The following is a 71,511-nucleotide window of genomic DNA, read 5'->3' as shown; positions in this document are numbered from 1 at the left end:
TTAACTAAATTAGTGGATGAATTTCCTATTTTAAACCTATAGTTTGCGTTTAACATCGAATCAATCAGTGGATTTGGCAAGTTATACTTGGAATGATCGCCGGGTCGAAAATATCTCCCATCATCCTATCCTCTTCTCAGTCACCTCAGCTTTTAGATTGAATCCAAAAAAGAAAGATCAAAAGGTCAAACACGAACTTAGAAAATCCTAGATTTGTTGTCGCTGCCCTGAAACAAGGACCCAGAAACGGACAATTTGAATTCGGATAATCACTCACCCACCCACCCATTCTCTTACAGCCACCTGCTAGTGCGTTGAAAGGCTTTTAATTTTACAAAAGCTTCCCTGTAATTTTCAGCCCCCATTTCCCATCCTTATTATTATGGTTGAATATATATATATATATATAACTTTATTATTTTTAAATGCTCCTTATCGATATAGAAAATATGTACCTGAGAAAAGTTTTTTGTAATCATATGATTTTAAATTTTGAATTAAATAATTAACCATACGTGCTTTATATATATATATATGAGAGAGAGTACTGAATAGTATGAGAATTTTAGGACCTCATTAATTTTTCTCAAGGACAAAATCAATACTGCTATTGATACGTTAAACTTTTTCATCACATGAATTAGGAAATGATGTCTTTCAGTCAACGAATAAAACATGCACCTCTTTGATTCAACAAAGCTTGGTCTCTTTTCCAGTCTTTCAAACTCATCCTCTTTAATGTATTCAGGTGCTAGTTTTCTCCTTAATCCCATTTTCCTGCGTGGGTTTTCTGGTTCATTGCACCTAGTTTTGTTACTTGCCTTAGTCGTCTCATATGCGTGGAAGAAACTCATGAGGGGTGATGGTGGTGAGGGTTCTGGAGAGAGGTTTAGGAACAACAAGAGGTTTCTGTGTTCTAAGCAAACTCTTTTATGTTGTTTAGGTGTTTCAGTGTTTAATCTTTTCTTGTGTTTGCTGAGCTACTTTTATTGGTATAAAAATGGATGGTCTGATGATAAACTAGTGAACCTTTTTGATTCAGTGCTTAGAACATTCTCTTGGGGTGCACTTTCTGTCTATTTGTATACCCTTAATTCAGGTGAGAAAAGGTTCTCATTTTTATTGAGAGTTTGGTGGGTTTTTTATTTCTCAATTTCTTGTTATTGTCTTGTTGTAGATTTTCTTTTTTATCACAAACATGAGTCCTCAGAGGTACGGTATTTAGTATCTGATATAGTCTCTGTGTTCACTGCTTTGTTTCTTTGTTATGTTGGGTTCTTGAGACATGAGACTAAGGATAGCCTTCTCGAGCAACCCTTTATGAATGTTGATATTTCTAGCGACACAAGTAATACTCCTACTTTGGAATCAAATAAGTCAAGGGGGGGTGATGCTGTGACGACTTATGCAAATGCTGGTCCTTTCAGTATTCTTACCTTCTACTGGATGAATTCTCTAATTGCTTTTGGCAATAAGAAGACTTTGGACCTTGAGGATGTTCCTCAACTAGACAGTCTTGATAGTGTGTTTAGAGGATTCCCAGCTTTTAGAAATAAGCTCGAGTCACATAATGGTGCTTCTAGTAGAGTTACCCCTTTCAAGCTCGCCAAGACATTGTTCTTGTCAGCTTGGAAGGAAATTCTATGGACAGCTTTGTTGGCAATAATATACACCTCAGCTTCCTATGTTGGTCCATACCTTATCGACGCTTTTGTTCAATGCCTTGATGGACGAGGAGAATACAAAAATCAGGGATATATTTTAGCTTCAACCTTTTTCGTTGCAAAGCTTGTAGAGTGCATCTCACAGAGGCACTGGTTCTTTAGGTTGCAACAAATAGGATTTAGGCACCGTGCAGTAACAACCACAATGATTTACAACAAAGGTTTGACCCTCTCCAATCAGTCAAAGCAGGGCCAAACTAGTGGTGAAATCATCAATATCATGACTGTTGATGCAGACAGAATTGGTGAGTTTAGTTGGTACATGCACGATCCATGGTTGATCCTATTGCAAGTTGGTTTGGCCTTATTGATACTGTACCAAAATTTGGGGCTTGCATCAGTTGCTGCTTTTGTTGCAACAATAGTTGTCATGTTGATAAACTATCCTCTGGGTAGATTACAAGAAACGTTTCAAGACAAGTTAATGGACTCAAAAGATAAAAGAATGAGGGCAACCACAGAGATTTTAAGGAATATGAGAATTCTTAAGCTTCAGGGGTGGGAAATGAAGTTTCTGTCTAAGATTCTTGAACTCAGAGACGTAGAGACAGGATGGTTGAAGAAATATGTTTATAATTCGGCAATGGTCATGTCTGTCTTCTGGCTAGCTCCTACTCTTGTGGCTGTGGCCACTTTTGGTGCTTGTATGCTTATAGGCATCCCACTTGAATCAGGGAAAATCTTATCTGCACTTGCAACTTTCAGGGTCCTTCAAATGCCAATCTATAGTCTTCCTGATACACTTTCTATGACAGTTCAGACCAAGGTTTCTCTTGACCGAATTGCCTCTTTCCTTTGTCTGGATGACTTGCAGACTGATGTTTTGGAGATGCAACCAATTGGAACCTCTGATACAGCAATTGAGATTGCTGATGGAAATTTCTCCTGGGATTTGTCTTCACCTAGTGCAACATTAAAGGATGTTAACGTCAGAGTGCTCCATGGCATGAGAGTTGCCGTTTGCGGAACAGTTGGTTCAGGCAAGTCAAGCTTACTTTCCTGCGTTTTGGGGGAACTGCACAAGATCTCAGGGACTCTCAAGTTATGTGGGACAAAGGCCTATGTTGCCCAGTCTGCCTGGATACAGAGTGGCAAGATTGAAGAGAACATATTGTTTGGTAAGGAGATGGACAGAGAAAGATATGAAAGGATACTGGAGGCATGTTCCCTGAAGAAGGACCTTGAAATTATGTCATTTGGTGATCAAACAGTTATTGGTGAGAGGGGAATCAACTTAAGCGGTGGTCAGAAGCAGAGAATTCAGATAGCACGGGCTCTGTACCAAGACGCTGATATCTATCTATTTGATGACCCTTTCAGTGCTGTGGATGCTCATACAGGATCTCATTTATTTAAGGTGAAACATGTCATCTTTATAGACATTTATATGATGACCTTCACTTTCGATTCCTGCAGAAAAGATCACTAATCGAACCACCCTTTATTTAATTTTGCAGTTTTCTTCATGCCTAGTCTTAACAAATGCATTTCTCATAAACTATATTTGTTTAATTTTGGATGACAGGAAGTTTTACTTGGTCTTTTGAGTTCTAAAACAGTTATTTATGTTACTCATCAAGTTGAATTCTTACCTGCGGCTGATCTTATCTTGGTGAGCAATACGCATTTGTTTTCTTCATTGCATGTCGGTTTATCATCTCATCTAGTGCATTATTTGATTCAAGTTGTACCTTCTGGTTAGGTAATGAAAGATGGAAAGATTGCACAAGCGGGTAAATATGATGACATTCTCTGTTCAGGATCTGACTTTATGGAACTTGTAGGTGCCCACGAGGCAGCTTTATCAGTGCTTGATTCCAAGCAGAAAGGACCGGCATCAGATACTGATGGGATTGTGCAGAAACAAGGAAAAAACGATTATGAAAATGGTAAATCAGATAAGGTAGCTGAGCCAAAAGCACAGATCATTCAAGAAGAAGAAAGAGAGACGGGTAGTGTTGGATTTCCTATCTACTGGAACTATATCACAACAGCATATGGAGGAGGTCTTGTGCCCTTTATATTATTGGCACAGATTCTCTTTCAGGTCCTTCAAATTAGTAGCAACTACTGGATGGCATGGGCAGCTCCTGTGTCAAAGGATGTTAAACCTGTTGTCAGTGGATCTACATTAATAATCGTCTATGTCTTGTTCGCTATTGGAAGTTCGATTTGCATTTTAGCTAGAGCCACGCTTCATGCAACAGCAGGGTACAAAACTGCAACTCTACTCTTCAATAAAATGCATCTGTGCATATTTCGTGCTCCCATGTCCTTTTTCGATGCTACCCCTAGTGGACGAATTATAAATAGAGTAAGCAATTTCTATAGGTCTGATGCTCTAAAAATCCAATCTCTTCAAAAATAAGATACCAATTTCATTAGTTTCACTTTATTGATGTCTTTCCTCTCATATAGGTTTCTACGGATCAAAGTGCAGTTGAAAATCGAATTCCATATCTAATTGGGGCACTTGCCTTCTCAGTTATCCAGCTTCTAGGAATCATTGCAGTGATGTCACAGGTAGCATGGCAAGTTTTTATCGTTTTCATCCCTGTGATTGCTGCCTGCATCTGGTATCAGGTAATCCTTGTGATTATCAGAGTTAGTTTGGAATGACTTGAAAATGAAATTTGATTTTGAGTTATAGTTCAGAAGTTGTTTTTCATAGATGAGTTATGATAAAAATGAGTGAAGTCAGAAGATAGGAAATGACTTTAAAGTAATTATTAGCAATTAGATGTAACCCCCGTTTTATTAATTATGACTAAGAGGAGATATAATGCATTTCCATAATGCACGCAGAGATATTACATATCTTCTGCAAGAGAGCTTTCACGTTTGGTTGGAGTATGCAAAGCTCCAGTTATACAACATTTTGCTGAAACAATTTCGGGAGCAACAACTATCAGGAGCTTCGATCAGCAATCAAGATTCCAAGAAACAAATATGAAAGTTACAGATGCGTATTCTCGGCCCAAATTTCACATTGCTGGTGCAAGGGAGTGGCTTTGCTTCCGCCTGGATATGTTCTCTTCTGTTACTTTTGCTTTCTCTTTGGCTTTCTTAGTCTCCTTCCGAAGCAATATTGATCCAGGTATGTAGTTCATGTCTGATATCTACTCTTTATTTTCTTGAACATTAACATGTAGGTGCTAAGCCAAAAACATACCCTTTTCCTTTTGTTTTCCCATTTCTAAAGCCATTGCAGGCTTGGCTGTGACATATGGACTCAACCTAAACATGTTACAAGCTTCAGTGATATGGAATTTATGTGATTGTGAGAACAAAATCATATCTGTAGAGAGAATTATTCAATACATGTCTATTCCTAGTGAGCCGCCTCTTTTAGTAGAAGCAAACAGGCCAGGCCGTTCTTGGCCATCCCATGGTGAAGTTGATATCAACAATCTGCAGGTAACTTTAGTTTCTTCCATTGATTGCTCCAATTCATAGCTATTTGTGTTATTATTAAATACTGTATGATACAGGTCCGTTATGCTCCACAACTGCCACTTGTGCTACGCGGTATTACATGCACCTTTCCAGGGGGAAAGAAAACTGGTATTGTAGGGAGAACAGGCAGTGGAAAATCAACTCTCATACAGACTCTTTTTCGTATTGTCAAACCTGCTGCTGGTCAGATTATGATTGATGGACTTGATATCTCATCGATTGGACTGCATGATTTAAGGTCAAGACTAAGCATTATTCCTCAGGATCCAACCATGTTTGAAGGGACTATACGAAGTAATCTGGACCCACTTGAAGAGCACACTGATGAACTGATCTGGGAGGTGTGTTGTTTCTATCATGTTTGTCCATAAGAGAAGAGGGGTGCGTGTGTGTAGAATATATAGTAATATACAAGTGTGAGTATGAGTTTGTGTGTTTCCTTTGAATTGATTTGCAATGTTTCTAGGATTGGTCATTGATGGATGACACACATGCTAACTTGAGTTCTTTTATGGTTCTAGGCTCTTGACAAGTGCCAACTTGGAGACGAAGTTAGGAAGAAAGAAAGAAAGCTAGACTCCACAGGTTTTTCTTTCTTGCCAGCGACCACTATACAATTTTCATGCATAGCTTCTTGAACTGATAATGCAATGGAATTTACTTACATTGCAAATGATCATCCGATGTTGTAGTCAACGAGAACGGAGAGAACTGGAGTATGGGTCAGAGGCAGCTAGTTTGTCTTGGGCGTGTGCTACTCAAGAAAAGTAAGGTGTTAGTCCTTGATGAAGCTACTGCTTCGGTTGACACATCCACCGATAATCTTATCCAGCAAACCCTCAGGCAACACTTCTCTGACTGTACAGTTATAACCATTGCACATCGGATAACTTCTGTTCTTGACAGTGACATGGTTTTGCTTCTGAGTCACGGTGCGTATTGAAACGTTAGAGATGTAACATTCCCTAGAACTCACGTTGATGCTCAATTTTCTTTATTATCTGCGATCATGCATGTTGCAGGGCTCGTTATGGAATATGATTCTCCAACAAGATTGTTAGAAAACAAGTCATCATCTTTCGCACAACTTGTTGCAGAGTACACAATCAGGTCAAATGCCAATTGATTATGTTAAATCCAATATGTTCAGGAATAGAGTTTTTTTTTGAGTGTTTTGATAGTGGATAATCATACAACAATATTCTTTCTTTTTGAATGGATAGAATAGATAGTTTGTGGTAAAAATGTCAGTTCCTGCAAAACAATTTCTTTTGTGGGGTTTAGAGACCTCTCGATGATTAAGTCAATGACTTTTTAATAAGAAATTGTAAAAAATAAAAAACTAAACATTAAATTCTAGGAACCAGAGTGTATTTTCTTGGTTTTTTGTATGATAAATGCTCTGAGAATGTATGATAAGAGAATAGAAAATGTGAATCATGTACCTAGATGGTTTAGAAGATATTTATATTCTCTTAACATTGTCGTTTTGTTAAAAAGATGAAGGAAAACTTTGATGAAAAGAAGTATCTCTTACACAACATTAATGTTAATGAAAATAACTATTATATCAACATTAATGTTAATTGGAACATGACAATATCTTAAAAGAATTTTATATATTCAAGGGTATAGAGAAATGACTATCCTAAATTTTTAGAATCATAAAAATAATCTTGTGACTCAATATAAAGCCTGTAAAACTATCAATTCCATATCAATGTAGTCCTAAAATGATTCCAAATCCTAGGGTATTGAGTCAGGCATTTTATCAGGCCTACATGTACTTGGGCTCAACGCATAACTAAACTCAGGAGTGTTTGTTCCGACATCTTGCCAAACTCATATATACTTGGACTCAGCACGTAGCTAAACCTAAGAGGTCTGGCAACCACAGGCACTTGGGCTCAACGTATAGCTGAACCCAAGGGGGTTGGGTCTGTCATCTTACTAGATCCATGTGCACTTGGATTCAACGCATAATTGAATCAAAGAGTGTTGAATGTGACATCTTGATAAACTCATATGTACTTAAACTCAATGCGCAATTGAACCCAAGGGGTTAGGTCTGGCATCTTACTAGACCTATAGGCATTTGGGCTCCGCGTGTAGCTAAACCTAAGGGTGTTGGGTCTGACATCTTGTCAGATCTACATGTACTTGAGCTCAATGCGTAGTTGGACCCAAGAGGTTAGGTCTGACATCTTGTCAGATCCAAGTACATTTGGGTTCAACGCATTACTGAACCCCAAAGGTGTTGAGTTTGATATCTTGTCAGACCCGTGTTATTTGGGCTAGGCACCTATTGTATGCATTTATTTATGTTCATTTAATTTTTCTTGAATATTTCATGAGTAAAAAAACATATTTTCATTTATATACATTATATAGTTGAATTATTGATTAAAAATTTTACTCTCATCATTAAGATTTATTTCCTTTCAAGTTATGTTATATGGTTTTATGTCTTGGGATTTATTTCTATTTACATGTTTTTGAATATTTGATGTGTAATGGAATATTTTGATGTTAAATTAAATTTTGATTTTATAAAATAGAATTTTTGGTTGTTATTAAAGGGAGATAACATTAAAATGACTTTACTTCAAAAAAAGGGAGGTGGGAGAAAAAGTGTTTGACCGGCCATGTTTTGACCCAAAACAATGGTGAAATTGGAGTGAATTGGTTCGTTTTAGAGATAAGAATTTAATGGAAGTAGTTTTTCCCTTAAATAGGCTAGAAAAAAATAGATTTGGCCATATGAATTTTGTTTTGATTCGATTTGACTTTGAGTATTTGAACTCGTTTGAGGATGTTTTAGGGTTGAATATAACTTTATTGAGGTTTCTAAGATGTTTTTGAGGTTTTTTGTTTTCGAAAAACAAGTTGAAAAATATGTTTTTTGAGGTAAACAATTTCAAACAAAATTTTCCATCACTAAGTGGTCTTCAGAAAATTCTACAAAAGATGAAATGTCATGTAGCACAATAGACAATGCATCGTTCACTAAAAAGAAACGCTAAAGGAGATGATGCATCATACACTTTTTCTTTTTAAAAATACAAAAAACAAAACAAAATCAAGGCCTGGGCTTGGCTTGCTTAGCCCATTTATGCCTGACTTTTTTTTTAATTTTTAATTTTAATTTTAATTAATACTCTATCTCTTTTTAAATTGTTTAGTTTAGTTTTTTCAATAATAATTATTTTTTAAATTGTTTCTATAATTTCATAATACTTTAAAGAGATTATTAAAATTTATTTTTAAATTTCTTTCCTCTTAAATTTTAATTAGATAAATTATATTTGAAAGATACATTTATAAAAATAAAAATCATATGTATTTAGCGACTATTATTGACCACTAGGATAAATAAAATAACAATTATAAAATAAAAAATATATAGTGAAATAAAATATATGAATGTAATTCTATCCTTTTTTTCTTACAAGAAAAATCAATTTTTCGTTTTGGTATTTAGTTAATATTAATAATTATTATTTTAATTTTTTAGTTATTATATTTTTCAATTTATTTTATTGTGCATACACATTATCTTTTTAATTTTTTATTAAAAAATTATAATATTAAAAAACACATTCATAATGTTGATATCTTCTTCAATAATATTAAAAATTAAATTAAAATCCTTCATGTAATGTAGTGCGAATGCACTAGTTTACTACAATCAAGAGCTATTTCAAATTGTCACGTATAGGTTCTCCTAAATGAATAGTACTTTTACAATAAATCAATTCTATTTGACATGGCTTCTGTGAGAGAATAAGGATGGCCATTCATGCTAAAGAGAGAATTGTGGAAAGTGTTTTTAAGTTTTTTCATAAATTTTTAAATAGTTCATTTAGTATTTTTCAAATGTTTATCGTTTTGAAAACTATACATATTAGATTGGTAAATTTATAATTATCAAAACTCCTAATTTATCTACAATATGTTATTTTTAATTTATTTTAATGAAGTCATAAAAAGTTTTCACACATAAATTAGAATTTCATGGTTGGATTGATGGGCTTGTCTAGTCTTGAAAAAATTATTTACTTGAAAAAAATGAAACTCTTTGATGTTTAAGTTAATATGTATGTAAAGAAAAAAATACACATGAAAAGAAGAAAAATAAAATGAGAGTTAGGGTGTGTGTATTTGGCATGGATTTCAATGGTTTTGCATGGTCTTTAGGTGGCTTTAGGTATCTATGACTGACTTTTATGGTCTTTGACCAGGTTTTTATACTTTGTGATTTTGTTTATAACGATATTATAATTGGCTCCAATTATCCCTTACATGAGTAACAAAGTGTATTTATACACTCAAGTCTGAGAAATTTTTTCATGGAGAAGAGATTGTATCATTGGTGAAAAAACTGATTTGACTAACAATGGTGGCTCTTGGTTGGTGTACAATGTCTTGGTTGTTATGTTAGAGAAATTATTTAAGATGTAAACAAATAAAAAGTTGGCTTAGAAGCATGAAAACATTGTTTTTAAGGTGAGAAGAAAAGACAAAAGAATATAATATATCAAAACAATTCTTAGATATGATGGTTATAGTTGAAAGAGTCAAACGAGCTCTAAAAGATGGAAAAATTTAATATATAAGGATACCCGCCAGCAATTGTTGAAGAGAAGGCGACTAAAATGAATCAGTGGGTCAATATAATTCACGAACATGGCCCACAATCTTGGTCATATCATCAAAAAAATTTCCATTATCAAACATCTTTAACAATTCCATAAAATACTATATCTACCCTAAAAGTCAAACATCATCACCATCCTTATTTTAGCTTGAACAACATATTTTTCAAAGCACACAAGGTTCAAATTGTAAAAGAAAATATCGTGAATAATCATTTTTTTTATTTCTCTCATTCATATTTACCAATATCTTATGAATGCCTGTTTGATAGTACATTAACCCTTTGAACAAACCCATCCAACCATATTTTCCTAAATGATACAATAAAAATACTAAATGTGAATATCATATATAAGTTATGGGTCATTTCATTGATTATTGTCAAGGGTTTAAGAAGCTTGTTAACAATAAGATTCAGAATAGATGGATATCATTTGAAGAGAAAGTAGTAAATATAGCATACTCAGAAGAGGTTTTGGGACCATTAATAGGATAACTCAGGCTTGATGTGATCTTGGTGATGAATGGATTAAGCAGTTAATTCCTCAAAAAAACAAGTAAAGAGGTGCGTTTTGGCTTTTGATGAAGTGACCTAAAGAAATCATGGTTGTTAGAAAATTGGTACTTAAACTTTGAAGATACAGTTATATTACCCTTTTTGTACATATTTAAAAATTTGTTGATTTTTTATGTTTTGGGACTACATTGCATCTTTTAATGAAATACGTTTTCAAAATTAAGAGATACATTTATGAAAGTAACATTTTACATTTTTTTTCATCTATAATTGAATAAATAAAATGACAAATTCATTTAAAAACTCTCAAAATTAGTAAAATTTCAAAGCATGTCATGTGAATGCTAGGGGCAATTAATTTTCTTAGTCCTAAAATCTTCTTTTTTAATCTCGATAAACCATAAAAGGTAGAGTTTAACTTATCCTTTCCTTTTAGATCCCAAAAGAGTGAAATCGTACTCTAAACTCTTTTTGGGCTCTAAAAAACCTTTTCACTCTTAACAAGCCTCAAATGTGAGAATTTTACTTCAAATAATATAATTATGTCAAAATATAATCAGATGATTTGATACCTTAAATAATGATAAACAATGCGTATTTGGGTAATAATCTCACCTATCCCGTTACTCATTCTCTAAAGTTAACCTTATGGTTTCCCTAATAAAAGATGATAAGGCTATGATTTATCAATATGAGCAAGCTTGATTTTGAGATGAAAAAAGGTCATCTTTGGTATATAGGATTACTCCTCATATTGGGGGCACATTTTGAAAGCTTTTAGAAAATTGAAGAAATTCTCTAAGCAAAAAGAAATAGAAAAATGTGAATGAGATAAAAGTGTTAAAAAAAAAGTGCTAGAAAATGATCAAATACAAATATAAACAAGATAAAAATTAAAAAGCTCTCCAAAAAATCTCTCATAATGGTGTAAAGTTCAAAATTAAAGACAATTTCAAGAACAAAATAAAAATACATTTGGGAGAATTGACATTGAAGTGAGATAAATCATTCTAATGATAAAATCAAGGTGGCAAGCTTATAAGATCTTTAAAAAAACAAGTGGTCTTATGTCTTTTAACCCTTAAACATTATTTGAGCCTTCTAAATATCCTATTCTTTTATAAGACATGAACTTTAACCTATATTACATGCTTTAAAAGTTTTTTTTTTATCAAAACCAATTTGACTTATATTATTAAGTTTTAACTTCTCTAAAGAAAAAAAAATGTTTTCTTAATAAAAAATCATGGACTGTTTGTGTGTTGCATATCATTATTTATGACATCAAACCATGGTTTTCCATCAATAAATAAGCAAGATTAATACAACATAAAGTAAGATGCTTTTTACAAGTCAAAACTATCATTTTGAAATCCAACTTTTTTGTTCCAAAATAGCCCTTTTTTTATCAGATAATTTATTTAAGCCATTCATTCATCAAAAACAACCAAATTTTTTCTATAACCATGCATTTATGAAATCTCAACCAATATCCATTTTGTTGTATACCTAAAATCCAAAATTGCTTCATAAAACTTGAATGACATATTTTAGACTTTTGATCAAAAAAATTTAAATGTCTACTTAATGAAAATACTTTCAAACTTACATCTCAATGATATCATTTCAACTATTAGAATTATCTAAGCATAATTATTAAAATTTGCAGTAATTTTGAAACACAAAAAGATGACTCGTGAAAAAATATTTTTTAACAAAATTATCATTGTCTGAATTTGAAAAAGTTCTTGACAAGAATGATGATGATGGTGTATGCATGCTGATATCCATTGTAAAGATGATCATAGCAAGATTAGTTAGGGGGTATTTTTATTTGAAGAAATCTATTGCAATGACAATAATATGAATGATTCCATTATAAGTCATGAGCAGTAAAAGAAACATTTGATGATGATGGTGATGTCTACATGTCTTTTCATGGTTACTAGAAGAGATGAGTACAACTAGATTAATTGGTGGTAATTTAATCAAATGAGACTTTTTGCAATGATAATTGCTAGATGATGACATGAAGAACTCCATTACAAGTTATGAGTGGTAGAAAAAATAATTAATGATGATAATGTTGGTTCATGTATGCATTTTGGTTGCTATGAACATAGCCAAATCAATTGGAGGCATTTTTGTTTGAAAAAAATCCATGGTAATGATTATAATCAAATAATAAGTTGATGAACTCCTTTAAAAGTTTAGAGCAATAAACACATTTTCTTCATTGGAATGATAAAGAATAGACAATGATAAAAAAAATACCCTCATAATACATTTAGAGGCATTGACAAGTAGAGTTAATATGGGCTAAGATGATGGATAAATCATGCATATCTAATAATCAATAATGAAGAACATAAGGTGTCAAACCCGTAGTGAGCATTAAGGGCAATGAAACAATTCAATCAAACCAATGATTGATTTTTGATGCTTTCATAGCCATATATCTTTAAACATGTAGATGACATTAAAAAGAAAAATTGAGCCTTTAAAATCTACAATTTGTGCTCCCCTTTTGTCATCAAGAGGTGTCATTGAAATTTTCTTCAAGCTTATCATTCTTGAAAGTGACTAAATTTTCAAAATCACTTCAAGATGATTGCTCTATAAAAAGATTAAATTCCAAAATCATTTTGAGTTGATCTCTCTTTAAAATGAGTAAATTTTCAAAAATCACTTTAAGATAATTGGTTTATAAAAGATAAAATTTTAGAATCGTTTGGAGCTGATATCTTTTCAAATGAGTAATTTTTTAGAAAATCACTTCAAACTGGTCACTTTCTAAAATGTTTATGCTTTTAGAAAAACACTTCCAGTTTGTTACTTTATAAAATAATTATTTTAAGAGACACTTTGAGTTTGTCACTCTATAAAATTACTATTTAAAAAAAACAATTTAAGTTCATCTCTCTATAAAACAAAAGGTTAAATCTTTTGCAATATTAAGCCCCAACCAACAAGTTTTAAGTCTAGCAAGGTTCCCATAATTTTAAGCCTAGCTCCGACAAATTTAAACCCAACGAGGTTCATTGTAATTATTAGGTCTAATAAGACTCCAACAAATTTGAGTATAGCAAGACTCTAATAAACTTGAACCAGGTAAATATGGATGCATACATGATATCTAACCGTAAAATACTAGCATTTGTGCAATGTTTTCTAAAAGTTTACAAGCAAAAACCCTAATGGAAAGCCAATAAAGCTCGAAATGATCCAAGTTAACTGAGATCCGACAAAGTTTATTCTAACTCAAATTTACATTAAAAGGTTAAACCCTATGATTAGGGAGCACTAAGAGTTTGATTCTTTTAAAAAGACCATCCTGCGATAGAATTCAACTTATACTAAAAGATCTAGCCTCGCATCAAGATTTAACCCATACCGAGCATTGTATTCTTTCAAAAATGTAGACTCTAAGTCCATGGATTTCAAACCAGTGCTAGAAGACGTATCCTACATCGATGGACTTTAAGCCATCATTTGAAATTTGTCCAAAAGATGATTATGTGTTGGTGGAATCTATACAATCACCAAAGTTTTATTTAGAAGATGATTCTGTATCGGTGGAGTTCAAAACATCACAAGAGGTTATTCAAAAATTGATCCTATGTTTGTGGAGTTCAAATAATCACTAAAAGTTATCTAAAAGTCAAACCTTGAGTTGATGGAATTCAAACCACAACAAGAATGTCATCTTGTGGTAGAATTTAACTCATACCAAGAAGATTCCCATCTTATCCGACCATTTTGATAGCCAAGTAAGTCACTACTGAACCCTAATGTAGGTCACCTTTTAAATTATAAAAATTTCAATTACACAAAGCCTATGAAAATCTTTTTTTATAAGATTTTATTATGTAAGCATTGTAAAGAGATGACAACTATCATAACCAATTTTTTACTTTCTTTTTCAAAATATGTTCAAAAAATCCAAAACAAGTAAAAACAATTCAAAACAATGTGTTTTTGATGCATTTAGGCCATTCACACGTCTTTTTTATAATCTTCAATTATTTTTCTCTTATTGATATCTTTATGAAAAAATTAAATTCAAAGAAATATATTTTTGACGCATTAGTATCCATTTCATTTTTTTTAATTACTTTTCTTATCAAATTGATGTTAATTTTGTTTTATTTATTTTTTTTAAAAGCAAAATAAAAAAAATTGAGTTACCTGGGGACTATGTAACTAAAAAAGATGAGAAAATTTATGGACTATAAATAAATGAGTGAATTGTAAAGAAAAGAGGGTCTACCATACAAAAAATATGCATAATATATAGAAACCCACATTACAACAGCCCCATAAAATCAAAAAAATAAAATAAAATATACAATTTAATGGATGAAACAAGAGCCCTGAATCTCAATCTCAAACTACAATTGTTCTCTATAAAAAAAAGCCCCACCTTCACCCAAATGTTTCAAATCCTTTAAAACTTAATCAAGTAAAGAACTTGAAATTTAAACACATTACTCTTATAGTTAGTATGTGTATCAACCAGAAATAAGTGGTAATAATATACAAATTGAAACTAAGAAAAATAAATTAGTGAAAAGGACGAGAGATAAAATATAAAAAACAAAAAGAAACTAAAGATTTGTGGTGGGTTTTGAATGCTGAGAGAGAGATATAAAGAGAATAATAATAAAAAATAAAGCTAATGACTCAAGGGTTGGCTCCGAATGATGATGGTGGAACTTAACGATGATAATGTATGTGACATAAAGATAAATATAGTTTAAAAGAGAGAGGAAATTGGATTTATCTCTTTGATTCTCTTTTGTTTTTATTTTTTACATGAGAGAAATTGAAAGTTAAAAGAAAGATAAAAAAAATAAAGTCAAACAAGTTGGGTATATTTGTGGGTTATTTATGAAAAAAATAAAAAAAACCTATACCAATCAAGTAACAATCAAAATTTTGTTTTGATTTATGATTTTTTATTAGTTGAGACATAGAGGAGAAAATGAAAATCTTTGAAATGATGGATTAATATAGGACAATATCTTTGTTTTATTTATGTTTTTATCAAAATTTAAATTTTGTATTAACCTAATAAATAAAGTGTAATTTCTAAAATTACAAAAGGAAAATATAATCCTTGCAGTCCTTGGAAAGGTCACAATAATTACTACTACATGTTAAAACAACAAAAAAAGACTATAATGCTTCACTATCATATGAATAGTGAAGCGTGCCTTAATTTTTTTAAAAAAATATATTTTTTATTTTTTTAAATTCTACCTTTCAAATTTTTTTTTTATTTCATCATTCAATATTTTGTTGATTTTGAATTGACTGTTATAATTTATTTTGGTTTTTGTTTTATGAGGTTATCATAGTCTTAAATAAACGTCTTTGTATTTGGTTGGGGTTCAATTTTTTCAAGCATTTTTTTTTGTTATCATATTATTAAATAAAAAATAAAAATTTTAAACCCAATAAAGTTTATGATCTAGATCGTGGGTTTGCGAGTTAAGCCGTGAAGCCTAGGTTGATCCAACATGTCACAATCTTAATATTAAAAAAAAATCATCTTGAAATATTTTTAAAGGCAAACCATGATTTCACTTGTTGTTTAAGTTGCCTTTAGACTTGCCAATTCAACAGAGTTATATAGAGCAACTCTCATACAAGTTAATTTTAAACCCGAGTTGGGTAAGGAGTTAGGTCGAAATATTTCAAAGTTGACCTATTGGATCAAGTTTAATAACAATGCCAATAGTTTCCTTTTTTTTATAAATTCTGTCTTCCAATTATTTTTATTTCAATTGAATTCCTTTTTTTTTTGTCAATTTTGTCCCTCAATATTTGGTTGATTTTAAATTAATATTCATAATTTGTTTCTATTTACTTTCTAAGAGGTTATTATAGTCTCAAACAAACATCCCGATATTTTGTTAGTTCTTAATTTTATGAGTGTCTATTTTTATTATGACATTATTAAGTAAAAAATTTTTTTTTAAAAAAAATAGAGTTGTTAAACCTAGTGGAGTCCATGATTTGGATTGCAGATTTCACAGGTTAAGCCACGAAACTTAGGTTGATCTAATATGTCATTGTCTCAATGTTAAAAAAATGTCATCGTGAAAGTTTTTTAAAGTCAAACAATGCTTTTTATTAGTCATCCGGGTTGTTTTTAAACTCGTCAAGTTGATTGAGTCATGTCGAGACAACTCTCACATAATTTTATTTGAAACATGTCCTAGGTAAGGAGTCAAATCGAGAGTTTTTAAAGTTGACCCCTGAGTTGGGTTTAGTAACAACTAGATAGGTTGTTCGCGCGTTGTCGCGGGTTATTTTTGAAAACATGTGCTGCTTTTAATTGTGTGACAATTGAAAGATAAAAAAACGCTTTCTAAGCATGCAATCAAGAGCTAATAGCATTAAAATGTATATGATTTGGCTTTCAAGGCTTACTTAAACTGTCTAGAATTTCATATAAGAATCAAATTGTAAAATGTAAAGGGACATTAATCTAACAAAGCATTGTTTGAGCAACTTAAAACAAAAGGTGGCATGATGAACAAAAAGAGTATGGAAGCCCAACTTTTAAGTGAGAAGTGAAGTTCCAACAACTATTAGCAAGTAAAGAATAACAAATACTTGTCAACTCCTTGTTACTACATGGACCTGAATAATTTAGTTAAGTGTCTGCAAAAATATTTTATGTATTCATCTATGTATTTTGACCTAATTTATAAAATAAATATGGTGCATACCTCAAACATTCGCCTTAAAAGATAAATTTTTCCCCAAGAGAAAGTAACCTAAGAGCACCTAAAGCCTTTAAACTTTCTTGGGCATGTATTGACCAAATAGTTTCCTCCACTAGATTCTGCACACACACACATAGCATAAAAACTCTTAGATGTAAATCGAAAAACTTATGCACGCATCTAATTAAACAACTCAATAACCATTGTGTAAAGTAATGAAAAAAAAATCAACAATAAACAAAAATAAAATTGAGAAAATCAAGCGAAAAATAAAGATCAAGATATCTAACATTGTAATACATGTTATTTAACCGGTCATGTTTAATAAATTCCTCTATCAAAATAAATTTGTAATAGAAAAACACATAATATATATATATATATATAAGAATGCAAGGTTGCACATAACACATAAAATGTATTGAAAAATAATTAAAAAAACAATACAAGACTGCACATATGAAAATGTTTATAAAACATCAATAGCAAAAAAAATTAATCTACATAAAATTAAGAAAAAAAACCATGTCAAACCCAAGCACTTGAACCCACATGATATTTACAATAAAACCATATGGAAACGACAAAAACACCATGATATACAACCTTGTTTTTGTGTAATTTCGTATTTGAACTGTTTCAATAAAAGGAAAAGATGGCGAAGCCCTTCAACACATGCATATTCCCCTCTCAAGGGCATGGTTGTATCTTCACTGTTTTATTTTTATTTTTTTGAAAAGACAAAAGAAGCCCCCAATCCAAAGGTTAAAATTTTGTTCCATGAAGGGCAAATCAGTATCTATATTGTAGCCTAAAAAACTTGAATGAACTATTTTGTCTCAAATCATTCTTTCAATGCCAAATGTATCTTATGGAAAAGACAATCTTATTCTCAACTGCATGCTTAAAAGGTTTCTTTGGCAATAACAATTCCATCATTACACTGCTCTAATCCACAATAATATGTGTCTAGACAAACAATGAAAGAGACACTGAGCTCTTTTAGTTTTTGTTATAATATAATGCTAAATAATTCCTTATGGCTTGGATTTGTTTTTGTTAGATCTAACTCGCAACATAGTATGGGCCATAAAACTGTTATACTCTATACTAAAAAAAATGAGAATGACTCAACCTCCTTCATTGTCCAATGTGCCACCTTCGCCTCCTTTTTTTTTTTTTTATCTTTTTATTCACTTTGCTTTTTATTTCTTTTTCTTTTATTTTTTCTAATTTTATCATTTAATATTGTATTGTATTTAATTTTTTATTGTTTTTTTTTTTAATTTAACCCTTCAATAATTGGTTACTTTTGAATTGATATTCAAAAGTTACTTTCTATGAAATTATCATAATTTAAAATAAACATTTTAATATTTAGTTTGTGCTTGATTTTGCGAGTATTTATTTTTATTATTATAATTATATAAAAAATGATTTAATAAAAAAATTATTAAAACCAATAGAATCAATGACTTAAGTCGTGGGTTTGACGAGTTACGCCACGAACCAGGATTCAATATATCATTATTTTAATATTGAAAAAAATATTTTTATGAAATTTTATTAAAATCAAACCATATTTTTTATTTATTGTTTAAGTTGTATTTAAACTTATTAAATTGGCTCAATCACGTCAAAATAATTTTATATAGTTTATTTTTAAATTTGTGCTAAATAAATAAAAAGATAGATAGGTAAATTTGGGTGTCCCTAGCCCTAATCTAGTTTAATAAGAATACCATGTAATTTGTTATGAATTAATATTTTTTTACTTACAATCCGCATGTAGCCAGACAAATAGACTAGCTGTGCCACAACGTAAGTAGTTAAGGGGCAAAACCGACATTAAACCACATAACAAGGGGCAAATCCAGTCATTTCATCTTCCACGCCGCTCGCTCAAGCAAAATCTCTTCGACGCCAACCAAAAATTGACGCAACCCAAAAGCCAACGCCACCTCCACGGGTCCACCAACACCAAACAATTTTTAAATTTCTTTTCATCTGAATAGATCAAAATCTCCCAACCAATAAAAATGAAACCACCAAATTCTTAGTTTTGGTGCCAGCTGAATTTAACTTCGAAATTTTGGGTTTTGAGTGAGGTTGTTTCTTACTTATGGTAATGGAGATTGCATTTGAGTCATCAATTCTGGGTCGACCCATATTCATTTCTGGCACCAAAACCTCTTCTTTCTTGCATTACAATCGGGTTTCGAAGATACCCTTTAAGGTTTCCCAAAAGAGTTATCAATACCCACCTCGTATTTCATCAAAACTTACCGATTTTAGACCTTACTGTAGTTCAATTTTGCCAAGAAATCGTTCAAAATCATCTCGCAATGTTAGCACTGATCTGGGTACTGATCAAAATGTGAACTTGGAGTTAATAAAAGTGTTGTTGAAAAGGGGTGTTGTTTTTGGTGCAATGGTTTGTGGGGTTTTGGTTTTTGGGTGCAGGAGGGTGCTTGCATCTGAGGGTGTGGTTAATGCGGGGTACGGAGTTATTGGGCAGAGTATATTGTTGTTGAGGAATGCTTGGCCTAAAATCTCGCAGCTCCTTAGAGTTTTTAAAGAGCAAGGTTTGATATTGGCTGCGCTTTTGGGACTGTCTGCATTTTTTTCCATGGCTGAGACTTCCATAACCACGTTATGGCCATGGAAGGTATGCATTTCTAGCTCAATAACTTGATTGGTTTTTTGATGTTTAGAATTGTTATTGATGTTAACTGGATGATTTCTATGTTTAAACTGTGCGTTTGTGTTTTGTTATGAGAACAAGTCCTATCACGGTAAAGACACGGGAAATGAAATGATGGCCTTAAGAATGAATTTTACATAAACTTCTTGCATGATAAATGTAACAATTGGTTTAAATAAGCATCAAGTGATTTGTTTGGCATAAGAAGAGTAGCTGCCACATCAGTTTCTCAGATTTTTTTGTGAGTAGCCTTGCTTGAAAAACATGTATGGTTTTGCTGAAGAACTTATAAAAATTAGAAGAAATGATCAGGCTGATTCTTATGACCTCATTTACTGAGTTAATTTATTTTGGTTTATGGAGGGCAGTTTTCGTATTGCCTATATTGTGTGGCCAAAATAAGAAGGGATGTCACTAAGAAGTCTTAGAAAGTGATGTAGATGGCAAATATAGCCACTTTTATGATTAACTTATCATGCCTACCATCTGTTAGGACGTAGGGGTGGTTGACAACTTGTTGAAGTGAAGAGAGAATCAAGGTTTTCATAGATATAGTGGCAAATATAATATTCTGTCCATGTCTATCCTGACTCTAAATTTGAAAGTATTGTCACTTTGCATTGTTTATCGAACAATATTCTTGATGAAGATGATGATTATCAATAGATTGCAACACCCAAGATAGAGTTTACATTAATCAAATCTATTAGTAGGAATTGACATGTACTTTATATTCAAATTGTAATTCTAACCTGCACTTCTAATTCAATTCCTGTGCTACCATTTTCCAATTACTAGAGGTCTTAAATACTAATATCTTACACTAAGAAATTCTGCTGGCTTCTTATGACCAAGTACACCACCTTTCTCTCACTATTACAGGTGTGAACAATAATTTTTTAATCTAATTTGTCCTCTGACATAAATCTATCAGGTGCGTGAGTTGGCTGAAAAAGAGTCTGATGACGGGGTCTTCAAAATGCTCCGCAGTGATGTTACTCGGTTTCTGACGACTATTCTTATCGGCACAACGTACTACCATTCTAACCATTATTATCATGGCTAGTTCCAGCTATTCTCTTCATGTTGAAAAAAAATAAATTCTCATTCAAGTCTATTTATTCTATCAGTGTCGTTAATATTGGAGCAACTGCATTGGTAACGGAGGCAGCCACAACTATATTTGGTGAAGCTGGTGTTAGTGCAGCCACTGGAGTAATGACTGTATGTATAAGTCCCTCCTATGACGACCCCCCCCCCCCCACACACACACACACCCACACCCACACACACACACTCATGTCAATTAGAGTATCTACTGGTCCACCATAATTTTACTTGGTAAGTGGAGTGATGGTGCATAAATTAAATGTACCTGCACTTGCTTGTGTATGGAGTTTCTCTACCTTCTATGTGTCGTGTAAGGTGGTTGAGATGAATGAGGAGGAATTTGAAGGTCAATTAGTGAATAAGAGATTTTGCTATGTCTGGGAGCTTCTACACTGTTCTATGCTTGTTTATGCTCTCAGCACATGTTATTTAATCTTTATTATTAAAACTATAGTTTTAAAAGAGTGAATGACTTGTTGAAAGGAAATTACAAGCTTTGGCCAATTTAGTGGAATGCTAATAAGATATCGAAGGTTTGATGAAGTGATTGGTATTTAGCTTGTTCTTGTAGTTCTACAATATTCGAAGGCATATACACTTGTGCATTGCAAAAATTTCCATTAATCTGTGTTTTTTTTTCTCCTCCTCCTCTTAATGTCACTAGGTTGCCATATTGCTTCTTACTGAGATCACTCCAAAAAGTATAGCTGTACACAATGCCACTGAGGTTGCTAGGTTTGTGGTAAGTGAGCTTATACTATCTTGCTAGAACCTTTCCTACTCTCTTTTCAATTCCTTGCTTTGTGGAGCTATGCAGCTGTTATTTTCTTCAGCTGATCTCACTGCTCTTTTTTTCAAGTGTCTCTGGCTAATGTTGTTTGTAATGCCTCTAGGTTAGGCCAGTGGCGTGGCTTTCTTTAGTATTATATCCTGTTGGAAGAGTTGTCACATATCTGTCAATGGGAATGCTGAAGATGCTTGGTTTAAAAGGAAGAAGGTGAAAATTTAATAACCTTATTTTTTCTTTTTTGTAACTTCCAATTCTTGCATGTTGCCATCATTGTATTTTTCATTGCTCTGTTTCATTTACCTTGCATTATGCGATTTTTGACAAGTTTCATATTTTTCTTTTCAGTTTTTGACTTTTTAACTTAACAACCTAAATGATGTTAACTTCCATTTTAAAGTGAACAGTATTGATAATTCTCATTGTTGGGCATTCTTCTACATTTACAATTGACATTTCATTATCATGTAGAAAGTCAACATATATATATATATATATATTTTTTTTTTTTCCATTTCATTCCTTAGAATGTTTACAATTGCGATATTTTATCCCTCTTGTGATTCAAAATGTTATATAATGATATTTTCCTCTTTTTACCATGAAACAACATTCTAAGAATCTAATTGTTCCATTCATTTACCCTTTTTAGAGTCTGTCACCTCCTCTTTATTTTCAGTTCAATGGTCAGTTTATAAATCCTAGACCATTACATGTTTATCTTCTCTTTCTATTTTCCTCTTATAATGTAATGGCTTTTCCTTCAGATGTTTTAGCATTTCCTCATTTCTTCTCACCTTTTTTGTTTTCTTTTCTTTTTTTAATCAGCGAACCATATGTTACAGAAGATGAGTTGAAGCTGATGTTGCGAGGGGCAGAATTGAGTGGGGCAATTGAGGAGGAGGAACAGGTAATGCAGTGGCTAACTGTGGTTTTATTTCTATGGGTGATTTGAGGGAGCGATTACTATTTTGTTATGATGGAGTTGTACATTAATAAAATTTTTAGATTTAGTGAGAAATAGTGAATCATAGATGACATTACCAGTTACAGGCTCTTTGATGGTAAATTTTCATTAATAAAGCAGCACTAATTATTTTTGAATTAAATTCTAGGTATAGGACACTTTCTTTGCATGAAAGATACAATCAGACCTGAACAGAAAGATTTTTCTATTCTATTGAAGTTCGTCAATGGATAGCACTTCCACTTCTGCCTGATAGCTGCCTGAATTTTTCCATTTTGCTGAAAACCGACTGAAATAAGAGTGTGTTATGACTATCATTTCAGAAACTCTCCCCCTAGGAACCCATTAAAATGGTTGGATTCTGCAGTTAACAAGCTCATAGTTTTGTTTTAACACAGGATATGATTGAGAATGTGCTAGAGATTAAGGATACACATGTTAGAGAGGTCATGACACCTCTTGTTGATGTAGTTGCAATTGATGCCAGTGGGACTCTTGTGGATTTTCATGAGTCGTGGGTGACTCATCAATATTCAAGGTAAAAATCTGAATACTTGCAGTAAGTTATTTATTTTTTCAGCATGCTAAAAGTTTCATGGACATATTTTGTACTTTGTAGGGTGCCAGTTTTTGAGCAGCGCGTGGATAATATTGTGGGTATTGCCTACGCAATGGATCTGCTGGATTATGTTCAGAAGGTGATGCAATTTGCTCCCATTCCTCCCACTTTAAAAGCGTTGTCACTTTGTTTATTTATTGTATCTAAAAATCTCATGGTGTTCAGAACTATAATCTGTTTGATTTTGAAGGGTGAGCTGCTAGAAAGGACAACTGTGGGAGACATGGCTCACAAACCTACATATTTTGTGCCTGGTAATTATTGAGTTGCATGTCTATTTATGGTTGATCGGTGAAATTCTTAATTATATGCTTTGTGCATGATTGCTTCTGTACTTCGCTATATTAGGGTTGGGTGACGCAACAAATAGCATGGATAAAAGCCAGGGTTCTCAAGCCTTAAGGTTATAGCCCTAAATACTATAGAGGAACAGAGAAAATATTTGGTATTTTATAAAAAGTTTGAATGGTCTAAATGTTCAAAAAAATAAACTAGACATTCCTATTTATACTAGTTCTAGATCTAAAATCCTTTACAGGAAATAATTTCTAATTAAAACTTACCTAACTAGTATAATTCATCTAGCATTAGGATTTCTAACTAGTGAAATAATAATTAAATTAAAAGTCCTAATCTAAATAGGAAAAAGAATCCAAATACAACAAGATAAATAAAGACAATCCCGCATAATAACTTTTAAGTCTTATTTGAAGACCTTTCTGATATCTAATCATCATGAAATTTTAACCCAATAGAAAATAGGACCTTTAAAATCTGTTGTCAAAATTTAGCTTGATCCAATTCGGATTAAAAAATATGCTTGTTTTACCAAACTGCATCTTGGACTCCTAACCATCAATGAAATAATGCAATAAACATTATTAGGCTTGCAATATTGAATAAAGTTCCCTGTGTCAATCTTGAGTTATCTATCGAGTTATCTATATACTTTTGAAAAACTCATCCTCGAGCTATCTATCAAGAATCGAACTCTTTCACTCCAGAGGAACAAATATTTTGAATATAGCATTGTAGCCAACATATTTATAAAGTAGCATGTCTTTGACTTGTGAACTTCATAATTTAATTTATGGTGTGTACATGCTAAAGAAAAATTCATATTTAATGTTATACTTTTCATTCCTATAAAGTCCACTTGTAGTTCATTCACACATTCTTTTTCTTCAAACTTGATCGACTTCTAATAATTCAACCTTTGAATATAAAGAAACTTCAAGATAATCTTTCATAATATCTTTAGGAGAATTGTCATAAATTACCATGTCCTTGTTTGTAAGATCTTCATTCATGATTGAAGATCATTGTTTGCCATTGTTTTCTCCAATTTAAGGTCAAAAGTTTGAAATTGTCAGCATCCATTTTGGTCACGTTATCTTCAACATGATTATATAACTTTGAAAGTTTGGTGATTTGAAATGTTTCTTTCACCAAACTCATCCACATAGACAAGTGGTTGTTTATGTGTAATTTCAGGAATAAGTCCAAAGTAAGGTTGGCCCCGAGGTATATCTCCAAGCACATTCTTCTCCTCTAGGATTCCTATTTGCATCTTCCATTAGCGAAATTAGATCTATTATGGCTTGATCCAAGTGATCAAATCTCTGCTCCCAATGATCTAGTTTCTGCTTATAAGCCCGCACACCACCTTAGAGGGCCTCTACTCATACATTGCGGAATGAGTTGCTACCACTTCGTCCATCAAAGAGGCCAATCTATTTTGATATCCATAGATGTGGCAAATTACGTGATAAAAGCTAAGGTTATCAAGCTCTAAGGTTACAACCTTAATCTCAAATATTTTATTAAAAGTCTGAATAGTCTTAATGTTATAAAAAATAAACTAGGCATTCCTATTTATACTAGTTCTAGACAAAATCCTTTACAGGAAGTGATTTCTAATTAAAACTTACTTAACTAATAGAACATATCCAACATTAAGATTCATAACTAGTAATACTAATTAAATTAAACTAATCTAAATAGGAAAAACAAATTCAAATACAATAAGGTAAATAAAAACAATCCCGCATAGTAATTTTTTAGCCTTATATGAAGACCTTTTTGATTTCCTATCATTATGAAATTTTAACCCAAATGAAAATAAGGCCTTCAAAATATTCTGTCAAAACTTCAGCTTGATTCAACAATTAAATTAAGTTATGCTCATTTTACTAAATTGCATTCTGATCACTTTTTAAACTTCTCGAAACCTAAAAACGTTAACTATTAATGAAGTAATGCAATTAACATTATTAGGCTATAAATATTGAAAAAAGTTCACTGATAAATATTGAGGTTTTGACTTGCTAATTAATAAGCCTAATCACAAGAGATGTTTGGGCCTTAAAAAAAAAGGACAAGTCTAGGCGATCAATTATACTTTTGCTCAATGTTTTTTTTCCCACTCAGGTTTGGTTTTTAATTATTAATATGGCCTAACAATTCTTTTGATTTTTAAACCTCATTTATTTTGGATTATTATTCTAAATTATTTGAAATACTAATGTTCCTTATATCCTCTTATTTATTTGAGATGAAAAACCACTTTTGCGTTTGAAGTTTTCTTTCTTTATCCTATTTCATCATAATGTGTGTCCTCAAAGAATTGAAAAGATGTTCCATGTGTACAATGATCTGAACTAATATGGTATATAAGCATACCCTCTAACATGCTTTAAATTAATCCAAGTGCGCATCCAATCCCCAAACCCTGTACCATGATCCAAATGTTCCATGTTTCTGGTAAATATGCAAATTGCTGGTTTTTTTTTTTTTTTGCTACAGGAAGACTGCCTTGATATTGCAATTTGCTGTGATGAGTCCATGATCGAGTTTTTGGTATCTTATTGCTAGATATGCTGGCTTCTCCCATAGGTTCTTTATTTCTACATGTCATATTTTTTATATTGGCTCAGACTTGCAACTCTAGAGGTCTGGAAGTGACCTTGATGAGAAGAAAAGGATATTGAATGGCCAAGAGAAGAATGATCAATTTAACTTAAGTTGGTCACAAAGTGGCTAATTTTATCCTTGATCTCTGCTGTCAATAGGTTCAACTAGTTATGAGATGATATGGCATTGGAATGTATAATTTCTTCCTAACTTTGGTGCACTATGGTTAGTTTTATATGGAAATTTGGTTCCTTTACACTGGATAGGGACCCAAAAACAAAAAAGAAAAATGTGTTAGAAAACAGTCAAAGATGGAATTTTTTTTGCCAAGACGCTGACTTAGGCAAAGACAGTATTTGCACTTGCATCAAAGAATCAGAAGCTGATAAATCTAAGGATTGAAGCGATATCAAATATATCCCCAGTGCATCTTTTAATCTGATTCTAATCAATAACTTTATTATGCATCTCTAGTTTTTATTGAAGACGTCAATATTCTTATATATTACCATCAAACTGCTCTAAATATTGCTTGGTAGGTCTAATCTCAATTCACAACCTCTGTAGTTAACAGGTCTACTGATTTTGTCACCCTGTATTATCAGTATTTGCATATGACCGTTTGGCTTCTAAATCCTTGTTTTGCCTTGAAAAAAGTACTGCTGGTTTTTTTTTTTTCCAGTGTATTGTTGTGATCTGAAGGATTATCAAATATTATAACATACCACTGAAAGGTCACTCTGATGTCTTTTTTTACGTATTGCTTACATCTGTTTTGCAGGTTTGACTTTTAAGCTTTACTGAATACAATTATGTTGACCTATATTGTACTTACAATTATATTATTCATTTTGCAGATTCAATGTCAGTCTGGAATCTTCTTAGAGAGTTCCGCATCAGAAAGGTTCACATGGCTGTTGTTCTTAATGAATATGGTGGAACAGTAGGAGTATGTACAAAACCTCAAGTCTCTATTCTGTTTAATTTTACAAAGTCTCTTGCCTTTGTGTGTTTAAAAGGATTGCATGGCCACTAAATGTTTTAGAAAACACAATGTGCTCATTCAGGCTGGCTATTCATAGTAATCCTTTCTTCGCATAATAAATGGCCACATGTTAGAAAACACATTTTAAAATATTCACAATTTATAATTATAATACAAATTAGAAATATTTTTTTTTCTCGGCTTGTATATGATATAAAATGGGGCATTTGTTTTGCATAAAATATTTTCTATTCATAAAATGTTCTACATGTAAAATGTTTTTCACTAACAAATTTTATGGTGTTTGGTAAGCAATGATGTGAAAAGTACGATGTGACAATAATAAAAGAGAATTTGTGAAATGTTTTCCTGAGCTCTTTCACTAAGAGAATTACAATATATATACACTAAGAATGATCAAATCCCTTAATTCTAGGGTCTTATATAGTAAACATAATCAGATCCCTTAATCCTAGGCCTATTATAGGAAGGATTACAGTAAGAATATATAGAACAACAATGAAAATCTTAGAGAGATAATCAAGGGATATACAACTATAAAAGAAACTAAATAAGGAAAGAAGAATATATTGACACCCCCCCTCAAATTGATGCGGGTAAGTCTATCAGCATCAATTTGCTACTGAGAAACTTGTGTTGTTGGCGTGTCAAAGCTTTTGTAAAGACATCAACTATTTGAAGATCAGTAATAAGATGAGGAAGAGTGATAACACCTCGAGTAAAGGCCTCCCTAATGTAATGACAGTCCACCTCTATGTGCTTTATGCATTCATGATATACCGGATTCACAACTATTTGAATGGCACTAGTATTATCACCATGAAGTGGAGTAGGATCAGTTGGAGGAAATCCAAGTTCAGAAATAAGACCATGTAACCACATAATTTCAGATTGAGCTGCAGACATGGCTCTACACTCCGCCTCTGTAGAAGATTTAGAGATACAATCTTGCTTTTTACACTTCCAAGAAATCAAGGCATCCCAAAAAAAAATGCACCAGCCTGTGGTAGACTTCCTAGTATCTGGGCAGCCAGCCTCATCTGCATCACTATATGCAGTCAAATGAAGAGTAGAATGTGTAGGAAAAAACAACCCTCGAGTAGATGACCCAATTAAGTATCTAATAATACGACGAACTGCAGCAAGATGAAGATGTCGAGGTGATTGCATAAATTTGCTAACTATATGGACAACGTATGAGATATTGGGCCTTGTAATTGTTAGGTAGATAAGACTACCAACAAGTTGCCTATATAAAAAAGGATCAGGCAAATGCTCGCCTTCATCTCTTAAGTATTTCACATTCACCAACAACAACAGTAGCATCCTTTAAACCAGCTAGCGCAATGAGATCTTGCATATATTTATGTTGATTTAAGAACAAACCATGATCTCTAGAGTGAACTTCCAGCCCCAAAAAACATGTGAGATGCCCAAGATCTTTAATTTGAAATGTACTAAGCAACATATGTTGAAGCTTAGTGATCAGCCCATTGTCATTACTAGTGATGATAATATCATCAACATAGACTAAGAGAAAGACCATACCAGTGGTTGTCTTGTAAAAGAAGAGTGATGAATCATATTGACTTTGTGTGAAAGAGAAGGTGAGAAGAGTGCTGCGAAACTTCTCAAACCAGGCTCTAGGTGCCTGCTTCAACCCATACAAAGAGCGTCTTAGCTTGCGAACTTCATCAAAAGCTGTCGTGGACATACCAGGTGGAAGTTTCATATAAATCTCTTCCTTAAGGTTCCCATTCAAGAAGGCATTTTTTACATCCATCTGATGTAAATGCCAAGCTTTAGAGGCTGCAATAGCAAGAATTGTTCTCACCGTGGTCATCTTAGCAACTGGTGCGAATGTTTCTTCATAGTTGAGGCCATATTCTTGTTTATTGCCAAGAGCAACCAAGCGAGCTTTGTATCTATCTAAAGAGCCATCAGACTTGAGTTTCACAGTATAGACCCACTTACTACTAATGGGCTTAACATGTGGAGGACAAGAAACAATGTCCCAAGTATGATTTGCCTCAAGTGCTTGAAGTTCTGCTTCCATTGCTTGTTGCCAACACTCATGTTCTATAGCCTGTTTATAACAAGTGGGAATGGAAATAGAAGACAAAGTAGTAGACATAGCCACAGGGGTTGAAAGACCATACTGTTCAGGAGGTTTGTGAGGTCTAGAACTTCTACGAAGAGGAGGTGGATCATAGGAATTGGTTAGAACATGATTAGATGCCGCAGGAAGATGTGGAGGAACCTCAGTGAGACATGTAGAAGGATCAGATGCAAGAGGAGTGCGTCTACAATAAACATAACCTAGTGTAAACTTTTGTATTGGTGTTGGCGACTCAGGAAAATGTGGTAAAACAGATTGAGAAGGAAATTCTGAAGTCTGATGTGTGCGAAAGAAGGGCTGATTTAAAAAAATAATGACATTCCTAGAGACACGAGTTCGACGGGCATGTGGATCATAGCAAAGAAATCCTTTTTGGGTTACAGCATATCCTAAGAAAGCACACTTGACAGATTGGGCAGTAAGTTTATTTCTCTCATGTGCAGGAAGGTGAACAAAACAAACACATCCAAAAATATGAAGATTGGAATAATTTGGTGCATGTCCAAACAAGCGAAAGTAGGGAGAATCATTGTTTAAGTTTGGAGATGGTAATCTAGTAATCAAATAAACAGTAGTAGACAAAGCTTCACACCAAAAATGAGAAGGAACACAGGACTCAATTAGAAGAGTTCGAACAACATCAAAAAGATGATGATTCTTTCTTTCAGCCACACCGTTTTGTTGTAGGGTGAAAGGACAAGAACGTTGTGACATGATCCCATGACTTTGAAGAAAAAATTGAAATTCATTTGACATATATTCACCACCTGAATCAGATTGCAAAATTTTGATTTTGGCAGAAAATTGTGTTTCAACTAAGGCAAAAAGAGCTTTAAACATAGAGAATACCTCACTTTTAGACCGAAGAAAATATACCCAAGTAAAGCGAGTGAAATCATCGATAAAGGTAACAAAATATCTGTAATGTTTATGAGAAATTACAGGTGCAATACCCCATACATCAGTATGTACGAGTTCAAAAGGTTTGGTGGTGCGGGTTTTATGCAATGGAAAAGAAAGCGTTTTGCTTTTACCAAGTTTGCAAGATGCACAATCAACAATATCATTATTAGAAGAAGTCAAATTTTTATTTCCAAGTAAACCAGATTTAAGCAAGACTCGAAGTACATGAGAATTAGGGTGTCCTAAACGTCTAAGCCACACCTGATTATCACATTGAACAACATTATAAGCAACATAATTTGACACAGGAGAGGGAGATAGAAGCAAAGGAAATAGACGTCCCACTTTAGGTCCCTTCGCAATCATCTTCCCGGACACTTGATCCTGCACAAGATAACTAGAATTTAAAAAATGAACATCACAATTGTTGTCAACTAAATTGCCAATAGATATAAGATTAGTGGACAGCTTAGGAGACACAAAAACAGTATTCAAAAGGGCTGAAATATCACCAACAGCTATGATAGGCAAGGGATTACCATCGGCAGTACGAATCTGAAGATCTCCTTTAAATTTTTGAACATTATTTAAAGGTAAGGCAATGTTGGTCATGTGATTGGAAGCATGAATATCAAAATACCAAGGCTTAGGAATAGAATTTCTGTTACCTTAAAGGCCTAAAGTAGAAAGGACAGAAACTATCATTTGTTGGACCATTGTAGGAGTAATAGAAGACTAACCAGTACTAGGAGCATTCGAGGGACCAACCGAGACATTATAGGCAGTTTCAGATTTCTTTGGAGGCCGGATGGAACAATCTTTGATGATATGCCCTGTTTTCTTACAATAATTGCAGAATTGTTAACTAAAATTAGTGGTAATGTGCCCAAATCCTTTGCAACTATAGCACTGGATACTAGTCATATCTCTGCCTCCTTTAGACCTCCCTTGAGCAGCGTTGGCAACAGAAATTGGAGTAGAATTTTGAGCTTTCTGCTCCAAGACAGCCTGTGTAACAATCCGTTGTTCTTCCCTGAGAAGCTCTCCTACACAAATATCCAATAAAGGAACTGGTTCTCTATTCATCAGGTTGGACCTGATTGCTTCAAATTCCCCCCTTAACTTCATTAAAAACTGGTCATGCTTGCTAGTCTCATGCACACTTTGGATAGCAATGAGTCCTTCAGGAGGTACACTTGCATACACAATATCAGTGTACTCAGCCCAAAGATTTGCAAAGGAAGAATAAAACTCTTGTATTGACATACTGCCTTGATTGAGTTGACCCAACTCGAGTTCCAATTGGAACCTTCGTGCTGTATTGCTTTGGTTGTAAATGTTCTTCAGGTGATCCCACATTTCTCTAGAGGACTTATAAGGCTTGAGAGTGAGAAGTATTGAGGGTTCCATACTTCCAAGGATCCAAGACATAATCTGAGCATCCTTCACCTCCCATTTCACATATTTCTCCTTCTCCTTCTCGCTGTTAGGTGCAGAATCTGTCCCAGCAATATGACCCCATAATTCCTTTCCCTTGACAAAAACTGAAATTAGAATGCCCAGGCAGAATAGTTCTTGCCATTAAATCAACAAGAAAATGTTCAGATTGTTTCAAAGACATGATTTAACCAGAAACAAGAACTAAGAGATCAGGTCCAAGAAAAACAGAATAGAAGAACACAAGAAAAAAGGGAACAAAACACTAAGATCTTGGAGCTAGACAAGGAACTAGACACAAGATGAAGTGATTTCAGAGTTTTGGCACAGATACCATGACATAATAATAAAAGAGAATTTCTGAAATGTTTTCCTAAGCTCTTTCACTAAGAGAATTACATTATATATACATCAAGAATGATCAAATCCCTTAATTCTAGGGTCTAATATAGTAAACATAATCAGATCCCCTAATCCCAGGCCTATTATAGAAAGGATTACAGCAAGAATATATAGAGCAATAATGAAAATCTTAGAGAGATAATCAAGGGATATACAGCTATGAAAGAAATTAAATAAGGAAAGAAGAATATATTGACACGATGGTGGTGATGGTGGTGGTGAAGGTTTTTGTGGTAGTGGCAGTAACGATGATGAATGTGGGATAGGGGTGGTAGATGATATCATGAGTTAGATTACTATCTATAAAATATTCTTTCAAAACTTTATGAGTATTTTTTAACAAATGAATGAAGTTATAGGTTGAATATAAAATATTTTGTGTTGACCAAATTTCTTGTAAATATTTTACGCAAAACAAACATAACAAAATTAGAAAAACATTTTCTTGTAAAAAATTTTATGCAAAAGAAACGTCCCCTAAAAAATAATTTTTAATTTTTAAATTGTGTTTTTTAACATGTAATGACCACTTATTTGGGACTGAGGGAGTAATTATTAGGTTCTTTATGTGGTAATTTTTCTTTTGGTAGAATACAGGGCTGTAGGTCCAAAAACATTAAAGATTGCACAGATACTAGATTGTATGTGGTAATTTGAAAGTTATAATTTTGAGGGATTCTTTATGAAATACAAGAAGCTGCAATTTTGGTCCCAATTCTTTAAGGAATTTGATTTTTGAGGGATATATATGTTAGGAGAAATATGCTTTCATGCTTATGGCCCCAAAAAACTGAACAAGAAACAGCTTGGAACTAGCAAGGTTATTCAAATAGCACATGCTCTCTCTCTCTCTCTCTCTTCTTTTTTGGGGTTGGGTATATCCAAACTTACGACAGGCATTTGTTGACCCTTTTGAACATTGAAATACCATATCATAGTCAAATCAAAATGCACAATGCTAGAAAACCAAATGAATCTTGATCCATGAGAAGCATTGAAAGTCACTGATCTGGTTGTATTTTCAACCTGACAATTTTTTAAGACATGGTTTGTAATGTCTGTTAAACATGGCAAACTATACACATTAGCTCTTCTTTAGTTGAACACCCAACTGAACTCTCATATCTTTTGTTTATTTCCTGTTTGTTGAAGTTTCAAATATATGTAATGCTCGATATGCTCATAATGTATTCAATTTGATGTCAATATAATACTAGTTTACTCTTTTTGTGTGAACAAAGCAGATAGTAACCCTGGAAGATGTTGTCGAAGAGATTGTAGGTGAAATCTTCGACGAAAATGATTCAAAAGTAAGCTGAAAATTAAAAAAAAAATGCATCTTTAATAACTTCCTATAACATGTTCATTTCTTTTTCTCAGTGGTTGTGTTCATGTTTCTTATAGATAGATTTCCTTGTGAGATCAGAAATTTATTGTAACATTATTGGAATGGCCACTGAAATTTGGTATAATTCTTTTCTGTGTAATGTAATTTTACTTTGATGGCTGAAATAGACAAGAGTTAGTTCTGTTGATATATCTTCTGTCTTTGTTAGCTGTTTTCTGTGCTATCTATTCTAAGGCCCGGATCTCCTCTCACTGAGAGCTTCTAATAAGGCCTAAAATTAACATCTGCTAGATGTTTCCTGTCTAACTTTGTAGTTTGCAACATAGAGTTGTGCAGCAAGAGTAACATTCCCCCTTTTCAGCCTTTAATGGTTGAATTATGCCCAAAATTGTTCTTTTCCTGGGATGCTGATTAATGAATTGCACAGGGCATATAAATAAACAAGCAAGCAAATAAATAAAACGCAAGCTACCAGTGAGCAGATAAAACGAAACCGTCTTTCTTTTATTTTGTGAAAATCATAATGGTCCTAGAAGAAATATTTCTTGTCTTGATTTGTTGATGATACATGGCAACCTGAATTCCTTGTAAATGAGTCCTTCTGGATGTTTCATCAGATTCTATGCATGTTCAAAACTTGACTGCTTAGAAACGGGGAAAAGTTACCAATACAATTATGTGATGATGAAAAACTTAGGAAGTTTTGATATGAGCCCCAATGCAACAGTTCTAGTGGACTTTTTATGGATCTGTCTGTAAACTGAAGATGTCTTGTGGAGATTGTGATGTGTATTAAAGCTGTCTTTGGCTGTGATGATTTAGTTTACGCGCACGCGCACAAAGTATCACAGTAATTCATAGGTTTAGGGTACTGGCATCACCTGCAATGTACCAGTACTAGGTTGAGCATTGCCCTGCCATGGACTGATTTATTCTACATCCCAGGGTGTATCTACTGGTAATCTGAACATCAGATTTACTGTTACCAGTTACTGAAACATAATTTTGATAATTGAAGTCAAAGGTAGATTTCTTGTATGGCAAATAAAGTATGAGACGTTATGATGATAAATAAATAAAATTCAATGCAGTTTTGATCTGAATACATGTCATTATAATGTAGTTGCATTTACCATCAGTCTACTTAACTATGAGGTTGATATTATTCTCATGAACCAGCACAACAAGAAATGGTAGATAATGTTGGAAACTGAAGATACCAGTAGCACTTCTGTATGCATCTATGATTGGTGCCGGTGTGAAGGCAGATATTTGGCACCTTATTTTACTGATGTACTGCCTCTTGTTTGGCAGGAAGAGATTGAGAAGAAAACCGGCTACATTGTGATGCGAGCAGAGGGAATATACGACGTTGATGCAAACACATCTATTGATCAACTCTCTGAGGATCTAAATGTCAAAATGCCAGAGGTATAATTTAATTGTTGGTTTGAGATTGAGCAGTACATTATTATGTTAATGTTTAAGTACCTAAAGAAATGATGCCTGGTATGCTATGGAAGCACAAATACTTCATAATCTCTCCTTGATCATACGAGGCTTGTCCTTGTGCTCTAACTTGCCTGCTAAAACTTGATGTGTATATTTATAAGATTATTTTCCTTTGGTTTTTGGATATTCAGATATACTTGGTGTGAATGCTTGGAGATATACTTAGGATATGCCCAATATATTTCAAATATTTCATGTTGCATGTAATTTGAATTTTTTTATCAGCTAACAGTTGGAAAGGGTAGGCATTTGTTAATTATTATTTTTGTTGATATCTATATTTTCTTTGTTGGAGATGCATATTATTTGAAGGTAATTTGAAAAGGCTTAGTAACTAGCGTTGATTTTTTGCAAATATCATAGTGGTAGCAGAATGTTTTAGTTTTCTATTACCAACTTGAATTTTCCATGATAGAACTTCCAGAAAGATGAGAAGTGTTATCCACATTCCACTCTAACCTCTTGCAATATAATAAATTTCCTTATCTTATTTGTAAAATATATTTTACTTGTCAATAATCTTCATCTATGCATGATTTGTTATTTAGTTGTCAAATTAATTATGTTAGTGCATGCATGATTTTTTTGAACAAGAATGTATTCCCCTTGTATGATCCCATATTTAGAATTTCCATAATCAGAACTGGTATGTAGATTGCTTGAGAGCTCATGTCATGAGAAAATATAGTACAGTATGAAAGTGGCATTGCTTCAATGATCTCCCAAATAGAAAATGAAATAGTTATCTGAAGGATGTATCCCGTTGTATTATATATTTATATCGTATAATTTGTAGAATTAATCCCGTATACAATTTCTAGGATTAATAACTGGTATACTGAGCATTGCCTAAGAGCTCATGTCATGAAAAAGCTAGTACTGTAAAAAATGTGTCATTGCTTGAATGATCTTTCAAATAGAAAATAAATAGTGTCTGTTTAACTCAGGAAAAAGAGCCCTAACCTGCAACTTTTACAGGGTGGAAATCTATAGCTATTGCTGTTTTCTTGGTTTGTTACCTATGAATACCTGCTCTATATTTGTTTGGAAATGTAGTCTATTGTATGACGATCTTGACCACTTATCAGACAAATACTTGGACTCACTGTTTGAGGATGGGTTGTCGCATACTTAAATTAGGTATCGTGTTCATCAGCATACCATTAGTTGAGGAATCTATACATAATCCAGTTTCTCTACTGATTACAATTTCTCTTCAGCATGTTGCCCATGGTTTCTTCATGAGAGCTTGATATGTTTTAGGAGATCTCTTTGCTCTATTGTTGAAATGATAATATTACTAGATTGTATGTTCTAAACATGAGTTCATTAATTCATAAATCTGGGTTTTCATTTATCTTCTCTTTCTTTTCTGCAGGGCCATCAGTACGAGACAGTTTCGGGTTTTATATGCGAGGCATTTGGATATATCCCAAGGACAGGTGAGACCATTAATGTGGTGCTTGAAAAGGAAACTCAAGAAGATGTGGATGAGCATACTGAAGGCAAGTCTGACAGACAAGAACTAAAGGAAAAGCATCAAATATATAAACTTGAGGTCAGATTTGGATTCCATGCAATTTGTCTTTTCTGTGAAAGCTACAGTGCATAAACTAGTGTTTATAGATTTATTTGTTATATGCATCAAATAACGATTCAATTTCTTAATTTAATGTATAAAAAGTTGTGGGCAGCAACTACTGCTTTTGTAGCTTTTCAACTTAAGCTTATTCCACCTGATCAAGTTTGTTAGCTATCTTGCATTGTGAACCCCCACTCCAGCTAGCATAAAAGCTTGACATAATCTCTCTTACAACAGGCTTATCCCTTGTTGTCATTGAATATCATTTTCTGGTTTTACAAGTGTCACAGCGAGATTCAAAATTGATATCCAGAATTAAAAAAAGAAAACCTAACAATCTCTAGAGATGACATTTCCTCTTACTGCTGCAATTCGAGTTGCTTGCTATATGAAAGCTACTCGACAATGCTGGATGGGAGTTCATAATTGTTACAGAAAAAGCAATTTAAGTGTCTGCTGATCATTTTAATGTTAACTTTTCTTGGATGAGAAATTCATGGTTTCCTTGCTGTTAGTTAAATTACTTTCTTGAATTTCACTTCAGTGTTTGGTATATCTGTTGGATTGATCAGGTACAGTTTTTGTTATAGTTGGACTAGAGATATACAAAATTTCCACAGTTGCAGCAGCCATAATTTGTTTTTCAGGAGCTACGAATGATAGCATTTGTTAATTTTATATGTTGTTGCTTGTTTTCTCTAAATTTGACAACATTGATGCCAACGAAGGCTATACTTTGATTAGCTATTATATCATTTACTGAACAATACCCTTGACGTATCCTTGTTGCAGATATTAGCTGGAAATGCCAGAAAGGTCAGTGCTGTTCGGTTTGAACGGATAAACAATGGTGAGGCACTATTGGAGGCCAACGAAGTAACTCGCTTGGTACCCAGGATCATGAAGAGAAAATGGAGCAGTGATGAAGAGCCCGATGGTAGTGATTATGATGAAGATGATGAAGATTCATTCCAGAAGAGACCAGAGCATAGTCTTTCCGATTCGAATGTAATTGCTGAACATGAAGAGGACAATGAGAGTCCCAGTGGACAGTAGTTTACATCTTTTTTTTTTCCTCTCTGATTTTTACAGCTCCATGAAATGGTTTGAGAAACAGAACAGGGAAACAAGAGATACTAACATTGTAAAATTTTTTCACAGATGAAGTGAGGTATCTACATCTGATTCATCAAAGTTATAAGTTAGATTCATGACACTGTCTGTGGAGCATAAATTGGCCACAACTGGAGTCGTGTTGACCAGGAGATCATTATGCTCGGTCTGCATGGTTGGCTGGAAGGAAAGAGAGGCTTGGATTGGCTGCCTAGGTGGAAGGGTTAACTCAGAGTGTAACAACTTTGATGACTCATAGGCCATGGCTGACTGGACATGGTCTGCTTCGGAGAACAACTTTAAGAGTTCCCTCTGCTGCCTCATTTCCTTTGCTCTCTCTAACTGTCTGAATCTCTCCTGCAATAGAGCAATTGAGGAATGAATGATGGCGGGATCACAGCTTTGCCTGCCCATTGAAGGTTAACTAGTAATCTCTTGATGAGAAAGTGCTGTTGTGAGGTCGTGGGAATTTTCTAATCCTATTTATAGAGCATGTGTGTGTGTGTTTTAAGATTATGATGCATTTAACATGAGCCTTTAAAAGAGATTCTTACTGACGTAAAAGGAGTAGCAGCGTCGGCAGTTGAGCTACAAAGTCCAACAAGACAGTGCTATGTGGCTAACCTAAGAAGTCTGGATTGGTAGAGTTGAAAGGTGGCAAAAGCACTTCTTGTGGAGAAAGGGCTGGGAAAAAAATCCAAATGATGATGGATGGTAGTCTTTGGAAAGGCTTTTGTAGTGGGAATAAAAGGGTGGGTGATACAGTGTCGGCTTGCCTCGACGAGAGCTGCTATGGCCTTGGAGAAAATGCCGCCTCCTTTGGGGGGATCTTTGTAGCTCTGAACATTCTGTTTTCAACTTTTTGAGGTGCAGAAGGAAAGTGAAAGCACAGGACAGTGTTTGCCGCATGGAATAGCTTTTGACGTTGATGCTATCTTGATTGATTGAAGCCTTTTATTGGAAGGAGCGAAAGTAGACCCACCGAGAGCGGCATGCAAAACCTCCATTTCGAGTTTTGTTTTTTATAAAAGAAATAATACATGTCCAAAAAAAAAAAAAAAGACTCGACCATAAAAAATAATTAAAAAAATAGTCTGTTTTCAATAATATATATATTTTTAATCAATTCTCTATAATTGGTTTTTTTAAAAAAAAAAATTAGTTATCAAAACAACTGATTATAATATTTTATTCTAATGTTTTTTATAATTATTAATTAATATAAAGAATCCTATTGAAATTTAAATTGATTATAATATTTAATTTGATGACAGTTAATTATTTTCATGGATAATTATCATAATTATTAATTTGAATATGACGAATCATTTTTATTAATAATTATTGAGATTCAAATGATAATAGTAAATAAGATATTTTGATTTGTAGAGAATAAATATTATTTAAAGTTACTTTTAAAAAATCTCCTCTGTTTCAATAATTCTCCTTATTTCTGTCTTGTCTTGTTGGATCCTTTTCCATAATAAATCAAACCGACCCGTATTTCCGGTTTTGAACTCATTATTGGATAAGTGGGCTCATTTTTTTAGGAATAGCCTGCTTTTTAGTCTATTATAGCTAGGTAGACCACTTCCGTTTATTAGAATTATTTTTCTTTGAAAATATATTAAAATTTTTAATTTTTAAAAATTTATTTTAATATTAATACATCAAAATGATAAAAAAATTCAAAAATAATAATTTAAAGCTAGAAAAAAAAATCCTTAAAAGTCTCATTCTCCCCCGTATAAATCATCATCATCGAGCAAGATAAGCTCCCAACAGCCATCCACTTTCGAAGGATCTTAGAAAGCTCAGGATGATAACCATCTAAGTGGTAGTCTAGTGGTAAAAATTTGGGATCAGGAGGTTTGCTTTCTCTGTGGTCTCAGGTTTGAACCCTGTGGTTGCTCATATGATGACCACTGGAGGTTTACATGGTCGTTAACTTCAGGACCCGTAGGATTAGTCGAGATGCGCGCAAGCTGACCCGGACATCCTTAAACTAAAAAAAAAGAAGCTAAGCTAACCATCTATGGGCATATATATATATACACGAGGGCAGTTTGATTTTGTTAAAATACAAAAATTATTTTGACAAAGAATTTGATCTGCAATTCATGATAATGACCCATTAGTACACATTGATGAACTCCTCTTACACCGCCATCTCCAGTATCTACAAATGCTATAATGAATAAGTAAAACTAGACATTGAAGCTCTATGTGATCGTACAAAAGCCTTAAGAAATCTATTTTGAAAAAGAAATAATAAGTCTCTGAATCGATTTCCTAGCATATATTTTTTAAGAAGAAAAGTTATTGATACGTTCATTTTTAAAAGGAAAATGACTTTATCGAAATTTTAACTAACAAATAATTTCATCTTTTGAATTTTTTTTCCAAAAAAATTCAATTTATTTTGTACTCTCTAAAATATCTTTTTAAATAAGAAATCTATATTTAATACTAATTACCCTACCTTCCATGAGAGAACTCACTAGATTGGGGTCTGTTGGTATTTACTATGTTGAGTTGTTTTTATTATTATTATTATTATTAATGTGGGTGTCCAACCAGCTTGCGTATACCTCGACTAATCTCACGAGTTCTGATATTAACAACCATGTAAGCTTTAGTTACCTTAAAATTTATATAACTCAAACTAGTGACGTGTAGGGAGTAAACTTAGAGCTACTATATTATGTTGTTTTTATTGTGTTATGCAGCACTATATTGTTTAGAGTTGTGCTACACTACGGTAGGTCTTTTAGTATTGTTTTGCAGGGTAAAAGTCGTGTTGGTAACTAGTTATAGTTATTGTGTTGTGATTGTAAATATTTAGAATAGCTAAATAGTAATTGGTTAAATTCTATAAAATGATAAATAAGGACAGTAGCATATTAAAAATATTTTAATATAAATATTTTATTTATATTAAATTACAGGAAAAAATTACCTCAAACATTCTATGTTTTGAGCATGGTAACACTTTCCCTCAATATTTAAAAAAAAAATAACATTTTTGTTTATATAGTTGATTTCAATCTACATACTAAGCGCAAGAATTTTACGAACTCAGTTAATAAAAAAATATTATTTCCTCTCCTTTTGTTTATATAGTTGTTACACACGTGCGTCATTTCAGAAGGCTTGATTGGTCAATGCATGAGCCACACGCGTGCCACGTGGTCTAGTAAGATATTCCAAATAATAGTAAGAAATAAATAATTAAAAAGGAAATATAAGGAAATAATTTATGCGTTCGAATTTATAATTAGATGTCATCCAATTTTGTTTAGATGTAATATAATAATTTAAGATGGGTCAACAATCAAAGCTTATTGAGTAAGGGTGACGGCCTACTAACCAAATTAAATGGGCCAAAGACCAATCCAATAGTTATCATCCTCATGGGCCCAGCAGACCAACACACCATCACCACAGCGTCTCCAACAAACCACTGCCCAAAACAGCTGCTCTCTCCCCCCCTCTCCAGCACAACCCCTTGCCACAGCGCCAACACGCCGAGAAAGCCAGTCCTTCACCACACCAAGACCCAACAGCAGCAACGAGCAACTGTCCAGTAACTCAGCAGCCTCCACAACCATACACAACCCGGAAATACTCAACATAGTCCACACGCGCCTCCAACCCGCCGCCCGTGTACCACACTGCCCACCCTGGTTCCAGCGTATCCCGAAGGGTATTTCTTCCCCATGCGCATTTTACAGCTTATTTCGCATATTATATATATATATATATGTTTGTATTCATAATTGAAGTGTTGGGGTTAAAGACCGGAGGTATGATGCCTCCGGAGAATATTTGAGGTGAAATAAGGATGATATTGTTTGAATGGTTTATCCAAGACGTATCGGTGTGGTTTTGTTTTGTTGCGAATATGCATGTTTCGGTGTGATTTTGTGTTTCTTGCGAATATGCATGCTCTAGGCTACGAGAGCCCGATGCAGAACTTTTGAACCACACTATCAATTTCCTTCTTTTTCATGCCTACACCACCCGCGAACCATAAAAGCTTCCACACTTGCTAAAACCCTCTCCCTCGTCATCTATTTTCGGAGCACACCAAACTACTCCTTTCTTTAATTACATTAGTTAACTGATTGACAGGAGATAGCAATGAGGGAATTAGTGACGGTTCAAGTTGGAGGTTTTGCAAATTTTGTAGGCTCTCATTTCTGGAACTTCCAGGTAATCTACCTTCCTTCTTCTTCTTCTTTTCCTTCAACTAAAGTTTATTTTTTAGTTTACGATGCTTAATCGTTTTTTTTATGTTAAAAAGGATGAGTTGCTTGGATTAGCTGGGGATCCTGACAGTGATCCAGTTTTCAAAAACCAAAGTCAGTACCTCAATATGGACACTCTCTACCGCACTGGCGAAACAAACCAAGTAATTTTTTTTCCATATAATTTCTTCTATTTTTTGCAAATTTGTGCCATTTAAATTGGTTATAGAAATATATTGGTAATGGTATTATTGCGTAAAAATGTGCAGGGTGTTCAGACTTATACTCCTCGCTTACTTTCAATAGACTACCAAGGTACTTCTTAATTTTTGTTCAAAATTAACAAGTAGTAGTGGTAGTAAATTTTCCTTACCGACATTTCACTAGTGCAGTGCAGAGTTCTTTAGTGTAGATAGTTTATACAGTTAGGATCTGAAGTATATATATCCTTTGCGTGTTTGGGTAAGTGTTTGTTTATTGTGACTCTAATTAACAAAGAAGCTTCTGTCATCAGGTCTGATTAATTGGTATTGAGCAAAATTTATTTAGCTGGATTCTTTGACATTGCAGGGTCTCTTGGATCTATGAGTTCACGTGGTACGTTGTATAACGAGAGCTCATCAGCACCTTCAAATGTCTGCACATGGTGAGACTTGTAATGTTTGATTTACAAATTAAGAATAAAATGCGTTGTCTTATAATTCTGCGTCTCTAATTAAAGACTAAATTTTTAATAATAATATGTTTATGTTTTGGCTAGATGGCTTTGTTGGTGATTCTGTCTTGTTTATTTTCTTTAGAAGTGGCACCTACGGCTTCAGTCTAAAACTTTATAATAAAAGTGACGTTATCAAATTTGCATTATGTTCAACTAGGATGTCTGTCATGGGAATTTTTATTAACCACTGTTCGTTCTGTACTGTGAATTGTTTGTTAACAAGTTGAGTTGGTAATCAAATGAGATTGCATAACTTTATTTCCATTATGATCTCTTTGTGCAGTGACCATCACTCAAATGCAAGTGAAGTGAACTTCAAAATTCTGATTGGTATTAACATGCTTATATTTTATGCACCGTTTACTCTCAGTCCTACTGGAATGAGAAATGCATTCTTTGTCTTATCATCAGGTTTGTTGAAGATTAAGATTCAAAATGATTATTTCATCATAAAGATCCTTTCAAGTAGAATATAGATCTACTGTCCCTCAATTAGGAGCTAGTTTGAAACGATGGATTAAGTACTTTTAAGAAATGTATTGAAGCTAGTTCAGATGCTCCTTTGCTGTTTTTTATAATTGAAGTTGCATCACCTTTAGGGTTTCTCCTTCTTTCTTTCTCCTTCTTTATTCCCCCCCCCCCTCCTTAAGTTTATGGTTCTTAACACTTGTCAGAAGAGGGGCTAAAATTTTAGTTAGTTGTTGTCGGAAAACTTTTAAATTTTGGAAAAACTACGTGAATTGCCAAGCCATTTATTGCCTGTGATTTCTACTGTGAGAGTTTTAGAACATTTGTTTATCTAAGGATATCATGCAGGACTAGTAATGTTTCAACTCATGCATCTGAGCCTTTAAAGAAGAATTTGTTCTTGCAAAGTTTGTACGAGGAAGAGCTGGAGAACTTGAGGCTCTCAAAAGGTATAAGCAATGGGAAGAATGATAATCCAAGAGAAATACAAAATCAGGACATAGTTGATTGTTTAGAAAGTGATGTCCAGTATTGGACAGATTTCTCAAAAGTACACTACCATCCCCAAAGTTTATACGAGTTAAATGGATTATGGATGAATAATGTGGAATTTGACAATTATGGAATTGGAAGGGATATTTTTTCTGGGGGTCTACGAGGAGAAGAAATAAGTGAGAGGCTTCGGTTTTTCATAGAAGAGTGCGACCACATTCAGGTAAATTTCCTTGCAAGGAGTTTTGATCTGTATTATGTTCTTCAATTCCATCTGAACTTAAAAGTATTCTTTGTTTTTCTTACATTATTTTTGAAAAAAAAATGATTTTAACGTAGTTTATTGTCCTGGCTCTCGAGAAGTTTGGGATGCTTGCTGAGTCTTCCAAAGCCTCCGCTTAAACATTAACACTGCCATACGAGTTTTGATTTGATTTATGTCACTGTGCCTTGATGCTAAATCTTTGTTTATCTTAACAGGGATTTCAATTCATTGTTGATGACTCAGGAGGTTTCTCTGCTATAGCTGCAGACTTTTTGGAGAGTATTGCAGATGAATATACAAATACACCAGTTTTACTTTATACTGTGAGGGGTCCTGGTTCTCACATGAACCTGACTAGCCAAAAACAAAGACTTTCCAGGAGCATTCACGATGCACTTTCTTTTTCAAGACTGTCATCCTTCTGTAAATTGATTGTGCCAGTTGGTTTACCCTTGCTAAGTACAAGTAAGCATAATTGTATTTACATATTCTCTTGACATTATCTATATGTGATGCTCTGTTTTGGTTTCTTTTTGATGCTTTGTTTTATATCTTGAATCTGAAGAATTATCTTTTTGAGTTATTTACTTCTGTTTTTCTGTTTTTTGGGTAATCTACTCTTGATGTTGAAGGTAAAGCTTCCATGCACCTTTGCATTAAAGATGAGATGCCTTACCACAGCAGTGCAGTGTATGCCACTGCTCTCCACTCTATTAGTGTCCCTTTCCGAATTGAGCCACTTGGACCTGCAAATTCGCATAATTTTTCTGGCGCTGTGGATGTTAATGGAGTTATACAAATGTTAGCAGGGCAAGCTAGGCAAAATATGGTGACTATTCTCGATGTTGCAATGCCAGCACCTCCTATTTCTGGTATTTTTCAAGTTTTTTTTTTTTTTTTCATCTCATGTCCTTATTTCTGTCAATGAGTTTGGTTAATTGTTGAAGATTATAAAATCCAGGGAAACATGTTGAGCACTCTTTACTGAGGAATTTGCAGCCATTAACACCAGAGATTGCAGAAGACGTGGAGGATATGCAAGCAGTGGAGTTTATGACTGTGCATGGAGCTCTTCGATCCGGTACTATTTGTAATCTGAACATGCATCAAAACTAATATTGTCTTAATTTGTTACTTAAATGGCTTTGTTTCCAACCTTATGTCAGGTCTTACAAAATTTTCCTTTTGCAATCTTTGGGCTTCATATCTGCATTGTTAACTTCTACTTCATGGACATCATAAAGTCGAAGTGTAACTTCTAATTGTTAAAGAGTTGATAGTAGTAGTTTTTCTATGCATTTGTGAACATCCATTGAGAAAATAGAGGCTAGAGAAAATCATAGCTTTCCTGTTCTTTCTTGTAATAGTTTCTCTTGCAATCTTCATGGAAAAGTGTTTTTATTAATTTTGGTTCTCTTTCCTATCTGCTTCTTAACAAGGATCCTGTATCTGTATATATGCTCTTACTTCACTGTGTTTGTTCTGCAGGAGGTCACCATGCTTTCATTTCTGAAGTAACGGATTCAGTTAATGCTGCTTATGAAAATTCCTCATCAAGACCAAAATTCTGTCATTTATCAGTCTCCAGTTGCCCACTTCCAATACCATTGCCATTTCCTAAAATCTTTTGTAACCTTGTTGGCCAACACGGTGAGCTCTTGAGCAGCCCGGTTCCAGGTTGTTCATCAAGGGGATCACTTGATGTCCACTCCATCCCCATGGCAGCTAGACTGCGCTCAAGCACAGCTGTCTTGCCATTTTTGGAGAGTAGGTTGGCAAATCTCCGCAGACTTGGAATTCAGCAAGGAGCCCCTGGGACCGAGTTAGTTAGAAGCTGGGGGTTTGGGAAGGATGAATTAGAAGACATGGAAGAGACCCTATCTAAAATGGTCACAACACTCGATGACCGTGCTCAATTATCTGACTCGGATTAGGTTGTTTTCTTAAGAGTGTAACCAGAACGTGTTTGTTTCTTCATTACCCTCTTCTTGTTCCCCCCTCCCCATTGTAAAGTGATATTTTTATCAGTTTTTGTCTGGAAGAGATGAGTGACTACAGATGCAGAAAACAATCATATACGTGTTTCCATTATCTTGAGATAATTGATGCAAGTTCTAAGTTAAGAAAACCAGAATATCTAGATTGAAGAAAACTATCTCCTCGGAGACAGATTCCATCTGCCTCTGGATGCGTTTCATGTTTATATTTTACTGTTGTGTTTCCTGGGTTTCTAATTTTTCGTTTTATGTTTAGATGTTTTGTATTATTACTAGGGTAATGGGTCTGTGTTTCTCTGCTGGTTATACACATTTTTTTCTAAACATAAAAGAAATAATGTGTTATTAATGTAGTTTTTATTTATAAGTCTTGAAAAGTAATTTTTTTTTTTAAATTGAGATGAGATTTTTTCTTGATAGGGTTAATTCTAGCTAACTTACTAGACTAACAACTTGAGCCATTCTAATATTAGGAAATAATTTAATTATATGATAATAAAATATAGAATATTAGAGAAACAATCGGATAAAATATAATTATGGGTTGTAAAATGAATTTCTAATATTATAAAAAGTAAAATAAAAATTGAATGTTAACATCTAAAATATATTCTTAATTAATTTAAGGATTTAATATATCTTAAATTTATTAATTAAAAAAAGTAGATTATGCGCATGAGCATGACTTGAATTAAGAAGTCGAAGAACGTTTAGGCCTTGAAGCCCAAGCTCATGCCTGGGTTTCTTTCTTCTATTTTTTTTATTCCGGCTTTTTTTTTTAATTAAACTAGAGACAGATTGTTCCGTTTTGTTCTGTTTTTTGAATTGGTATGAAATGTTTCGGTCATTTCGGACGAAACGGAACAGAATTGACAACCTTGCTCCCTCCCCCCCTTCTAAAAAAAACAAAAAATCAATATAAATCATCATAAACCCCAAAATATCCCAAAATCACTTAAAAAAAATCAATCAAATCTTAAAAATCAAAACCAAACCTGATCAAACCTTCCTGTCAATTTTAAAGGAAAAACCAGGACCTTTGAACTTCCCTTGGTTCTTTGACACAAAACTTGGTCATTTTGGTTCTAAAATCTTGACAACAAACCTTTTTCTCTTTTTTTGGATTTTGGCTACTTGTTCTTTCTTCTCTCAAATCTAGGAATTGAAAAATGAACAAAATAAATTTTTGGACCTAAATGAAAATTATTGATGATTTCGAGTGAGTCGTGTATTTTCTTTGTGTTTTAATTTTTAATTTTCTATCTTTTAATTTGATAATTTTCCATAATTCCAAGCCTAATTTTATCTAATTAAACTATAAAAGGACTCAATTCCAAGAGAAAAAAAAACTTGAGGTGCTTCATTTTTCATATTAATAGTGAAGCATCTGAAAACCCCTAGATCTTTTAGTATATACTAGTTAGTTGGCCTGCAATTTGTCACAAGCCAAGCAATCTTTTTAACACAAATAAATTATTCATTTGTTTAATTTTAAATTGGTCATGTTTTTTTATTGTGTTATACTCTTTAGTCTATTGTCTTATAATTATGACTTTCTATAATTAATTATAAGCAATTGGACATTAACTTGATCATAAAATGAAGTGATTAAAGAGAAAAAAAAGTTTGATGATAAAAAAAAATATAGCGTTGTGCGAATTCACGATGCTTAATATCCAGGTGCAAGACCTAACATTCTATCATCAATTCTTTTAATGTTATATAGGAATGAGGCTTTCTTTCCCTTCGCTAATAGAGGAATTGTCCATGGAAGTAGAAAAATGTGGAATTTTATGGTGCTCAGGGAGTAACTAGTGACAGCTTATTAAACATACGAATACAAGTAGAAGAGATAAATCTTAAATGGAAATATTCTTATTATTTTTTGTAGGTTATGAATTTTATTTTCTCTCATTTTCTAATATTCATCTATTTCTTCAAAATGAGTCCAGGAAGTAACTAATTAAATGTCACTAATTACTTCCTTTGCTTTATAAAGTTTTCCTGAAAAATGTTGCAAAATATGTAATCATTTTTTTTTTATTTTTTTCATATTTTTTATTTTAAAAATAAAAACTTATATGTCGACTATGTAAAAATACTAGTTGTTTAGGACCAAATAGAGAAAGAAAGGCTAAAATCAATAAATAACAATAATATCAACTAGGTTTAGAAAGAGTTCAGATTAAATAGAAAAGATATGAATCAATTGACAACAACAACAGGAGTTTCCTAAGTAACCAAAATATCCAAACCTATTTAGAGTATGAGTCTTTAATGGAACAAATTGATATTTACATAATAAGTTAGGATTCATGTAATTACCATAAAAGGGATGCACAACAAGTTAGAATTTAGTTTATATTAGGATTCATCATGTAATTTTCTTATTTGATATGAAAATTCTATATAATATTTGATTTAGGTATTTATATAAAACTCTAATATTATTGCACTATAAATAGATCATTTAGTTACTGAAAAAGATGACTAATGTCATATATGCAATTTATTTACAACTTCCTTGTAATTAAACTTTCATTATTATTTTACTTTGTTATTTTATTTACAAGCATTCCTTTACATTTCATTTTATGTTCTTTCCCTATACCTTTTACTTCCTTTACTTAATAGCATTACTATTAAAAATACATCGTTGACAATATACCTTTATTAGAGATCAAAATAGTAGACACCAACATTTTGTTTGATTTGTCTTATTAGAACAGTCTATGTTAAATAAGTCACAAGATGTTTGTTTCATCGTCTAATTTTCCACAACAATAAAGAATTACACTGGAAGAAAACTATAATGTCCCCATATAATATATTACTTTCCCACCTCTTTTAATGTTATTACGAGATGACATGTCCGTGCGTTGCTGCGGGCTTATAAAACAAATACACTTGATAGTGTTATAATTGTGAACCGGCGCTAGATAAGTAATAGAAATTAAAGGTATGATGGAGCAAATATTTCATGACGAAAAAAAAAGTTGTGTTGGTGATAAAAAACTTAGAGACTGAACAAAATGATTTGTAGCAATTTACAGTGTTTTGTGAGGAAAGATACAATGCTTTTGCCACATGATTTAGATTTTCAGTTAATAAAAAAATTAAAATTACAAAGCTAAATTCTCTACCAACTTAATATTAAAAAAAAAACCAACAAAGATAATTTTGGAAGGAAAAAAAACCCATGAGAAAAAACGTTGTAGCAATTGACAATGTTTTGTGATGAAAACTATAGCGCTTTTCCCAATAAAATAAAATAAAAAATAGTGTTTTGTGAGAAAAACTACAACGCTTTCCTCATATGATTTAGTTTTATTGTAATTATAATTCTTAACCAATATTAAAAAAAAATCGACAAAGATAATTTTGGAAAAAATCATAAAAAAATCACATAGGAAAACACTGCAACAATTCACAGTGTTAAAACAATTACAAAGCTAAATTCTTAATCAACTCAATATTAAAAAAAAAATCGACAGAAGGTAATTTTAGAAAAAAAAATAACAAAACAAACACAAAAAAAGGAAAACAAATCATGTTGGAAACACTGTAGCAATTCACAATGTTTTGTGATGAAAGCTACAGTGCTTCCCTACATGATTTAACCTTATTTGTAATGACTTGTAATTGTAATTCACAAACAACTCAATATTAAAAAAATATAATTTAAAAAGATAATTTAAAAAAAACCATGCGGAGAGACACTGTAGCAATCCACAATGTTTTATGAGCAAAGCTACAATATTTTCCCTACATGATTAAGCTTTATTACAAAGTTAAATTCTAACCAACTCAATATTAAAAAAATAAAATCGACGAAGATACTTTTGGAAAAAAATATCACAAAAAAAGAAAACACAAAAGAAACTGGAAAAAAACCATGTGAGGAAAAACTGTATCAATCCATAGTGTTTTGTGAGGAAAAACTTGTATTTACTTGTAATTGCAATTCTTAACCAGCTTAATATTTAAAAAATAAAATTGACAAAGATAATTTTAGGAAAAATCATTAAAAAAAACAGAAAAAAACCATGTGGGAAAAAACACTGTAGCAATCAACAGTAATTTTCAAAAAAAAGTTACAGTGTTTTCCTCATATATTGTAACTGTAATTTTTAACCAGCTCAATATTAAAAAATAAAATAAAAAAAGATAATTTCGGAGAAAAAAAACATACGGAGAAACACTGTAGCAATCAACAATGTTTTAAAGAAAAAAAATTACTAAACCAAATTTTCAACCAGCTCAATATTAAAAAAAATCGACAAATATAATTTTAAAAAATAAAGAAATAAAATAAAAAAACTATGTGGAAAAACATCGCAGCAATCCACAGTATTTTAAAGAAAAAAATTACAAACCAAAAATTTTAACCAGGTCAATATTTAAAAGGTAAAATCAACAAAAAATAAATTTGGAAAAAAAAATAAATGAAAAAAAAAAGAAAAAATAGGAAAGTTGAAAAAAAAATAATTTTGAAAAAAAAAAGAAAAAAAAAGGAGAAAAATCACTATGAATTACTGTTGTAATCCATAGTGTTTTGTGTGTGGAGAAACAATAATTCCCCCACACGGTTTAGAGTATGTTGTAATGTATATAAGCACCTGATATTATTATAATTATATCTCCGACATAACCCTACACTTTTTTCCTTTTTATGAGCTGAATGGCATGGTTAGGTGCCAAGTTCCATTAAGCACTAGTAGTCTTGCTTCTAAGAGGGCATCCTATTATTGGCTATTAAACTTGTCTAATACTAATATGAGGGCTATCTAGACAAACATGACTTGACTTGTGAAAATATCATTGTGATGGTTAATAAAACCATGCAGGTCACGATCGATCAAGATTCAAAATGAGTTGAGACATAATTAATTTTACACGCAAACATCTAGAAAGTAATTAGCAGGGTATCATGTCAGTTATTACAACTCACATGAGTTGTAGTTACTTTTAAATGTCTCTAAGCGTATCATTAAATTTTAGATTCATGGTAAATGTAGACTCGAGGTGGACACTAGACGACCATTATGTAAATACATGTCACTTTAATGTGGAAGATTCTTGTGCTTTTTTTTAACAAAAGAAAAACTAAGGATTAAGATATATGAAGTTTACTAGTGCTAGACATAAAATAAAATCCTAACAAAAAGAAGTAGTGTTGTCATTTTGACTTTAACAGATTATGCAGGAAAAAAAAGAGAGAGCCAAGGTGTTGCTACCTTGCCTCTCCCACACTTGGTTATCTTCTCTTCTCTTCTCTATGATTGTTGGCGTGAAGGATTGTGTGGAGGAGCTGATGGTTCTCTGTTTGACAGGCTGATTTGCTAGTATATTGGTGCAGCTTTGCTGGGATTGTGGTTGGGTTTGTATTCCTTTGTCTTTGAATGTTGCCCCATGAGTGGAAGAAGGAAGAGCTATGAAGGGAATTTCAATCTGATGAAGATATCGAGGCAGAAAGCACGGGTCAAGAGTATAAGTCCAAGGGTAAACTGTCTCCTTCTGATTTGAATTCTCTATATGTATGATAGTTTTTTTTTTTTTTAGGGTATAGGCAGTGGGGTGAGGTAAAGGGGAGGGGCTATTGGATTTGTTGCAGATCTTGACATTGATTTGAATGTGTAGAGATGTGGTTGTATTGGGTTACTTGATGATATTGAATATGTAATGTTAATACTAAAATTATAATAGAAATTAGGGGGGGGGGGGAAATAGAGGGATTTAAGAAAGCTTTAACAAATGGATTTAAAAACGGATTTTTTTTTATGATGCACGGCCAGTAACTAAATAATGGTATTTTATTAGTTACTCGTTGAAATTAACTTTTTTTTTTAAAAAAAACAGACACAAGTAAAAGAAAATAAAATCAATGACTCATAAAAAATAACTCTCAAAATATAATAAAAATATCTTTACTCAAGATTTCTATAAATATTATTAGTTACTCTCTAAATGCCATAAAATTTCTTCTGAGGTTTTTAATCTGTATTGAAAACAAAAAACGATAGAGAGGCTTGGAATTAACGTTGTGGGTGGTGTTTTTATATTTTTGGACATATTGATTTTCTGTTTGGGTTTGTCACAGGTGATATTGTCTGACCAGGATTAAAATGCACTAAATAAAATTTCCAATAAAATAATAAGCTAAACCTAATAATAGACTCAGATAAAGTCCAATACCATGAACCTGAACATGACAGGTTGGTCTGTCCCTTCATCGTCAAGGTCGCGTAGGTCCATACACGTGTCCCCACAACATCCTGTTCTCCATCTCAGTCAAGGGAGCATAATCAGAAATGAAACAAGCTTAAACTAAGGTAAATTTCGGCAGTAACACAGCATGATAAAAACATGATGTGAAGCAACTTCAAACATGCACTTGCTACAAATAGATGCATAAAATGTCAAATCCAAATCATTGAGCAAATCAATTATAGTCTTTTTATCTCTATTTTTTTATATGTTACAAGCAGCAGCTACTCTCAGTAATGATTCTGAAGCTGCACAGGCAACTCTAGAGTAGTTTATCCTAGGTGTAGGCGTGTAGGCCTGATATGTCCATGGGATGGGAAAAAAACAAAGAATAACAAAAGGTATAAGAATAACAAAAAATTCCGGTGAGTACACGCCCCATTCAAAATTTCCCCTCTTGATGTCTGACATTAGCATAGACCTGCATTGACCAGGAAATCCTTGGAGAAAATGAGATCATAATTGGCAACACGCGAATACAAACAAAAGATCTCAAGACACCTACCTTGCAAATACTATTTTCTGGAGTCATAAGATTCAGACACAATGTATCATCACGGCACACTGAAAGAACAAAGCAACAATAATTGGAACAACATAAGAAAATTAAGTTAACTAGCTTATCAAAAAGCTTATCAAAAAATAAACTTTTATCCTCAATAAATACATTCAGAAGGATGTCACTTAATGGCGTAAGAATATTTTATAACTAATGTAATGTAGACTGAAATGATCACCCATGAGAGTTGTTATAATTAGAATAATCATCCCAATTTTATCCTAGCTATAAATATGCAGTTTTTACAGTGAGGAATCTCATGCAGGATGACTGTCAAATGATGGACTAAACACCCCTGCATATAGCAACAATTTGTTTTCCACAAAATACCCTCATGGTGCATGCCAGATGCAACATGTATTCCATGTCCAGTTATTAAAAAAAAAAAAAAAGTGCTTTGATAACTTTCCTCGTTCTGAAAAAAGGGGAAAAAAAAATATTTAATTTCCTATTTGCAGACTAATTACTGACCTAACTTCATAGACATCTCCTTGATCTCTTTTTCCTTCACAATTACTAGCAGGTCTGATCGTACCCTCACGTGCCTTCTAGAGCTCTAACATCAAAAAGGGTGCTCTGAATCTGATATTGGTCAAATTACAATGCCATCAAACCAAACCTACAAAATATAGCAGCCATCAGTGACTTGCTTATTAGGGTCTAAAAGTAGTTTGAATGACAGACCTTCACCCCAAAATGTCCTCACTAGCCTTCAGAAACCAATCTTGCAGGTTGCTTTAATTCATAGACAGACCTCACTCCTTTACTTGTGTTAGAAACAACATTGAAGAAGCTTGACGACAAAAAATTACCCTCGTTTTTCATATTTCTTAGCGAACTCTTTTAGTAGCAATTGTTGCCGAAAAGCCAAATATTTATCTACACTAGTTCCAGCCCACTGCTGACAAAAGCTTTCATCAGTTGGAACAAATGAACTAAGAGGAAACGGCCCCTTCGGAGCTTTCTTTAAGGCAACCAAGAACCTATGGCGAGGGCGAATTCTCTGGTCTAAAGACAAGCTTAAGTACGTAGGGTATTTGGTCAAGGATTGCACCTCATTACGAAGTTCATTGATCAAATACTTGTACTTTGGCTTTAGATTGTCTTCCAGTGACAGAGACAATACCTGATAAGACAAGCAGCAGAATCATTAAACATTTACTAGAAATCATGAAAATGCATAAAATCAAATAACAAGCTTTTATAATGCACAATAATATATGATGAAAACCATTTTTATCTCTATATTTGTTTTGCATCATCCCTCCTTGACATGTGAAACCTACTTATAGTAAAAGCAAAGACAGCATTGAGTTCTCTAAAAATATGAAGATAAACATAACCATATAGAGAAAGCAATCCATTTTCTGTAGCAAACAACCAAAGCGTATCCAGCATAAGAAGAGAAAATATTTTTAATGAGGATACAAAAGGAATCTAAAAATATAAAGAAAAACATAGCCGTATCAAGAAACCAATCCATATTCTGTAGCAAACAGCCAAAGCATATCTAGCATAAGCAGAGAGAGAGTTTTTTTTAATGAGGATACAAAAGGAAGTAAATTAACCTGTGTAAGGCTGGTCAAGACTTTCAAGATGTCACCATTATGCATTCCGATACTCCTCAGGAAATTGATCCTTGGGATAAATCCATCATCAATGCTGTAATGAAGGAGCTGAGGATGTTTTGTTACCATCTTTACTACGCTATCCCTGGATGCTCCCAGCTCCCTGGATAGAAAAAGATAGCGAGTATTCCATGATACATCAATCCGCTGAACCAGGATTTGAGGGCTCAGCTGCACAACTTTTCCTATATTTTTTTCATCAATTCCAACCTCCTCAACCATATATCTAACTGTGGGTTTTAGAGAATTCTCAACACTATAAGAAAATAGAGATGGAGCAGCAGCAATTATCTGCCCTATTCTGGAATTTGGAATACCTAAACCAATCAAGAAAGCAGTATGAGACTTCAAATTACTCTCCACTGTATATTCTAGAATTTGCGGTTGCCTCAAAAGTATTCTTTTTATATCTCTGTGTTTGACGCCAATACTCTGCAGGTACTCCAACCTCTCCCGTGCAGAACATACATTTATTTGGAGTGATGGCATGTGCCTCTCATAGATTTGGATAAAGTGTGATTCCTTCAGCCCAAACGTGCTTAGGTAATCCAAAAGGGGGAGCCACTTTTCATCCAAATCTATTTCTTCAGATAGCTTTGGATATCTGTCCTCAGTAGATTTCCCTGTCATTAGCTGCAACCACAGAGAACATCTAAGCTTTTTTTGCACCATTAGTACAGTATACATGAAAATCTAAAATCTAACCATACCTTTCCTTGTCCATTAATGTCAGAGGAATCCGCTTCTTTTGTTCTAGTTTTAGTACCATAGAAGTTTCCAACCATACTCTTTTCCCGAGTGTTCTTGCTAGTTCTCGAATTGAATAATCTCTGGCCACCTGCAAGCACAATTTTTTCCTTCAGGCATTATCATCCCTTGAAAAATTCTCAAAGCCTTGGCAGAACATTAGAGCATACCTTCTCTGGTACTTGTTTTCTTCTGTGAATTAACTCTTTTCTTTCCATCGACTTCAAAATCCACAGGCTCTGCAAATTCATCCTGAATACACATTCAACAGAGAGATTAAAAGTAGCTAACAACTAATCTATGCAGTAGCCATTCAATAATATTTTCTTAATCATAACCAATTGTAAATAATATCACATCATCATTTGGTAAAAAATTTCTTACAGTGTGTCAAGGATTGATGGAAGTGGAAGGAAATCAAAATGAGGTGAAATAGACGGTCGTCAGGATTTTGGCATTTACTTTTATATCTATGAACGATTTCCTTGAAAGTATGCTTGGAATTTTCTAACATTTTTTCCCTTGAGAGGAAAAGGAACTCACATCACATACTGACAAGTATAAAATAGTAAAGTAAAAAAACAAGAAATTATTAATTTCAATTTAATCTTGCCAGGTAATTCACTTACAGAAAACCATCAGATTTATGACATTCACTAATAAAATCCACTAGATATCCATCTAATGGCTGATATTTTTTCGGTAAGCTTATTAATCCTTTTCTTTTCCTTACACCAACATATTTCTTCTTTCAAGATAAATACACAATTCAAATTGGAAAATTTAAGAAGAAAATGAACACATAAATACAAGCTTCACCAATATTCAACAATTTGGGAGTCTAAATTAGTTTTAAAAAACATTTGAAGACAAAAAACCAGGCAAAGAGAGAGACATGGCAAATAAAAGTTGAAGGGTAGCGAAGGAAGGGTAAAACAGAAACTCACATCCAGCAACCAATCATCGAGACCGATATCAGTATCATAGAGACTGAAGGTGTGGCCGTAGCGTGATTTTCGTTTAGGGTTGAGAATCTTGGCATTTGAATGGGTGGATAAAACCCTAACAGTCATACTGCCTTTTCTGCCATTTCTTCTTATTCTGCTCACTGATTCTACACTCCAGTAAGCATGAGAATGATGGGAAAGAGAAAGAGCAAGAGAGTGAGAGAGGAGATTAGGGTTTAATGGATAAACAGAACAAACTGCCATCTCTTTATGCTTACGCTTTTCAGGTTTTTGATAGCCAGAGAATGATAAATTTTCAGATAGAATATGATTGTGAGGGAATATGCCCTTAAACCCCCACCTCGCCTCTGATAATATAACCTCTTTTACTTGTTAACTAAATTAACGGGTGGTCTCGAAATATGCCAGCGGATGTTATATATTAAAATAATATTTTTAGAAAGATTATTTTTAATATTAATATAATAAAATATATAAAAATATTAGAAAACAATTATTTTTAAAAAAAATTGCATTTTCTTGAAATGTCATTTGAAATCTAATTCTAATCGGTGTATAAATCTTATTTGAATTGATTTAATTTGACTTAATTATTTTATAGGTTTAAAGACAATTCAAATAATAAAAAAATATATATAGTTTCACCTCAAATAAATATTTAAGACAAAAAAATTTAATAAATATTAAAACAACATCATGTTAAATTAATTCAGGTCAACTCGAGTTAACTTATCAATCTATACATTAAGTCATGAGATCATAATAATCTCATAGAAAATAAATTAAAACAAATTACAAAACTCAATTTTCAATAAACTCAATATTGAATGATAAAATTGAAAAATAATCAATTAAAAAGATGATCCAAAAAATAACATGAGTCAACCCGGTTTAATTTGTCAAACCCGCGACTCGGATCATGAGATTAGGACAACCCAATAAAAAGCAATTTGAAACAAATTATTAAGCTTAATTTTTAATTAACCTAATATTGAAAAATCAAATTGAAAAAAAATGATTAAAAAAAGTAAAAAATAATTCTAGTCAATCATGGTTAACATGTCAACCTCGTGACCTAAGTCATGAGATATGGATAATATCTAGAAAGCACAAATAAAAAAATATTATAAAACTTAATTTTCAATAAACTCAATATTGAATGATGAGATTGAAAAAAAAATCAATTAAAAAAATGATCTGAGTCAACCTGATTTAACCTGTCAAACCCACGAATCGAATCATGAGATTGGGCAACCAAATAGCAAGTAAATTGAAATAAATTATGAAGCTTAGTTTTTAATCAACTAAGTATTGAAAGATGAAATCGAAAAAAAAAACTAATTAAAAAAATTACTCGAGTCAATCGAGGTTCACATGCCAAACTCGTGGCCTAGATCATGAAATGTGGATAATCTCTAGAAAGCATACCAAAGTAAATTGCGAAGCTCAGTTCTTAATCAACTCAGTATTGAAAGATAAAATAAAAAAAAAAACTGATTAAAAAAAAATTACTCGAGTCAATCAGGGTTAACATGTCCTTTTAATTAATATTTTCTCCTTTCACATTATGTCCTTGTCCTTTTAATTAATATTTTCTTTTATTTTAAGTAATCTATAAAATTATAAATGTTTTTCAATTTTATCCCCTTCTAGTTTTTTAATCTTTCAAATTCGATTCTCATCATTTTGATTATTATTTTTTTGTTTGGGATCATTTTTTAGATTTTCTTTACAATTTCATCCTCTGGTTTTTTTTTCTATCAATTTTTATCTCCATTCTTTTTATTGCTATATTTTTTGCTTTGACAAATTTTTTACATTGATATTTTTTTCATAATTTCATCATTCAAAATTAAGTTGTTTAGGAATTAAGCTTTTTTATTGAACTCAGGTCTAGGATTTCACAAGTTGCAAGTTTTTAGAGATAAGACCAGGTTTAAAAGGTGTGTCCGGGTTTGCTTTTTTTTTTTTTTCCTTTTCTCAAGTTGATGTTTTTAATTTTTTATCCTTTTTTTGGAGTTTTGCTTAGTTATTTTTTATGATTTTCCTTCTATGGGGTTAGTCTCAGGTTCATAACTAGAGTCACCAGTTTTGAAGGTTAACACTGGTTAACTTATTTTTTTAGTCATTTTTAAAATTGATTTATTTTAATTTTAGCCTTAAACATTTTGATTTATTGGAAATTAGTCTTCATGCTTCTTTTTTTTACTATCATTTCGATTAAGTTATCCTAATCTTGTGGCCATGGTCAAGAGGTAGCGGGCTGATTAAGATCTTTTTCGTTGCTTTTTCTTAATTTTTTTATTTCCATCCTTCAATGTTGGATTGCTTGATGATTGAGTTTCATGATTTTATTATGTTTTCTTTCAAACACAGTTACCCTAGTATCACGATTAGGTCAAAGATTTTTCATCTTGATTAAGATGGGCTCGGATTGAGTTTTTTTAAATCTTTTTTAATTATATTTTTTTCATAATTTTCGTCCTTTAACATTTTATTTGCTAGAAATTGAGCTTCAACTTTTTTTTCCTTTTCATTTTCCTTTTTATGGAGTTATCGTGTTCTCGTTTGATTTATTAGGAATTGATCTTCAAATTTATTTTCCCACTTTCTTTTGTATAAGATTATCTCAATCTTTATCATATTAGTATAAGATGAATGGAGCTATTGAGGTTGTGAACAAAAACATGAAGAAGATTATATAAAAAATGGTGATTAAATATAAAGATTTACATAAGATATTGACATACTTATTGAACACTTAACACATTATATTCAGAACTTCAAATACTCTTTAGTGTATAGGATAAAGGTGGTGATGGCTCTAGAGGTTGAGATACCATTGTTGAAGGTATTGAAAAAAAAGGAAATAGATGAATCAAAATGGGAAAAAAAATCGATATGAGCATTTGACTTTGATTGGTGAGAAATGTCTAGTAACCTTTTATCATGTGTTATATCCAAAGAGAATCGCAATAACATACGATAAGAAAGTTTGACCTAGAGTTTTTTTAGGAAGGAGACTTGATGCTAAAAGAATCATGTCTATTCCAAGTGCTTGTCATAGAAAATGGGCACTTAATTATAAGTGTTTTTATATGGTAAAAAATACATTCATTGAAGAAGCCATTATTTTGTCAAGCATGGATGGAATTGAATTTTGATGAAGTGAAGAGATATTATGTTTAAACATGTACTTTATTTTATCCAATATAATAAAAAAATAATTTGAATTTAGGTAAAATATTCTTTAGCATTTACTTCTTTTATTATTCAACGTCCCACATTATTTAATAATTCATTGTAAACTTCTAAATTTAGCATGTAAGACGATTCTCTTTCAATTATAGTGTACACAAATATGATCAATCCATAAATAGTCAATTCATTTAATCTTCTTTATGATTTATACAAATATGATGATATGTTAAAATTCCAAGAGATAACATGGTAGAGATTTACTGAGGCTTGACAAGTGATATGATTCCTTTTGAAAAACCATTAAATGAAAAAGAACTTGTGGTGAGTTGTTGACAATCCTATATAAAGATTATGAAATTTAATGTTGGTTACAAGATATGTAAGTTTTATGATTCAAGCAAGCAAAGTTTAGTTGTTAAGAGCCTATACGCTAGGGGTGATGAGGCATGCAGAGACATTGAATTTAATCTCTTTTTGATATCATTTGATTGGTGTTTCGTTTCTGAGTTAAATCTTGCGAGAAACTGATCATACACGGGTTTTTGATACCTATGAATAAGAGAACAATCTATAAACTTAGATCTATATTTTATTGGATATAATGGTACTACATATCAAATTTGAGGTTTTTCTGATATCATTTGGTTTGGGTTTCAATTCTAGTGTTTAAAATTGAGTAATGGGTTAGATTTGTGTCAAGTTATAAAAACGTGTTTGTTACTATTTGTTTCTACCTATTCAGTTTATTTCTATTATATTTGGGTTATTTAGGAGTCAAATAAGTGCTTTCATTAATTTTTTCTTATGTTTTATTTCGAGTCTTCGTATTGTCCATATTTAATACGAATTTGTTTTGTTACTTGTGAAATCATAATCGTAGTTTTATTTTGCTTATTTTCAGTAACTTATTAATTCTTGAGTCACTTTATATATATTTGATTGTGTTATGATAGTTAGTAACTTTGGTTCATTGATTTTTAGTTTTGAAAGAATCGTAAAAAGGTGAGTTGAAAGGTAACCGACGTAGTGAGAACAATTGAGTGAAAAGTCTTGAATAGTGTGAAACACAAGAGTTTTATGGATATATTTTTCTTGCTAGTAATAAATTTTTGCAGATTTAAAGAATGTCTTAAAATCATGAGTCTGTAACACCGAATTAGATAGTATCTTTCAGATGTAAGTTCTCACCTAACAACTTGAACTTCTAAATAAGATGATAAAAGATCTGAAAGATAAGAAGACTTTGATTAGACAATGAAATAGTAGGACATATAGATTGAGGATATGGGATGATTAAAGAGGAAACACTATATGGAATGTTAAAACTAACATTGCTGATTTTATGGATGAAAACATAGATATAGATAATGATGACTATGACTTTGCATCCATGCGAAATAGAGATCAATTTGGGCAGAATCAAATCCAAAAGAATGTTAGTCTTGGCCAGGGTAGAACTTTTGGCCAGAAAGAGAACATCTCTCATACACGTTACTATGTACAAATAAGGTGTTTAGTTCGATTATAGATCATGAAAGTTGTGCTAATATATCTAGTACTACCCTTGTTACTAAACTAAACTTGTATACGATTAAGCATAATAGACTTTATATGTTGCAATTATTAAATGATTATAGCGAGGTGAAAATGACTAAACAAGTATTGGTTCTGTTTTTTTATTGGGAAGTATGTTGATGAGGTTCTGTGTGATGTGGTTCTAATGCATGCAAGTCACATCTTGTTGGGAAGACCTTGATAATTTGATAGGAAAACCAAGCATGATGGATTTAAAAATAGATATTTTCTTAAGAAGGAAGGAAGAATATATGTACTTGTATCATTGTCGCCTAGATAGCTTTATGAAGACCAATTGAAATTGAAAAAAAAAAAGGTGAAGTTGAAATGCTAATACAACAATGTGAGGCCGTGGTTACAATGCAAAAATATATACAAAAGTAGCTAGTAAGGCGTACATATTTGAAATTATTATCAACTACTATTTTCATATAGTGTTATTTGAGGTAAAAGTTGGCAAAAAAAAGAGCTTCAAATGCTTAAAGAAGACCAATTAAAGCTGAAAAGAGAAAGCAAAACTGAGGAGACAAATAAACTATATGAGGTTGCAAGTTTAAAGAGTGAAAGTAAAGTTAGCCTTAAAAAAAAAGAAATGAGAGAAAAGAATCAAAGATTCGGTTAAGGGAGAAAAAAAGTCAGTCAAAGCCAAGAGTGGAGAGAAGAAAATAAGAATGAGAAAAGAAAAGAATGTAGAAAATATAGGTAAACACTTGAGTTTCTATACAAAAGGAAGCGAGATTAAGAGTGCTTATTTTTTTGACATACATATGATTTTACTTATGTATAAGGAAACATATTTTAACACTAACAATCTTGATTCTCTTATTTTCCTAGAAGAACTTAGCACCAATGGATTTTACAAATAATTGAAGATAAAAATGATATAATCTGATTTAGAGTTGTGCTTTGATACTAATTGATTGGAACCTCGTGGATATAAAAATATAGAAATTCATAGTCAAATCAACTCTTCCTAAAAAAAGCTAAGATCAAGTTTGGAATTAAGCTTGACACAATGATAATTTGTATCGAGATACAAAGACTAAATAATTAAACTCTCACCCAACACCTATAAAGAGACGTAAATGAGAAGTATGAAGACACCATGAAGCATGATTAATTCTTTGATAAGTTATAGTAGTTCAATGAAGAACCAAAATGTATGAGCAAAACCTCAGACATATAATAATAATTGTTGAAATCAAAGTCCATAAAAAAACCTAAATACAAGCTAAATAACCCTATTTATAATAGGTAAAAACATTTGAAACAATGTTAGAAAAATAATAAAGAGTTCTAAATAAAATAGGAAAAGAATCTTAAATAACCTAGAAAACTAATATAATTATCACATAATAGCTTATGGACCTTATCACAAGGCCTTCCTGATGTTTGATTACTCTAGAATTCTAACCCAATATAGAACAAAACATTCTGAAAACTTCTGATAAAATTTCAGCCTGATTGGATAGTCAGATAAGAGATTATGCTTGTTAGAATAAAACTATGCACTAGAAAAAATAACCCACTAACTGGTGAAATTAATTAGCCCATAAAGTAGATAGATTAGACATCTCTTGTACATGAAATAAATTAACTACGGTCTTATCTTCACTTGTTGATGTTGCCTCATTGAAATCCGTCCTGACCCAAATATTTTGAATAAGCTCCCGGAATGCATCTTTAAGCTTTTTTGTCTTTGATATTGTAATTGACCCAATCAGAACTTGTAATGGATCTTTTGGTGTAGTTGTATCACAAGGGATGGAGAATATATATATATATATATATATATATATATATATATATATATATATATATATATATATATAGAGAGAGAGAGAGAGAGAGAGAGAGAGAGAGAGAGAGAGAGAGAGAGAGGGGGGGGGGGTGATATGTATACTTAGATGAGTTTATAGATATGTATACTTAGATGAGTTTATACTTATATATCCTTATCTTATGTGAGAGAGCTTTTTATTAAAATATTGTTGCTTATTCTTATTCTTTATGGCATGTGTACGTGGATGGATTTTTGAGCTAGGTTATAGTTTTTCTAGAAAGAAGATTTTGTATTTAGTTGAAGTGATTGGATTAATAACCCTTAAACAAGATTATGCTATACGAGAAAGCTTGGGTAATAAAAAATAAATTGAGGATTGGGTAACCAATATATTGCGCACGTATTTATTTCTTTCCTCTCTTTTATTTTATTTTTTCTTTTCTTTTATTATTTTCTTTCTCTCATTTTTTTTCCTTCGTATTTCATCTTCTATATGTATTTCAAGCACGACTCAAGTGACTTTCTTAACTTGTGTTATCAGTTATCACGTCACTTCTTATGCAAATCCCCTTATCATCATTCATTGATTCGTAAACCTGTCTTCATCGCTTGTTGTTCTCGTAGAATTCTTCGTCCGCATCATTATCTTGAAAATCTATGGCAAATTTTTCTCTTGACAAATTAAGTTGGTAAAGACAATATATGACCATGAGAGGATGTCTCCCATGAATTTGTCTGGACATTGCAGAAAGGTCTGGCTTGTGCTGTGTATGATAAATGTCTCAGAAAATTTGCTTAAAAAACACGTCAATCTTGACTTTGTAAAATACTTGCTAATTAATCAGTATTGGTGGGGTTTTATGTGTAACCTAAAAGTCTTTGATTCGTGATAATATTTGCCGCTTTGCTGCCTCTTGTTTTTGTGGACATCTATGGCCACATATGCACAGTAGAGACGAGGAAATTCAACAATTCACGTAACATTGTTTTCTATTTGTTGACTAACATGGGAAAAGTCAAAACCAAATATTGCATCTGCATGATGTAATGCTTATTCTAATATCTTTCTTTTTTTCCGACAAGCAGAACCATAAATCTATTGATACGAGAAAAATAACAACAAACTACAAAGTATAAAAAGCATAGCGGGAAAAGAAAATAATAAATAAATAAAGCAAATTGTCAATCTAGATTTCTTGAATTCTCAATCTAATGGAGTAAGAACTAGCAAGTTTCCTCACGTTGCCGTGAAGAATTTTTTTTTTTTGGTAGTTTTATTAAACCAATCAAGCCTAATGAGTCATATGGAAGCTGACCAAGTATGATCCAGCCTACTTGGTTGGTATACGTGCAAATTAGTCAAATTAATTGATCCAGTAAAAATTTAATTTGATTTTATTTTAAAAAAAGTTATTTTAAAAGCAATGTGATTTAACATTTTTTACAGTAAAAAATTTTCAGATAGCAACTTCTTGCGTAACCTAGTTAAATCGGGTAAACTGTATATAATAATTTTTCTTTTTAAAAACTATTTTAAAATCAATTACACGATAGATATTTGCAGAAAAAACAATAAATTAAGGATAACTTTTTTTTTTTTTCATTTAGCCAAAGCTTCATTTTCATAACCCATTAATCATCTTCCCTTTTCATGGGTATTTGAGTTCCCATTGTTAAAATAATTGAGATCAAATACAAAAAGGAGGCTACAATTCTGAATAATCTGTTTATTATGAATGGATTGTTTTAACCTAAATACAAATAAAGTATATATAGGTCAAATTGAAAGTACTATTCTACCCTTAATAAATAAGACTACATAAATATTATTTAACATCTCCCCTCAAACTCACGATGCGGCAGCTACAAGCATCGAGAGTTTGCCAACCAGAAAACAAAAACGAGAGATGGAATGCGCCTTGGTAAAGAAATCTGCAATCTGCAAGGAAGAAGGAACAAAAGGCAAAGCAATGGTGCCATGTTTGAGATGATGACGAGTAAGATGACAATCGATCTCAATGTGCTTAGTGCGCTCATGAAAAACCGAGTTATGAGCAATCTGAATAGAACTCTGGTTGTCACAATATATAGGAGTAGGATGAGAAAAGGAAATTCTCATATCAGCAAGTAACCAACGTAACCAAACAATCTCTTTGGTAGTAGATGTCATGGCACGATATTCTGCTTCGGTGGATGATTGAGAAACAATAGATTGTTTCTTGCTCTTCCAAGAAATAAGAGAATCACCTAAAAAGATACAGAACCCGGTAACAGACTTGCGATCTGTGGGATCACTACCATGATCAGCATCAGAGTATGCACGCAACTCCAAGGAAGAGGTGGATGAAAGTAACAGACTCTGAAAAACTGTACCCCGAAGATATCGCAAAATACAAAGAACAGCTGCCCAGTGAACAGTAGTAGGAGAAGCAACAAACTGACTAACAACATGAACAACATATGCAATATCTGGACGAGTAATGGTGAGATATACCAAACTCCCAACAATAGTGCGGTATAAAGTAGGATCTATCAAAGGTAAACCATCAGAAGAAGAGTACCTCGCGTTGACCTCAATAGGAGTATCTACAGTCTTGTTATCAGTAAGTCTAGCCCGCTCAAGAATATCTGCAACATATTTCGACTGAGAAAGAAGGTAACCTCTAGGTGAGTATGCTACCTCAATACCCAGGAAATATCGAAGATAACCCAAATCCTTCATTTCAAATCGTCTAGCCAACTCTGTCTTCAAAACTGAAATACCATCAATATCATCACCAGTAATAATCATGTCATCAACATATAAAGACAGAATGATACGACCTGCATCAGTGCACTTAATAAAAAGAGCAGAATCATGACTGCTAGAAACAAAGCCAAGAGACGAGATCACAATAGAGAATTTCTCAAACCAAGCACGAGGTGCTTGTTTGAGACCATATAATGCTTTCTTAAGCTTACAAACATATCCAGAGTCATGTGAAATACCAGGAGGGGGTGCCATATAAACTTCTTCTTGAAGATCTCCATTCAAGAATGCATTTTTAACATCAAGCTGAGAAATATGCCACTGACGAATCGAAGCTACGACAATAAGAGTACGAATAGTAGTCATTTTTGCAACCGGGGCAAATGTCTCCTCATAGTCCATACCATACTGTTGAGAGTATCCTTTTGCAACCAGCCTAGCTTTGTATCGCTCAATAGACCCATCAGAATTAGTCTTGATCTTATACACCCAACGACAACCAACAACACTCTTACCAGGAGGTAGAGGAACCAGATACCAAGTATCTGTCTTATGCAAAGCAGAAAGTTCCTCATCCATAGCTTGCTACCAAAGCGGATCAAGAATTGCCTCTTTATAGGAAGAGGGCTCAAAGAGACAATGAATAGAAGCTAAAAAGGAAGTAAATGATGAAGAATAACAAGAATAAGCAAAATCTGGTAGTTTTGTGGACTTACGAATGCGGATGGACTGACGTGAAGGTGGATCCACAATCTCAGATGAAGCTTGAGGGGCTGTAGATGAGAATGGAGCTTCAGGTGTGCCAGAAAGTAAAGTACCAGTACCTGCAGAGTTATGAGTACAAATTGATCGAACATAGGGAGAGGTATCATTACCAGAATCCTCAGAAAAAGGATCTATATGAATAAGATCAGATTTTGTCAGGCTATGAGTAGTGGATGGAATAGAAAAGAAAGGTATATGCTCAAAGAAGACAACATGACGAGACACATAAAGTTTCTGAGTTATTGGATCAAAACAACGATACCCCTTTTTACCTTCACCATAACCCAGAAAGACACAAATAGCGGATCAAGAGGATAGCTTATTGCGTTCTACATGAGGACGAAGAACGAAACAAGTACACCCAAAGACTCTAAATGAGGAATAATCAGTGACATACCCATATAACTTTTCAAAAGGAGATAGACCCGAACTATGAGAAGATGGAATTGTATTAATCAAACTTACAGCAGTAAGAACAACTTCTCCCTAAAATTCACTAGGAACAAAAGCAGACAACAAGAGAGAACGAGCAGTTTCGACAATGTGCCTATGTTTTCTTTCAGCTACACCATTTTGTTCAGGAGTATCTGTACATGAAGTTTGGTGGATGGTTCCATATAAGGCAAGCATTTGACAAAATTTATTAGAGGTGTATTCCCCACCCAAATCACACCTAAAGCATTTGATCACAGCAGAATGTTGAGTTTTGATAAGAGCTCGAAAAGCTGCATATATCTCAAAGAATTCAGAACGATGTTTCATTAAATAAACCCAACAATAACGAGTATGATCATCAATAAAAGAGACATAATATCGAGACCCTCCTTTTGTGGAAACAGGAGAAGGTCCCCATACATCAGAATGAATCAAATCAAATGGTGAAGATGAAACAGAAGTACTTCGATTAAAAGGTAAAGCAGAAAATTTTGCCAGTTTACATCCACTACAATCAGAAATGTCACAAGTTTTCAAATTTCCTAAAGCTCCTGTGGATGCCAAAAATCTCAAACGAGAAGACGAAACAAGACCTAGACGGGAATGCCATAAATAAAAACTAGAAGATGAAAGACTCAAACGAAAGGAAGACAAATCAGCAGTAGTAGCAGCAGCGGCAGCAACGGCAACTAGCACTTTTAACTCATCCAAAATGTATAGCCCATTCTCCCTACGGCCTGTCCCAATCAGCTTCTGAGACTGCAGATCTTGTACACAACAAAAAGAACCAGAAAACATGACTAAATAATCACTAGAATCACATATTTGACCAACAGACACAAGATTCAATTTGAGTTTTGGAATAAGATAAACATTAGGGAGAGACAAGTGAGGTGTGACAACAGAACCAACACCTGCTAAGGGCATAGGAGTGCCATTAGCAGTCATAACAGGAATGGAGGACAAAGGGGACACTGAGGTAAAAGATGAGGAATCTGGAGACATATGATGGGAAGCACCAGAATCCAAGACCCATTCAGAGTGTGACATACCTAAGGAACTATGAGGCAACTGACCTATGGAAGAAGCGGACATTGCTTGTGGCTGCAAGGAGAGAAACTTCTGAAATTGCTCAGCTAAAGTATTAGGATCGGTAATAGAGCCTGGGGAAGCTACTGCTGCAGTATTGTGGTGTGGTGGTTTATAACCCTGAGGTGATCGATGAGCATTAGATTGTGACTGACTGCCAGACTTCCAAGCTTGATTCTGCTGTCTCAACTTAGGACACTAGGCCTTCCAATGACCTTTCTGCTTACAGAAACTGCACTCATCGAAGCCAACCCTTGTGTAAGGCTTGTTTTGATGATTAGAGAATAGCTTAGAAGGTACTGCTAGTACAGAAGGATTCGAAGCAGAAAGAATTTCCTTTTCAGAATAAGACTGAAGACGTATTTCTTCAGCCAATAACTCACTGACAACAGAGTCAACAGAAGGCAGTGGAGAACGATGTAGAATTGAACCTCTAAGTCCTTCGAAATCACTGCGAAGTGCTGTTAAAAATTGTACCAATCGTTGCTGCTCTCTACGTTCAATATAAGCACCACATGCTTTTAATTCTGCCGATTCTGTAAGAGCCAATTGATCCCAAAGATCTGTCATGGCAGAATAGAACTCCTGAATACTCATATTCTTCTGGTGAAGAGCTCGTATGTCATTCTCTAACTGATACTATTTTGCAAAATTTGATTGCGTGAATAACCGTTACAGATGATCCCAAACCTCCTTTGCTGTCTCATACTTTGCCAACTATGTGCCTATAGAATGCTCAACAGAATTATTGATCCAAGTAATGATCTTTGCATTGTTTGCTTCCCATGTATCTATCGAAACAGTATCTCCTTCTTCAGTATTCTTAGGTACCACATAAGTTCCACTAACATATCCCCACATCTTCTTACCCTTAAGAAAATTTCTCATTACATAGCTCCAATACGAATAGTTCTTCCCATCCAACCTCACACTCACAGACTGAAGCAAATCATCTCTTTCAGTAGCCATAACCAACAATCACAGAGAACCAGAATGCAAAAGCAGCGGAAAACAAAATACCAAATTGCAGAAACTGAACAAAGATTGCAGAAACTAAACAAATATCTTCTCAAACTTATACGATTACTCCAAAACACAAAACAAATTTGCAGAAACTGAACGGAAATACCAAATTGCAAAAGCTGAAGGGAAGACGAAATACCAAATTTTGCAGAAGCGGAAGACAAAATCTCACTCCAAAAAAGTTGGATCCACGAAGCTGTGTTCGGGATTAAGCCTCGTTCCATAAAACCAGCTCTGATACCATGTTAAAGTAATTGAGATCAAATACAAAAAGGAGGCTACAATTCTGAATAATCTGTTTATTATGAATGCATTGTTTTAACCTAAATACAAATAAAGTATATATAGGTCAAACTGAAAGTACTATTCTACCCTTAATAAATAAGACTACATAAATATTATTTAACACCCATCAATTTTCCTTATTCCTTAATGTCTTTTCAATTTTGGAAATAACATGAATTTTTTTATGAAAAGGTTGATTATCTTGCATATTTTTTAAAGTGGGACATAGCATATTTGCATAATAAAAAATATAAAATAGTTTTTAAATTAATAATGATTGTTTTTTAAAATATTATTTTATTAAAAATATATTTATTTTTGATATAAGTAAATACGATACAAAAATATTAACAAAATACTTTTTTTTTTAATAAAAAAACAGATTAAAACTTGAAACCAAACCTCGTGTCAGTGAAATTGCATTCAAAAGGCTGCTTCCTATTTTTCAAAATCACTTGTCATGATGATTGCAAATTTATGGCGTAACAAAGGCCATTAATCTTTTTTTTTTTTTTTTTAATTTTTTATTCAATGATGCATAGAATAGAAAGAGAAAGGAAAAGGAGGAAGAAAAGTGTACTACTTTTATCATGTGGTAATCAAAAAGTAAAGTTGGGGCGTTATAACAGCAGTGTAACCGTGTGGGTCCATGTCACACGTGGGGACTGTCTTTGCTTTCTACATAGAATTGGGAATAGAAAGACAAAAGCGAAAATAAATGCAGTTTCTGTCGTAATTTATTTATTAATAAAGCATACATACTGATAAAACGCAGGAAACTTATTAATTTATTTTTAATTTCACGGATCTTCAAACTAGTTTCAACATCAGTTAAAATTAATTTTTTTAAAAAATAATTTTAAAAACATTACCTCTTTTTAGAATTCTCCGAGACCTTTATATACCTACCAACCTGGTTTCTGACAATTTGCTTCGATCTTTGACTATCTACTGGCCAGATTGGATTTAGAATCCAATAAAAAAGAAGGGGAAAAAACAATAATTTTGATAATACAGAGGAAAAAATCACCAATCCAGTGGCAGAAGTGTAATTCTGAGAGATTAAAAGGTTATATGCTGTTATAAATTCTGCGCCTGTCTGATTCTGTGGGAAGGAAACCGACACTGGCCATAACTTGTGTTTATACATAGGGCTTTTGTTGGTGGCTCAGAGAGGGAGAGAGGGAAGCAGAAGAGGAAGTCTAGCCTGTGAAAAGAAAGTGCAAATCTAAGAAGGTATGTATGCCAGCAATGAAAACCCATCAGAATTCTGATACCTCTTAAGCTCCCCTATTATATGATATCTCAATCTTGCTTCTTCTTCTTCTTCTTCTTCTTTTTTATTTTATTTTATTTATGCTGAGCTGAAATTGCAGTTAAAAGTTTTTGTTTTTGAAAGTGGTTTAAAAGATGGATTTTCTTTTTTCGTTTTGCTTTGCTTTGATTTGTGTTACCCTTTTCTGCTGTCGTTTAATATTCTTCCTGTCTCCTACAAAGCAATATTTATTACATGAGTTCGAATCTTTGTTATGGGAATTTTCCTACTAACTTGCAAAGTGGGGAATTTGTTATTGATGCTAGAGTAAAGTATTTTAATTTAATTTCTTGAAAGTCAAATAAATGCACCATTGGTGGTCAAAGCTGCTAGAGTTTACCAGCCCCAGTCACGATTTTGTGCTTAAATGGATTACAGTTAGTATATTCTTGGCGATCTGTACTTCTGTGTTCCACTTTCATAAGAATTGGGAATATGAAGGTGGTTTTGAAAGTATTATTCTTAAATTCGTTTTGGTTCTTCACCCCTGCAAATCTGAAATGCTTATATTCTTGCTTTGCTAGCAATACTGTACGTATTATTTTAAAACTCTTTTTTTTTTGTTTAATTGCTTGATCTGCTAGGATTTTGGTCTAAAAACTGCTCGAATAGTTTGGTGTTTGGATTTTTGTTAATAGGACTATGCATATCCCAAGAATATGTGTTAGAAATTATCTATTGCACTCAGTTATGCTATCTTTCTTGCTAAGATAGCTTTCCGATCCTGTTTTGGTATGAACAGGTTTTAACTTCTTGATGTAAATTTTTCTTTGGAATCTGTTTCACATGCAACTATTTGTGGTACAACCTTCAGAAATACTTCCAGATTGCTGAAATGATTGATGGTTTCCACCATCTCTCAGAAACTTTTGGAAAGTCAAATTCAGCTATTTATTCCTTCTAGTGTCCTCAAATTCTCTTCAAATACGGTCGGTTGGACTACTTGATAGATATATGTCATCTATGTTCTTAGAGGAAGATTGAGAAGAACTAGGATGTTGCTTTACCATCTCCACCTGCGTTTCCTTTCCTGGGAGCAGGTTCAGGAAGACTATCATGGCCAAGATTTATTTCTTAGCATCAACTACCTTCCCTTCTTAAGAAAAGCTAATCACTACAATCAAAAGACTGTTAACTAGCAATTTGAGTCAAACAAGTATAAAGTGGTAGTTGAATAGTGGAGGATATATTCGTTTTGCCCTGTGAAAAACTGAACCTGCAAGGACTTTGTTATGGAGCTAATCATGTTTTTGGTCCACAACTAAATAACTCCACTCCTTCATGGTATGCTTCTAGTATTTGTTGCACATGTACAACTAT

General features: G+C 33.0%; 5 protein-coding genes across 20 annotated transcripts in view; 4 read left to right on the top strand and 1 right to left on the bottom strand.

The window, feature by feature from the left end:
* The first annotated feature begins 556 nt into the window (after positions 1 to 556).
* LOC18095369 (ABC transporter C family member 3) lies at positions 557 to 6,578 on the top strand. Of its 3 annotated transcripts, none has more exons than XM_024601467.2 (11): positions 558 to 748; positions 1,043 to 3,081; positions 3,250 to 3,336; positions 3,427 to 4,038; positions 4,143 to 4,307; positions 4,530 to 4,821; positions 4,927 to 5,141; positions 5,216 to 5,521; positions 5,702 to 5,765; positions 5,873 to 6,112; positions 6,203 to 6,578. In XM_024601467.2, exons 1-11 carry the CDS (start codon positions 676 to 678, stop codon positions 6,304 to 6,306), a joined length of 4,197 nt encoding a protein of 1,398 aa, XP_024457235.2. In that variant the 5' UTR covers positions 558 to 675; the 3' UTR covers positions 6,307 to 6,578. The 3 variants fall into 3 exon arrangements, with proteins under 3 accessions (XP_006369995.3, XP_024457235.2, XP_052305905.1); XM_052449945.1 differs by lacking the exon at positions 558 to 748 and having other exon boundaries at positions 1,083 to 1,099; positions 1,284 to 3,081; XM_006369933.3 differs by having other exon boundaries at positions 557 to 3,081.
* A 12,427-nt stretch (positions 6,579 to 19,005) lies between these two features.
* Positions 19,006 to 37,710, top strand: LOC7485088 (putative DUF21 domain-containing protein At3g13070, chloroplastic). 2 transcript variants are annotated; one of them, XM_024584017.2, is made up of 14 exons: positions 19,007 to 19,758; positions 20,729 to 20,826; positions 20,925 to 21,018; positions 21,569 to 21,646; positions 21,798 to 21,901; positions 22,520 to 22,601; positions 23,057 to 23,196; positions 23,278 to 23,356; positions 23,468 to 23,531; positions 27,048 to 27,139; positions 33,302 to 33,367; positions 34,720 to 34,836; positions 36,296 to 36,475; positions 37,292 to 37,710. In XM_024584017.2, exons 1-14 carry the CDS (start codon positions 19,213 to 19,215, stop codon positions 37,553 to 37,555), a joined length of 2,004 nt encoding a protein of 667 aa, XP_024439785.1. In that variant the 5' UTR covers positions 19,007 to 19,212; the 3' UTR covers positions 37,556 to 37,710. The 2 variants fall into 2 exon arrangements, with proteins under 2 accessions (XP_024439792.1, XP_024439785.1); XM_024584024.2 differs by lacking the exon at positions 33,302 to 33,367 and having other exon boundaries at positions 19,006 to 19,758.
* Positions 37,711 to 41,043: 3,333 nt separating this feature from the next.
* Positions 41,044 to 46,008, top strand: LOC7487531 (uncharacterized). Of its 2 annotated transcripts, none has more exons than XM_052450000.1 (10): positions 41,044 to 41,271; positions 41,745 to 41,827; positions 41,919 to 42,026; positions 42,132 to 42,177; positions 42,433 to 42,508; positions 43,397 to 43,763; positions 44,021 to 44,270; positions 44,438 to 44,677; positions 44,767 to 44,886; positions 45,294 to 46,008. In XM_052450000.1, the coding sequence occupies exons 2-10, from the start codon at positions 41,756 to 41,758 to the stop codon at positions 45,737 to 45,739; spliced, it is 1,725 nt and encodes a 574-aa protein (XP_052305960.1). In that variant the 5' UTR covers positions 41,044 to 41,271; positions 41,745 to 41,755; the 3' UTR covers positions 45,740 to 46,008. The 2 variants fall into 2 exon arrangements, with proteins under 2 accessions (XP_052305960.1, XP_002300359.3); XM_002300323.4 differs by having other exon boundaries at positions 41,044 to 41,318; positions 41,747 to 41,827.
* Positions 46,009 to 52,174: 6,166 nt separating this feature from the next.
* On the bottom strand, positions 52,175 to 56,323 carry LOC7485086 (transcription termination factor MTERF9, chloroplastic). 9 transcript variants are annotated; one of them, XR_008057823.1, is made up of 8 exons: positions 55,951 to 56,322; positions 55,174 to 55,255; positions 54,967 to 55,094; positions 54,197 to 54,889; positions 53,441 to 53,754; positions 53,100 to 53,247; positions 52,575 to 52,633; positions 52,175 to 52,490 (listed from the first exon to the last, which is right to left on the bottom strand). XR_008057823.1 is itself a non-coding variant. In XM_024593714.2 (7 exons), exons 1-6 carry the CDS (start codon positions 56,212 to 56,214, stop codon positions 52,607 to 52,609), a joined length of 1,266 nt encoding a protein of 421 aa, XP_024449482.2. In that variant the 5' UTR covers positions 56,215 to 56,323; the 3' UTR covers positions 52,175 to 52,490; positions 52,575 to 52,606. The 9 variants fall into 9 exon arrangements, 4 of the variants coding, with proteins under 4 accessions (XP_024449482.2, XP_024449480.2, XP_006369993.3 ...); XR_008057826.1 differs by having other exon boundaries at positions 53,313 to 53,754; positions 55,951 to 56,321; XR_008057831.1 differs by lacking the exon at positions 53,100 to 53,247 and having other exon boundaries at positions 53,313 to 53,754.
* A 13,491-nt stretch (positions 56,324 to 69,814) lies between these two features.
* LOC7487530 (scarecrow-like transcription factor PAT1) overlaps positions 69,815 to 71,511 on the top strand; it is a 4,695-nt gene continuing 2,998 nt past the window's right edge. For 3 of the 4 annotated variants that reach the window (XR_002978246.2, XM_024587035.2, XM_002300322.4), the window contains exon 1: positions 69,815 to 70,112. The gene's annotated coding sequence lies outside the window, so the exon portion shown is untranslated. The remainder of the gene's footprint in view (positions 70,113 to 71,511) is intronic. The other variant, XM_024587016.2, reaches the window with a different exon arrangement.

The sequence above is a fragment of the Populus trichocarpa genome, chromosome 1 (assembly GCF_000002775.5).
Source record: "Populus trichocarpa isolate Nisqually-1 chromosome 1, P.trichocarpa_v4.1, whole genome shotgun sequence".
In the NCBI taxonomy this organism is placed as follows: Eukaryota; Viridiplantae; Streptophyta; class Magnoliopsida; order Malpighiales; family Salicaceae; genus Populus; species Populus trichocarpa.
Note: the sequence above shows the minus strand (reverse complement) of the source record. Positions and strands in the feature narration are given on the sequence as shown.

Coding starts and splice junctions, on each gene's coding strand:
- LOC18095369 (XM_006369933.3), top strand. CDS start 676: ATGCACCTCTTTGATTCAACAAAGCTTGGTCTCTTTTCCAGTCTTTCA. Junction 4,308..4,529: donor CTGCCTGCATCTGGTATCAG/GTAATCCTTGTG, acceptor TAATGCACGCAG/AGATATTACATATCTTCTGC. Junction 5,142..5,215: donor TTGATATCAACAATCTGCAG/GTAACTTTAGTT, acceptor TGTATGATACAG/GTCCGTTATGCTCCACAACT.
- LOC7487531 (XM_052450000.1), top strand. CDS start 41,756: ATGAGGGAATTAGTGACGGTTCAAGTTGGAGGTTTTGCAAATTTTGTA. Junction 44,271..44,437: donor TTTACCCTTGCTAAGTACAA/GTAAGCATAATT, acceptor TTGATGTTGAAG/GTAAAGCTTCCATGCACCTT. Junction 44,887..45,293: donor GCATGGAGCTCTTCGATCCG/GTACTATTTGTA, acceptor TTTGTTCTGCAG/GAGGTCACCATGCTTTCATT.
- LOC7485088 (XM_024584017.2), top strand. CDS start 19,213: ATGGTAATGGAGATTGCATTTGAGTCATCAATTCTGGGTCGACCCATA. Junction 19,759..20,728: donor CCACGTTATGGCCATGGAAG/GTATGCATTTCT, acceptor TAAATCTATCAG/GTGCGTGAGTTGGCTGAAAA. Junction 27,140..33,301: donor AATATGGTGGAACAGTAGGA/GTATGTACAAAA, acceptor TGAACAAAGCAG/ATAGTAACCCTGGAAGATGT.
- LOC7485086 (XM_024593711.2), bottom strand. CDS start 56,214: ATGGCAGTTTGTTCTGTTTATCCATTAAACCCTAATCTCCTCTCTCAC. Junction 55,256..55,950: donor TCGATGATTGGTTGCTGGAT/GTGAGTTTCTGT, acceptor ATGTGTATTCAG/GATGAATTTGCAGAGCCTGT. Junction 54,890..54,966: donor ACATTAATGGACAAGGAAAG/GTATGGTTAGAT, acceptor CTGTGGTTGCAG/CTAATGACAGGGAAATCTAC.